Raw genomic sequence first — 72,089 nt, forward strand, 5'->3', positions numbered from 1 at the left:
TGAACATTCAAACCTTTCTAATACTTTAAAATAGCTGCTTGAGTACCATGGAAGTGTACAACGAAACCTATTATGTGTTTTAAATACTAGTGTGGAATGACAAAGCAAGCTACACAGGACCATACTGTGTGTTAAGGGTGAAAAACACAGACGATGAAACACGTTTTCTGGACCTGCAGGAAGGTAACCCTATTTATATATTTCATATGCATACAATTGTGGTCAAACATCTCAACATTCTATGGTGTCAGTTCAATTGCAGTCTGGGTCAGCTATCAAAAGCTTGTAGTGAGTCACTATCGGGTCACTAGCAAATTGAATCCTATATAATTAAAAAAAATGGCCAGGTGGAAGTTCATTTTAGTAATATCTGCTAGCTTCCTTATCACAGTTTATTATCACTCACATTGCACTGAACGTAACATCTGAAGCTTTTGTAGTTATTCTGTAGTCCTAAACGACTGTTCAGTTAAGTTGTTATTATTAAACCATATATTTAGAGCAACCTGGTAATTCTTATTATAATCACAGCCTGTCTAAAAACTAAGTACAGTTTTTTCAATATTATGGGACTAATAAAGTACTTGCATTGATGGTTTCAAATTCTGGTGCTCAAATTAATACACCTGATTAACAATAAGACTTCAAAATAATGATCATATTGTAATATGAATAATCGAAAGACAAAGGCATACAAGACTATAATTTTAAGGGTGAATTCTTTATTGTATTAGGAAAATACTGTATTAATAAAAAAGATACCAAAATATTAGCATAGGGTATTCATGTTAAAGGTACTTTTAGAAGAACAGGTGCATAGTTCATGGATGAAGAGTAGAAAATCAGCATGTCCTTTTCTTAAAACATTTTCTCACAAAAAAGAAACATTACAGACTTTGCAGTGAACTTGATTCATTTAAAAGTCGATCGTAGAAGAAATTCATGTAAGAAAGGAATTAATTTACTCATCACAAATTTGACAAACATTATGGGTCTCAAGAAGTTTGAGGTTACTCATTTTTCTAGTACCTTTCAAATAAGAGGTTTACAGTCTACAAACTGCATTCATCACATACTTAACCATGAAAAAGGGAGGGGGCATATTCATCTGTTCTAGGCTGTTTGTTGAGATTTTAGACATGACAACTGATTTAATTCCATCAAGCAGGGCAATTAATTAATATCCATGCAGCATAGGCTACAGGAACAGTATAATCTTTAACAAAAATACATTACAAATTTAAAAGCACTGAATCTAATCTTATAGTTATACTATATAAGGAAAGTTCCACTCTTATGTTAAATTCTAAACTTAAATATGATTCATGGCATTCTTTCATAAATCCATTAGGTAACAAATTTAGGCCAACAAACTTCCTAAAGCATTCTGGCCACTCTGATGTATATACCCGAGATGGAATTGTTTTCCTGTAACTCACTGAAGAGGCCCATCTATTATTTTTTTTTATAATACATAGATACCTTTGTGATGTTAACATTAAAGGAGACGAGGTTCGGTTTTTTTAAACATAGCGTTTCAGTGCTCTACAGATGTTCTATGTCATTATCCGTTTTTCTGAGATACGAATGTACCAGCTTTACATCTTTTTTTTTTTTTTTTTTAACGTAATCTCATCTTGTTGATCATATGAACATTTCTGTACTGTGGGTGTTGTCGAGTGATTGAAAACAAGACATTTTGTGTTTGAATTGAAAGTGATGGTCTCGAGGAATCGAATGGGTCAAAGTTCAAGTATATTTTTCTTTAGTTCAGTGTTTCTCAACAGGGGCGGTACCGCCCCCCAAGAAACCAAAAGGGGGCGTTTACTTTCTGTGGCAAGGGGTCGGTGACTAAGCTCAGCTGATCCTTAGGGGTCGCTGTTACGAAAAAGGTTGAGAAACACTAATTATTTCTTAGCAGGCGTCCTTATCCAGGACGACTTACAATTGTTACAAGATATCACATTAATTATCACTTTTTGACGTCACTACTGTGGTATGATGCCTTTTTTTTTTTTTAGAATGGCTCAGGATGCAAATATAGCCTTGTGACAGAAAGACAATGATTCTTGGTGGTAAATCTCCCTCTCGACCTGTGAGGGCGCGAAGTAACGGGAACAGAATGCCTGACACTTCGTTCTGAGGGGTAAAAGGAAGTCGGTCACGTAGAAAAGAGACGGAGCTTCGGTACACTAACTCATTGACCCGGAGGGGAAATAGTGTGGCAGCTGCAGATCATAAAAAGCAGCTGCAATTGTTTACCAAGGGGTCATGAGTGACGGTATAAATAGGGGTTGAAGCAATGTTATCTGTTCCTTCGTTTTGGTTGTGTCATTGACCTGTTGGTGAAATAATCGTGAGTGTTTGTTTCTACTGTCTATTGTTAAGTGTATTCACTAGACGGTTAACACGTTCCGCAGCTGTCGCCAGTACAAACCCAGAACAGCACTTCACTTGTATCACTGTAAAACTGTATTGCACCACAATCACTAATTCACGCACTAACCAGACTTGTGTATGTGTTTTGCGTTTAATGTGGGGATACAAGAACGGGACTATTATTTCAGGACCAGCCTGGGGATTATAAATGTAAGTAATATACACCGCTGTATTACTTACCATCATTACTATTTCCTGTTTGTTTCGCCGTCAGGCACTGGACAAAAACAACTAATAAAAACAAACCTTTTCACCTGGATTACAATTGTCTGTATGTTCTTTAATCAGCTACACCTGTACATTATTAACCACTTTGCCACAAGCCTCCATCCATGTATTATATACAGTGGTTTGCAGAAGTACTCATCCACCTGCAAAGTTTTCACATTTTGCTGGCACCTGAGCATACTCCACAACGCTTTCAAGTTAGACTTTACATGTAGAATCTACACAAACTAATCCAAATTGATAGTTAAAAAATGCATATAGAATATAAATAAGTAAGTGTGACAAAGATCGAATGAGTCTTAGTGTTAGATCTCCCTCTCGACCTGTGAGAGCACGGTATACGAGGAACAGAGTACCCTTAATGAAATGGCACGACAATTTATTCCGTAGGGTAGATGGAAGTCGGTCAGTTCGGAAGGGGGCGGAGCCATGGCACCCGAGCTCAGTGACCCAGACGGTAAGCGGCGTGGCATCCGAGGACTGGAGGAGCGGATGCGCTCGTTAACCTTGGGGTCATGGGCGAGGGTATAAATAGGGGGCATGGCTTGAGTGATCTGTTCCTTTGCATATGGTTAAAACATATAACCGAGAAGGAGCCCGAAACGTGAAAGCGACCGTGAGTGTTTTGTGTCTGTGTCCTAACACTGTGTGTCTTGTGTGTTGTTGTCTCACTAAGATTACTGAGCACGATCCGGAGCTGCAGCCGCAGGCCAGCGAAAACCCGGACTTCACCACTCACCTGTTTCACTATCGGAACTGTCTCTGTGTTTGCACCTTTTAACACTTGAATCACGCACCGTCTTTGTGTTCGTGTTTAGTGTGGGTGTCGGAACGGGACTTCGGGGTTGCGGGTCAAACCCGTAGGATTACAATTAGAAGTGATACATGCCGCTGTATCACTTCCAGCACTATTATTATTTACAGGTTTTGCCTTGAGGCTCTGGACATTTATTAAATTAAATAAACACCCTTGCACCTGTACCAACGTCTGTCTGTGTGATTATTCTGCACTGCACTCACCTGCACGTCATTACCACTTTGCCACACGTGGTGTCAGAAGTGGGATATGGACTACGCAACACTGTCGGCGCTGCTGGAGCAGCTGGACAGCAGACGGGAGGGGGAGGAAAGACGGAGAGAGGAGAGGTACACCGCGCTGATCGAGAGGGTCGGGCTGGCAATACCTCCCACAGCATCAGCGGAACGCGGCTTCATAGCGCCCAAAGCCAGGACGCATAAAATGACGGCGGATGATGATCCAGAGGCATACCTGGTGGCATTTGAGCGGCTGGCTACCACCGCGTCATGGCCCCGACAGTTCTGGGCAAGCCAGCTGGGACCCTGCCTGATTGGGGAAGCGCAGGCAGCATACCAGGCAATGGGGGATGACGACGCCGCTCAATATGACCTGGTAAAGCTGGCTATTCTCCGCCGTCTGAATATTACGGAGGAAACGCACAGAGTGAGGTTCAGGGAGTACAGGAGGTCCCCGAACGTACGCCCCAGGGTGGTCGCGCAGAAGCTCTGTGACCACATGATACACTGGCTCACCCCGGCACTAAAAACAACTGCCCAGATGGGGGAGGCCATCGTTATCGAGCAGTTTTGTCATGTGGTCGGCGCCGAGACCCAAGGATGGATACGGCGCCACAACCCCGACACCCTGGAACAGGCAGTCAAGCTCGCTGAGGACTTCGAGGACTCCCTGGTATCCGCCCAGACCGGGCTACTCACCCCGCTACCTCAACGGAGCAGCCGAGCCCCACCTCCTCTCTCTGCTCCATCAGCCCCACCACCAGGACCGGGTCAACGACCTCCGAGAGCACCAACCCCAATGGGCGACCTTGCCTCCTCTTCATGGAGACCAAGGTTGGCCCCCAGCTGGGGTAGAGGTGCTGCCCCTGCCCCGTTGCCATACCAGCAGCGGGACAGACCATTTAATACTGTGCCCTCCTTTCCCCCTACCTGTTTTAGGTGCCGCCAGCCGGGACATCAGGCTAGGTCATGCCCATCTGCGATGGAGTGTGACGTGGCCGTCTGTAATCTGGCATCTGAAGCGGGTAAGCGAGGGAAAAATGGTCGGGAGGGGCCTTGTATTGTTAAGGTGATTTTTGGAAATGTGAAGACCCATGCATTAGTGGACACAGGGTGTGGTCAGACCTTAATTAGAGCATCTCTCTTGGGCGGTATGGTGTGGCAGCCACAAGGTCAGGTGGCGATCTCCTGTATCCATGGAGACACGGCAACATACCCCACAGTAAAAGCATATTTATTGGTCGGTCCGATGAAACGTTCCCTGGTAGTTGGGGTAGCGGAAAGGTTACCACATCCCATTATTCTGGGTCGGGACTGGCCCAACTATAAAGATTTATTGAAATTAAGGGCAGTCCCGGCCATACACGCAAATGTGGCAGAAAAAGTAGAAGGGGAAATAATTGGTAATGTCTTTCCCTTTCAAGCGGAAATGTTCTCTTCCCTGTTCCGGCCGAAAAAAACAAACAAAGAGAGAAGGCTGCGGAAATGGGAGGGAGCATTAATGAGACAAGGCTGGGGGCTGGTGGGAGCCTGTTATAACGGTGAAAAACGTCAGTCGAAGGGGGTCGGAACGCAGTGTGACCGAGAGGGCGAGGTTACTGGGCCATCAAGGGCAGATGTTACTCCCGCCCCGCTCAATATACCGGACATGTGGCACTCGAATGTGAACCTAGTGTGGGAGCAGGACAATGACCCATCACTGGTGCACATTCGGGGACAGGTCCGGTCCATTGAAGGTAAGGATGTTGAAGGCGCTGGGGCACTAGTATTTCCACACTTCATTATCAAGGGGCAATTACTATATAGGGTAAACCTGGCCGCGGGCACAGGACAGCCTGTAACACAATTATTGGTCCCCCCGTCTTGTCGGTTGGAGGTCATGAGGCTGGCGCATGATATCCCTTTTGCGGGGCACCTCGGAGTTGACAAGACAAGGGAACGGATATTGGCTCGATTCTTTTGGCCAGGTGTTTATAAATAAGTGTTGAAATATGTAGCCACATGCCCAGACTACCAGAGAGTAGCGCCGGGTCGAGTGCGCCCCGCCCCTTTGGTCCCACTGCCGATTATTTCCACCCCCTTTGAACGCATCGCAGTGGACATAGTCGGCCCTTTGCTACCTTCTGACTCCGGGTATACGCATATATTAGTGGTGGTAGATTACGCAACACGATACCCAGAGGCAGTTCCATTGAGGTCCACTAGTGCTGCTGCGATAGCCAAAGAACTAGTGCAGATTATGGCAAGAGTAGGGATCCCCAATGAGATATTGACTGATCATGGAACTAATTTCTTGTCAAATACGCTACAGCAGGTATATAAATTACTAAAAATACGTCCCATCAGAACGTCGGTTTACCATCCACAGACGGACGGTTTGGTGGAACGTTTTAATCAGACTCTAAAGGCGATGCTGAGACGATTTGTGAATCAGGAGCAAAAACATTGGGCATCGCTTCTCCCCTACCTCCTTTTTGCAGTGAGAGAGGTGCCGCAGAGTTCGACAGGGTTTTCCCCCTTCGAGCTCTTGTACGGCCGACAGCCTCGCGGCATCCTCGATCTGTTGAGAGAGGGGTGGGAGGAGCACAAAGGCTCGTCCAAAAATGTAGTGCAGCATGTGCTCCTACTGAGAGATCGCCTAGATTTGGTCGGTCGTTTGGCCCAAGACAATCTCAGATCGGCTCAGCATCGACAACAGCAGCATTACAATCAAAATGCATTAATCCGAACTTTTCGACCTGGAGACAAGGTAATGCTGCTACTTCCCTCAGCGGAATCCAAACTATGTGCTAAATGGCAAGGGCCATATGAGGTGATTCGGGCTATAGGAAAGGTGAAGTACGAAATTAAACAGCCCGATCGCCGTAACAAAAAAGAAATTTATCACATAAATTTATTAAAGCCCTGGCAGGCAAGAGAGGTGTTATTTATAGCCCCAGGCAATATAGAGGATGATTTAGGGCCCGAGCTAGAACCCTCTAGCACAAAGAACATTTCGATGGGGGAACAGTTACTTCCTGATCAGCAACGTGAACTACGCAGGTTAATTGAGGAATTTAGCGATGTTTTTTCTAACACGCCCGGTAGAACTAACCTCGCTGAATATGACATTATCTCTCCCCCAGGTGTCACAGTGCGAGAGAGACCTTACCGGATCCCGGAAAGTCGACGGAGTGGCGTTCGCAAAGAGGTATGGGACATGCTCGAACTTGGGGTGATTGAGCCTTCCAGGAGCGAGTGGTGCAGTCCAATTGTGATAGTGGCCAAAAAGGACGGCACCAACCGCTTCTGCGTTGATTTCCGCAAGGTAAACGCTATTGCCAAGTTTGATGCGTATCCCATGCCTCGGGTCGACGAACTCCTAGATAGACTGGGGACGGCGAGGTTCATCTCCACTCTGGATCTGACAAAGGGATATTGGCAGATCCCGTTAACTCGTAGTTCTAGAGAGAAAACCGCATTTTCAACACCAGAGGGGCTGTTTCATTTTACAACCATGCCGTTTGGGTTACATGGTGCGCCTGCTGCCTTCCAGAGACTGATGGACCAGGTTTTACACCCACATCGTGAATATGCGGCAGCGTATATTGATGATGTGGTCATTTACAGCTCCACCTGGCGAGAGCATTTGGCTAGGATCACAGCCGTCCTTCAGTCTCTAAGGGCAGCCCGGCTGACAGCTAACTTGCGAAAATGTGCGTTTGCCAAAAGAGAAACACAATATTTGGGATTTGTAATGGGGAATGGCAGGGTGAAACCCGTTGTCTCCAAGGTCCAGGCCTTGGTAGGCGGAGTAGAACACCCTGTTCTGTATATAAGTAAAAAAATGCTCCGTCGGGAGCGCAACTACTCCGTCGTCGAAAAAGAGTGTTTGGCCATTAAATGGGCTACTCACTCTTTAAGATACTACCTGCTGGGACACTCATTTGATCTTGTCACTGACCACACCCCACTCAAGTGGTTAAGCACAATGAAGGACAGCAATGCCCGGATAACTCGGTGGTATCTGGCATTGCAGCCTTTCATGTACCATATGGTACACCGTGCAGGGAAAGACCACCAAAATGCGGATTATTTTTCCCGGGAGGGGGGGAGTAATGGGAAAGGTAGGTTTAGCCGAGTGTTCCTTCGGCTCCACTCTGAGCGGTGGGATATGTGACAAAGATCGAATGAGTCTTAGTGTTAGATCTCCCTCTCGACCTGTGAGAGCACGGTTTACGAGGAACAGAGTACCCTTAATGAAATGGCACAACAATTTATTCCGTAGGGTAGATGGAAGTCGGTCAGTTCGGAAGGGGGCGGAGCCATGGCACCCGAGCTCAGTGACCCAGACGGTAAGCGGCGTGGCATCCGAAGACTGGAGGAGCGGATGCGCTCGTTAACCTCGGGGTCATGGGCGAGGGTATAAATAGGGGGCATGGCTTGAGTGATCTGTTCCTTTGCATATGGTTAAAACATATAACCGAGAAGGAGCCCGAAACGTGAAAGCGACCGTGAGTGTTTTGTGTCTGTGTCCTAACACTGTGTGTCTTGTGTGTTGTTGTCTCACTAAGATTACTGAGCACGATCCGGAGCTGCAGCCGCAGGCCAGCGAAAACCCGGACTTCACCACTCACCTGTTTCACTATCGGAACTGTCTCTGTGTTTGCACCTTTTAACACTTGAATCACGCACCGTCTTTGTGTTCGTGTTTAGTGTGGGTGTCGGAACGGGACTTTGGGGTTGCGGGTCAAACCCGTAGGATTACAATTAGAAGTGATACACGCCGCTGTATCACTTCCAGCACTATTATTATTTACAGGTTTTGCCTTGAGGCTCTGGACATTTATTAAATTAAATAAACACCCTTGCACCTGTACCAACGTCTGTCTGTGTGATTATTCTGCACTGCACTCACCTGCACGTCATTACCACTTTGCCACAGTAAGATTTACAGAGAAAAACAGATTAATCTCAGTTGCAGAAGTATTCAACCCCCTTTGCTACTGCAGCCCTAAATCTGCAGTATTCTTTGTTTGAAAGGTCACAAAATCAGTGAAATGGTTTCAGCCTGTGTGTACTCAAAGTTGTTTAACTTGTAGATAATTTCCCTCAGGTATATAAAGACTTTCAAGCTGCAACTCACATAGTGATCCAACAAAGCAACCATGAAGACCAAGGAGCTTTCGAAACAAGTCAGGAATAAAGTGGTAGAGGCACAGAGCAGGAGAAGGGTACAGAAAATTTCAAAAGGTGCTGATTATCCCTCTCTGCACAGTGAAGTCCATCATTAAGAAGTGGAAGATGCATCATACCACCCAGACACTACCATGATCAGATCGCCCTCCCAAACTGAGCAGCCAGGCAAGCAGGAAACTGGTTTGGGATGTCACTCTGAAGCCAACAATGACATTGAGAGATCTGCAGAGTTCTGTGTCTGAGATGGGAGTCAGTGTTTACACATCAACAAAAAGCCGGTCCCTACACAAAGCTGGCCTGTAGGGATGGGTTGCAAGAAAGAAGCCATTACTCAGAAAGCCTCATCTTAAAAGCACATATGGAGTTTGCAGGGGAAAAAAAAAAAAAAAAAGTACTGTAGATGACACTACAGACATATCCAAAAAGACTCGTAGCAGTAATTGCTGCAAAAGGTGCTTCTACCAAGTACTGACTTAAGGAGCTGAATACTTATGCAACCAGTAAATTACATTTTGTACATTTCCTTTGCAAGTTTTGCTGACATTTAACCTCCTCCTCCTATAAGTGTTCAGTTTAACCACTACAGCTTTGAATACAAAAAATGTGTTTGAAAAACTGTGCACACATTATTTGTAATTCAACAAAATGTGACATTATTGGTAGGGGATGAATACTTCTGCAAACCACTGTATATAAAATATATATGTATTAGGGATGTGAATTAACTGCAGTTAACTTCTGTGATTAACGCAGACATTTCTTGGGAGATTAATTTTAAGGTTGTCTTGTCCCTCCTTAGCATACAGCAGTTAATTTCCTGCAGCACCATTTTAGTGCATGCCAGGATTGAAAGGATCGTTTGAATATAAAAATTAGTAACGGAACCGCATTATGTAGCAAAGCACTCAAAGTGAAGGACTTGTGAATGGGACGTTTATTTATCTTTGTAAACTTTCCGACGGTTCATTGGATAGAAAGAGGGTTACTTTACTGTCAAAGTGAGTTCCATTATCACAGAAGTCTAGTCTGCTGTACCACCTGTGTGCTAAACATGCTTTCACTTCTCAAAATACACTCTAGTAGGGGCTCCGAGTGGCGCATCCAGTAAAAGCACTCGCTAGAGTGGAGGATGCGCTCTATAGTCTGGACGTCGCCGGTTCGAGTCCAGGCTATTCCACAGCCGACCGTGGACGGGAGCTTCCAGGGGGCGGCGCTCTATTGCCCGAGCGTCACCCGGGGGGAGAGAGGGTTAGGTTGGCCAGGGTGTCCTCGGCTCACAGCGCACCAGTGACCCCTGTAGTCTGGCCGGGCGCCTGCGGGCTTGCCCGTAAGCTGCCCAGAGCTGCGTTGTCCTCCGACGCTGTAGCTCTGAGGCGGCTGCACGGTGAGTTTGCAGTGTGTAAAGAAGCGGGCGGCTGATGGCACACGCCTCGGAGGACAGCGTGTGTTCATCTTCGCCCCTCCTGAGTCAGCGCAGGGGTGGTAGCGGTGAGCTGAGCATAAAAAAAATAATAATTGGGCATTTCAAATTGGGGAGAAAATAATAAAAACTAATTGGCAACGAGACTTCCGGTGACGCGCACCGCGAGATGGTCGCACTTCATTAAGCTCCTGACTGTTATCCCCTATCTACGTTTTATACTTAAATTTATTTTGCCTAAAGACTTATTTTTTCTTATTAAATCCTGTTTAATGATGGCAGCGAACAAGAAAAACACTGCTTCTCCGCAAAAAAATCCGGAGGGCAAACGTTTTAAGTCCTCTCCTTTGCCTGACGATGTGGCCTCGGTGATATCGCAAGCAATCGCCGCTCAAAGAGATTCGATGCACTGCATGGTAGCTGACATGTTGTCCGAGGCCTTGGGGGCTGTGCTGGGCCCGGTAAAGGATTACATGGCTGAAAACGGAGCCATGCTTCGATCACTTAAAGAAGATATCACCACTCATGCTAAAAACATGGAGAGGGTATCTGCTAAAGTTGAGATTTTGCAAGGCAATCTTCGTCAAATAAAAAAGGACACTAACCATTGTCTCCCAGATTGACAAATTCCAAATGAAAATTAACGATTTGGAAGACAGATCACGACGAAACAATATTAGGTTGGTAAATTTACCATCGGGCCTTGAGGGTGACGACCCCGTTCGTTATCTACAGAAGATGCTGCCTTGCTGGATCCCGGACCTCGCTTCGGCTGCTCCTGGGCTTATTGAGATCGACAGAGCTCACCGGGTTTACTCAAACCACTCAAGCAACTCAGACAAGCCACGTACGCTGTTGTTTAGAGTTCTTCGTTATGCTGATCGCCAGGCTATTCTACAGGGTGCTCGCAAAGCGCAGCCGTCCCTTGCAGGAGGCCGCCGTTTGGGCTTCTACGCTGACTACAGCCCGGCAACAGCCCAGAGCAGGAAAGCCTTTACGGGAGTTAGAGCCAAACTTCGGCAGAAGGGCGTGGATTCCTTTTTAATCTACCCGGCAGTTTTGAAGGTCACCCACAGAGGCGATAAGCTATCCTTTGATTCACCAGGAGAAGTGGAGGATTTTTTGGCTGGCTTGGATCCCTCGACTTCGATGGCTGTAATTGCTCGAAAGTCTTTGCAATTTCAACCGGATATTACCGAGGAGGTCCCTATGCACGGCTCATAAGGAGGGATGAACAGGATTAGAATTGTTCTATTCTGAACTGCAAAGTGGAGCGGTACTGTATAGCACTGTATTTCGGGTTTACGCTTTTTTTTTTTTTTTTTTGTAAATATCTGCAATACCTGTTTTCAGCACCTCTATTTTTGTTCTGAACACAAGGGAGACGGCTTTAGAGGTTTTCTCCTGTGTTTTTATTTATTTATTTATTTTATTTTTTTATTGTAAATATCTGCAATACCTGTTTTCAGCACCTCTATTTTTGTTCTGAACACAAGGGAGACGGCTTTAGAGGTTCTCTCCGGAGTTTTTATTAATTTTTTTTCTCTTTTTTTCTCTCTTTTTTTTCTCTCCCTCCAGTATTATTATTATTATTATTATTATTATTATTATTATTATTATCGTTTATACACGTGCTGTTCGGAAATAGTAAGGAGACATGAGTACCACTCTATAGTTCTATACCCTTCTTAAAAATAGCAAAATTGTTTTCCTATTTACAGATGTTTTATTGCTTTATACTGGAATCAAAAGGGATGGTTCAAAACCCCTTTTATTACTATTATTATTGTATCGCTAATTGTACAGCTCGCTGTCTGATCTTGTGTAAGACGCACATTTATTTTTCTCTCTTGAATCCACTACTATTGTAAATTGTACTCCGATACAACAGAAACTGTTGCAATGTTACAAGGAGACAGATTTAATTTCTAACAGCAGTAATAATTAGCTTCTAGTTTTGCTGACCCTTCTAATGTACTAATCTCAATTCATAAGGATGGTTAATGCAGTTTGCAATATCAGTTTGAAGGGGGTACAGGTGTTTGATGTTTGATGCTTGACATCGCATCGTGTTCGTCACAGATGTTTGCTACAGGGGGGAAAATGGGGATGGGGATGGGGGGGTTACATGGGTTTCCACTTTATCTGTTTCTTTACCATAAATGTTCTTGTGATCTTTCATACTTAGAAAACTTAAACACATGCTGTGCCCAGTCTCGAATGTTTCAGATCCTCTCATGGTGCTTGGAATACTTTGATAATGGCTAATATTACAGTTTTATCCCTCAATGTTAGAGGGTTAAACTCACCATTCAAACGCACCCGGGTCCTGGATCTCTTACGAAGGAAAAATGTTGACATAGCTCTTCTACAGGAGACACATTTAAAGCCAAAGGATGCTCCTCGACTCCAGAATAGTAGATATAAACTAATAGTTGCTTCCGGTGATGGCTCTCGAACAAAAGGTGTATTAATACTAATGAAACGAAGCATAAATCTAACATTTGAGAGAGTCAGCTCTGATCACAGTGGCAGATTAGCGTTTTGCTGTGCCTCCATTCAGGGTAAGAAAGTGGCGTTTGTCAGCATTTATGCACCCACCATTTTTGACCCTTTATTCTTCCCATGGCTTACCAAAGAACTATTACCACTGACAGAGTATTCACTGATTGTGGGGTCTGATATGAACACCTTTTTCGATTCCAAATTAGACAAATCCAATATCTCTATCTCTAATGCACAAGCATCGGCCTCTAAGGCACTCAGGCATTTTTCTAAAGATTTAAATTTAATCGACCTATGGCGCACACAAAATCCAACGGCAAGGGATTATACATACTTCTCTCCTTATCATAAAACATTTTCAAGGATCGATTATATTCTTTCCTCCCCTGAACTAAACCCTTTAACTGGGAACGTAGAGTTTCTCCCCCGTAGTCTTTCAGATCATAATGCAATTTTAACCACTTTCAATTTAGCATCGATCCAAAGTAAACCGGCCAGGTGGAGATTTAATATTACACTTCTCCAAAATGACGAATTTCTCTCACAACTTAAACCCAAACTGAATGAATTTATTAACTTTAACAAAGATTCGGTTTCTGACCCAGCACTGGTCTGGGCAGCTATCAAAGGTTTTGTACGCAACAATGCGATTTGGTTTTCCTCTCATCTTAAAAAATCTAAATTACAGTTAATTTCCCAATTAGAGCTAAGTTGTAGTAAACTGGAAAAGGTCCTGAAATCTAATTACACCAGGGATACTGAACTTAAATTAAAGGCAGAAAAGGCAGAACTTAATAATCTATTACGGCAGCGAGTCGAGTTTCTTATGCATATCACCAAACATAAGTATTACTCTGAGGGAAGTCGGCCGAGCCGCCTCCTTGCCCTAACTCTTAAGCGTCAAGAAGGCAGATGCAACATTCAATCGATTAACTGCCCGGTGAAGGGCCCTACTTCAAACCCAAAAGATATTAACAAAACATTTAAATCTTTTTTTGCAAAGTTATACTCCTCTGACAAACAGCTCTCCCCTGACCACTGCCAAGCCTTCCTAGAGGATTTGAATATGCCTAACATCTCTTCAGAGGAGGCAGAGCAGCTAGACTGTCCAATCTCCATAGATGAATTACATCAAGCTGTAAAAACCACTAAAAAAGGCAGCTCCCCTGGGATTGATGGTTTGCCGGCTGAGCTGTATCTAGCTTTGTGGGATACTCTGGGCCCAATCTGGTTATCCACCATAAATTCTGCAATCGCAAAGGGTCATTTTCACAGAGACTGTAATACTGCCCTAATCACATTGCTCCCTAAACCCGGCAAGAATCCCCAGGAATGCGCAAGTTACAGGCCTATTTCCTTAATCAATGCTGACATGAAAATGTACGCTCGGGTTATTGCTCGCCGTTTGGAGAAAGTTATCAATGGTTTGATTAATCCTGACCAAACCGGCTTTATTAAGGGTCGATTAGCATCCGACAATATCCGTCGCTTATTACATGTTATTGCTGAAGCTGAAAAACTGAATTCACCGAGTGGGCTTTTATTTCTCGATGCTGAAAAAGCTTTTGACCGTTTGGAATGGCAGTATTTATGGTGCGTTTTAAAGAAATTTGCTTTCGGTCCAAATCTTATTAGAATGATACAAGTTCTGTACTCTAACCCTTCCGCAAGAGTTTCCACGGGTGGAAGCCTTTCAGACTTATTTAGTATCTTTCGTGGATCCAGACAAGGGTGCCCTCTCTCCCCTCTGCTTTTTGACTTGTCACTAGAGCCCTTAGCCCAATTTATCCGCCAAAGCTCCTTAGTTTCACCGGTGAAAATTGGATCGTCCTGCCACTCAATTTCACTATACGCCGATGACACACTTTTATATGTGTCTGATTTAGAGCACTCTCTTCCAAATATACTTCAGATTTTTGAAAATTTCGGCTCAATAGCTGGTGACAAAATTAACTGGTCAAAATCAGTGTTAATGCTACTCAACGCGGAGGCAGGCAGAGTTAATATCCCCCCCATCATTCCAGTCTCACATCAAGTAACTTATTTGGGCATTTAGATACATCCCTCCATATCAACAATTGCTAAAAATAATTACACAAAAGTGCTAAAAAAAATTGAGGGGGATTTGAACAGCTTCTACCAGCTTCAGTTCCTGCCCGTATTGCCTCGATTAAAATGAATATTCTCCCCCGTATTAATTTTATTAGTTCAATGCTCCCATTGCCTCCACCAGTGGGCTACTGGTCAAAACTTGATTCCTTGTTGAGAAAATTCGTCTGGAATGGTAAACTATGGTAATTATTACAACGCAGTAAAGCACAAGGCGGTTGGGCCTGTCCAAATTTTAAATTTTATCACTGGTCTTTCTTACTACGTACACTAAACCACTGGATGAACCCAACTATGCAGGCATCTTGGAAGGAAATAGAACAGGAAATATTATCCCCAATTAGAATACAAGATATACTGTTCTCTAGCCTTACTTACAAAAGGTGTTCCCTGCACTATGGCCCCATAATCGCTTACACTGTGCAAACTTTCCGGGCAGTGGAAAGAACTTTGGGTCTTAATATTAAGTGGCACAGACACTCGCCCATTTGGAACAATGTTAATATTTTATCTGGTGGTAAACCCCTTTCCTTGGACTCCTGGGCCCGGAGGGGTATAAACGTGTTGAACGATGTAGCCGGTCAGGAGTCTATCCTAGAGTTCCAGGACCTAGTTTCTCGCTATAGTATCCCTAGCACCTCTTTGTTTTTTTATTTTAGACTGAGATCTGCTTTAAAAACATATGGGGTTCCCTGGGGCTCCAACTTAATCCGTCACCCAGTAGTGGATTGGGTCCTGGGGGCAGCACCTAAGGGCTTAGTCTCCCATATATATAAGCATCTCACCACACACTCCCCTGCCCCCCTCTCTTGTTCAAAACTATGGGAGAAGGATATAGCGCAATGGGGAGGGACTGTAGACTGGGATGCGGTGTGGGGTAGTGTCTTTGGAGCGTCTAAGAATCCAAATCACCAATTTATTCACTTTAAATTATGCCACAGAACTTATTTGACCCCTCGTAAAAGGCATTTTATGGGGCTAGCCCCTCATCCTTGTTGTACTTTGTGCAACCTAGGAGTACCAGGCACTCTGATGCATTACTGTGGGATTGCCCAGATGTTCAGCTTTTTTGGGGGCAGGTAGTAGATTCCATTTCTGCCATTATGGGGAGGTGCTTCCCACTGGACCCTGCCTTTCTTCTCCTGGGTGATGTTTCTAAATTTCCTCTCTCTGAGAATGAACATAGACTGTGGCTGGCAAGTATGACTGCTGCAAAAAAAATGATTGTGCAGCGCTGGCTCCCTCCTCATCAACTCTCCTTGCGGCACTGGCTACAGGTGTTTTTAGACATTATTTTTTTGGAGATGTCCTCAGCCAGAGTCAACGGAGCTAAAGCTTCCACTCTGCTGATGTGGAGAGACTCGGCAACTGCAATTAAGAAGTTACTATTGTTGTAATCAGTATGCATTGCTCATTTATTTGTCGTCAACCCATGTAACGAGGGGGTGGGAGGGGGCGGGGTGGGGTGAGGGGAATTTTTCCAGGGTCTTTCTGTTCACTTTGTATATAAATTTTCAATAAAAACTTAATTACAAAAAAAACTAATTGGCAACGACTAAATTATTAAAAAAAAAAAAAAAAAAAAAAAAAAACCAACAACAATACACTCTAGTAGTTTTTCTGCTACAGACCACTACAAATGAAACCCTCCGTTTCTACACAGTACTCTTTTAGAAATTCAGGACAGCTGCAAACCTATGAACCAAGTTAAGTACTATATTCTAACCAGTGCTATTCGATAGCTGCCGACTGCAGACCCAGTAGCTTTGTTTTATTTCAATAACCACATTTATTTTTAATTATTATTTATAACCGTTACTCAGTGAAATGTTTTGTTTTATTTAGGCAATTTCAAGTTATTAATAAAAGAATTTAAAATTATTATTATTATTTAAACAGCAATGAAAAACATCAGTTTATGAGTAAAGGAAACTGATAATTGTAAATGCAGTAAGGTGAGTAATAAACTGACTCCATTATGATTTAGCAGTTGGTTCAAACAATTTAACAACAAATGCTGGATTGTAAATAAATATTAAACTATAAAGAGAATCCAGAAATAGGAAAACAGGGTTTTTGCGCTGGGTGTTTTTTTTGATGATGATGATGATGATGATAATGTAGGTCGATAAAGTTCAGAGGAGCTGCCCGGGTTTGTGAAGTCTACAAACAATGTCCAAACGAGATTTCTCCTTTCAATATTGTTTATTTCCTTGGGACAGGTTTGTTGCTTTTAGTTACAGCATTAGAATACAGCCCTCAATGAAACTTGTTCAAAGTACCCCGTGTAATGATCTCTCCCCCTCGTCCCAAGAGCTATCAGCCACGTCACAGTACGTAACTTCCAGGTAAAGCCACAGAAGCATTAGCTGCGCAGTACAAAACAGAGTACCAACGAATCATGTTTGCTGTATTAATTCTACACTAATAACATTGATAAAACAAATCTGAACAGTGAAAATACTGTAATCTGGCCAAATATATTCCAACATGATTCTCAAGATAAAATCATGATTAATTTTTTTAAATCACTTGACAGCCCTAATTAATAATATATATATATATTTTTTAAGCCTGGATGCTGCTTATATTCTTGGTGTTTTTGTATACATTAGCTTTTGTGGTAACAAGCCTCTTAATGTTAAATAAACATTTGAAATTGTATGAAGGAGAAAAAAAGTCTAGCCTCAAGATAAAAAAAATGCAGCCACCCAGCAGAGTGTAACTGCAAATACATTACAAGCTACCCCCTCTGCTCATGTAGCTTCACTGCTAGTAAATAGTTTGTCTCAGAGTCCCAACGTCTTATTTGCCCTTTTTCATTTTCACCACCTTCTCTCTTCGTTTCTTGATGTGTTTTGGTATCTTGTTTTTCCTTTTCTCCCTCTGTGCTTCTTTTGCCACCTTTTTCCGTTCCTGAAAATGAAGAGCAAAACAAACCAAGGCCTTAGATTTTTGTATCTAATAAAGTTGTGGTAAGGTTTTAAAATCCATTAGCCTACCCTCAATAAGCCCCCGGACACTCTCTTTCGTTTTAATTCAGCACATGTTGGCCCCCCCAAGAAATATTTAACGCTCTCTGAAAGTTTCGCTAAAGAAGGATGCCAAGCAAGCCACATTTCATTAAAATTACAGTAACCAACAGAAGGTTAAGAATCAGGACTTGTTTGCCAGAACAGATTAAATGTGTAATAACCATGGATTAATTTATCACTCATAAACCTCTTATTGTTTTGCTGTGGACTTTTTCCCCCAGACTGTCTACTTTCACTGTGACTCAGAAGACACTTTTCCTTTATTTCCAGCAATACAACCCCACCTGATCCTTACACTCGTAGGGTTAGGTCCTACTACCTTCAATATAGGAAGGGCAACCATGTGCTACTATTAAACTTAGAATTGTGGTAGGATCCATTGATTAAATAGGCCAACAACTGCTAATTAAGGGCAAGTAAATGTTTAAAAGCAGTGTTTTGTACACCTTCAACACTGGTGTTCATCTTCCAAAGACCCAAGAAAACAGGTAAACTAGAAAAGGGTCCAACACTGCAGATCTGTATAAAAGTTTATAAAAGAGACTGAAACTTGTCTAGTAGTGAAGGACAGGTGACTGTACTCAAAACAGTAGATCTGTAAATGTAACTAATATACAAATATATCAATATCAATTTTATTTACTTTTCAAGACAAGACACTGAAAGCAACTAGTTATTCAAGAGTTCTGTGAAGTTACTTATAGTATGTTTACACTTGGGCCTGAGCTGTCTTGGAGTACTGTAGATCAGATTCAAGATTCTTATTATTTGAGGAACCTGTTTGCACTTGTGCCAGACCAAAGCTGGCTCCGGACCTGTATGCACGTGCATAGCTGCTGAACTGCAGCGAGTGCCTGATGATGTCATATTGACCCAACCTTTCATGAAGACATTCCCACACCCCATGAGGAAGCCTCACTTGGGTCACTTGGGTGTTTCTACTTCAAGGTGGTTGTTCCATGCTAATTAAGATTTAATTCTGACATAAAAAATGGAGCGCATCATCGAAAACTTGTATCGGTACCGTCTGCTTTGCAGAATCCTCAGATATGTAAAAAACACCTCTTTCTTTAAATGTCCACTTTCAAAGTCTCTTCTTCAATGGTATGTGGACATTTAAAGGAGACTGGTGTTATTGTTTATTATATTTACACAAACTGGTGTTATTGTTTATATTTACACAGTCTGACAATTGTAAATTATAAAATTCTCAACTGTAAATGTAAACAATGAATACTTATTTAAAATATTTATTTTTTCTATTCAAAAGTGAAACTCATTTGTTTAATAGGTAAGAAGAAACATCTTCAACTTTCAAATGTGTACTACGTTCTCCCCCCAGAACTCAAATTTATTCACCATATTACTAACAACGCATCACGGTACTATCGATGATACAATTTAAAAAAATAAAGCCTTTTATAAATCAAATGGTTTCCTTCTAGTGGCAGTCCTTTGTTTAAAAGTGAAGTGCTTTTGGACCTGAAAAATATACTGTACATATTAGGGCTGTGTCCAAAGGTTTGAAGGTTCATTCGCTAGCCAGGGATTCGAAGATTGTTTTAAACCTATGAAGGTTCGACAGACGGGTTCACGCACTGTGATTTTTTTTTTTCTTCCCATCAACAGAAACTGTTTGACAATGTGTGCATACGTGTAGGCACAATTGCCTGGAATTAGTAACTATTTTTGAGTACATATCTGAACTAATCTTTTGAATTCATTCTTGAACACGCAGTATGCAGTGCAGCATGTGAACTATTGACTGGAGCAACTCCCGAAACATCCTACACAAAGGAGGGGGGGAGTGAGCCTCGGGCCGGTGGACCTTAACTGAACCCAACACAAAGGGTCTCTATAGGATAATAAATAGATCGGAGCATCGGATCAGAATTTATGGAGGAAACGAAAGCTGGAGACGGCAGAAGGAAGTCATAAATTAGATAATTATACATTACAAACTACTGGAGCAGGGTATAGTATCCAAAGCAGTGGGCTAGTACCTCTAGTGGTTGTAGTGCTTCAGTAAAATCTAGTGTACAAGACAGTGTAAGAGAAGTGCTACAGTAGAATATGTTTGAAACACAAAAAATATACGATAACACAAATCATTTTAATTTTGAAAACTGAGCACCGTCCGCCCCTCCCTGCTCTAGCTTGTGTTATCCAGAGCCAAGCCTTTAATTTCTTCATTCGCCATCTTGACAAAGCGTTGTATAGTGTAAGCTGTTTTTAAAGAAATGTCTCGAAACCCCTCTGCTGTTCGGGATTTTTTTGTTAAATGCCCAGACAACCAAAAAAAAAAAATGAATGCAAAACTGTGCAAGCGACTCGTATCATGGAGGCATAACCAATCTCTGGGATCACTTGACAAGCGTAAGTTCATATTATTAGTAGTATTATTATTAATATTTTAGTAGTAGTAAAATGTGACTGATAACCTGCTGAACACTGACTGTTAAATAAAGCTTTGTCCACTGCAGTTGGTGCTGGTGCAATGCAGCATCAATTACGTGTAAATAAACAAGGTGTATTTTTATTTATTTAAATTATAAAAACATTACTGTTCTATATAACGTATTTTTAAACTACATGTGAATATTTTATTCCATTTATATGGATTACCTGTAAAATAACAAGAACATCACGGCATTATTTTTGGCAACTAGGCTTGTTTCACATTTATCCCACATAAATTACACATTTAATTGTCTTTTCATATTACAGCACAGATATAAAAAGTGTGTTTGTATTTTGGAATCATCTGCCTCCGCCTCTCTCGACATTCTCTCAAAGATATTTTTTGGTTCTATTGTCCGAGTAACAATCCCAACTTCCTGTTGCTGTTGTTTGTGCCTGTTTTGTGGGCGCTGCTCACGAGTGCACGTGGCACATGTGAGCCATCTCAGGTACTGATGCTTTCACAGTAGAGCAGAAAAGACCAAAGCCACCGCAGAGCCACCCTCTGAAGCAGGCCACTTTTAGGACGGCTGGAGCAAGGAAGGCTGCGTTTACACTACAAAAAAAAAAAACCTAAGCTGCCTCAACGCCTGCTTAAAAATGGCTAGTGTAAACAGGGTATTAATGCTGAAACAAAAAGTTAATATCTTGAAAAGGGTATCTATATAGTTCCCCCAGCCCCCAAAACAACTTTGTCCCAGGATGTATGACTGCAGATAAACCTACCTTCTTGTCTAAATCAGACTGCTGTTCTATGTCTTTGGGATGCATCCCCTCCTCCTCCTCTTCCTCTTCCTCATCAGACCCAGACTCCGAGCTCTCTTCACCCGCTGAGCCGGAGTTCTCATCTCCATTTGCTCTGCTTTCCAGAAGAGCAGGCACCTAGCACAATCAATGCAGCAGACATACCAGATGGTGAGGGAACTGGTAAATCAGTGGGAGGGTGAAAGACCAACCAGGTTCCTGTGCCTCAATCATCAGACCTGTCCCAGGCCATCATACCATTTAATAAGCTGTGCCATTTCCAATCCTATATATTTAATAGGGTATCAAATATTAGAACACCTTCTCTAATGCACATTGTATACTCTGTATTCTTTCTTACTGATTATTCCCCAGATAATAACCAAAGCATTGAGCATTGACTATCAATGGTTAAATATTTCTGAGAATGTATGTACTATATATGGCAACAACGGAACCAAACTGTTATTGTGGTCAAAAGGTGAGTAATATTAAAACTGTTAAATTACAACTTGCAACCCTGTTGGCTAATACAATGCCACATAGCAAAACCAGCAAAATGTTTAAACCATCTTTTTTCAGGGGTGCCGTTCTATTTTCAGGGGTGTGGAATTCATATCGCCCGGTGCCCGGGTCAACAAGATTTGTCTGAGAGACAACAAGTTAACATTATACTATGACCGCTGGACAAATACTTTTGTATTTATTTTTGTTTCACTATGTTCATTCTGTTGCTAGAAAAAACACAGTAGATTTCTGGAGTGTCCCGCAAGTTTGCAGAAGTCTGGCACATGCACACAGTTATATAATATTGTGTAATGCTCACTTCAGATTTATCCATTTCACACTGTAAACAAAATAAAATAAATAAAATCAAAAATAAAACCTGCCAACCGACAGAGAACATAGCGAAAAAGAATCCATATTTCAGGGTTTTCCATTTTATTAAGTTACATATTTACGTACTGTCATTTTACTAACTTTCAAAAAACACTGTGAGTAATTACAGTAACTTTGTGCCGTGTCTGCAAAATAACGTATTTACCATAGACATTATGATCATTTTAATTTACAGCAATTATGCAAACATGTGTCATCAGTGCATTTTATCCCACTTTCTCTTTTTTTAGGTAAAGGTGTAGAAAAAGCTAGCATAGGGTTTAACCTGTTGTGGAAAGACAGGTCCCATTTACCGACATCAATATACAGAAAAGAATGTGTCATTTTAATTTAATTGATGGCCTATCTATTATTCAGAAGCCTAATGAAAAAAATATTTGGCGTTCCGTTTTATAGGGCACGATATTCTGGCTTTTTATCTGATAGTATGTTTCTATGCCAAACTGGTATCACCATAGATATAACTCGGGAGGGCTCTAATTGACACAGCAAAGCATTTTAAACCTTGCCCTATAAAAACTACAGACTGCCAGTAATGCAAATGGCTCGTATTCCCATGTGTCTTTATAAGGCTGCATGGTTTATTATTTAGTGATACATCATCATAACTTGCTATTATTCCTGAAACTAAGGCAGCTGTGTGCTGTATAATAACAGATCACGTTTGAACTTTGGGTTCAGTAAAAAAGCCAGGATAAAGAAAAAAAAACAATGAAAAAGAGCTGTGTAAACCTAGTGCCAGTGATAATATTGCCACTTTTTATCTAAAGTTTCATGAAGCAAAAATGGTTATTAATCACCAATTGATTAACTGCATTCACTGTTAAATAAAAGAAAGTCATTTTCAGGGGTGTGGAAAAAATTCCACACCCCTGATTTTGCCTGCAGTGTTTACATAGCACGGAAAATTTGAAGTTGCCATTTTAAATGGTGTAGGAGATATTAGCACTAGTAGGTGTGACGATGGCAGGTTGACAAACTCAAACAGTTTCTACAGGTATGCTTAATAAGTGATAAGAAAGGCTTTTTCACAACAACAAAAATAAGCCCTTATTATCCATTTGCAAATGTTTTATTGACTATATGTAGATGTGAAGCCTGTTGATTTATAAGTTAAAAAAAAAAATCTATATATACATTCTATATATATATATATATATATATAAAATAAATATATATAGACACACACACACACACACAATTAGTACCTGTGAAATATATTGCCAACAGATGGTGTGAATGCTTTCAGAAGTTAAAATCCCCTGTTACTAGAAAGGCAGTCATGTATTACCTTTCAGCTCTCCCCCTCCCCCATTAGAAAACCATGAGTCAGTTTGATGTATCACATTACCTTTTGTACTCCAGACAAATCCCTCCTTAGTCCTGTCACTGTCTGATACAGGATCTGATAACCACAAAAAAGAGAGCATGTTACTAGCAGTTTATATGAGTTATACTTGTTTGTCACTTCATGAATCAACCTGAAAGGCCAGATCAAATAAACAATGTGTTTCCTGCCATAAAAACCCTGTATATATATATTAGTCACATTCCAGAACAATGAAAACACCTGTCTGACTTGTCACAACTAAGCAGTGCTGTCTTGGCTGTCCATGTGAGCTTTACCGACAACCTCATGGGGTTTCTAATTTCTGTATCTCTCAGGTAACTCTAGAAAATATATTTTTTATAGAGTTATCTGTTTATCAATTACCCTGCCTTTTCCAGGGCCCTGCAAGACACAAGCAGAGAGTGCCACTCTGACCTCTTGCTGGGTGGAAATGATTTACAGCAAGTTCTAACTCGCAAGCACATTTGACGAAGAACAGTTTGATGGACAAGACACTGCCACCTGTATTTATACACCTGATAAGTGAAGTGAGATGTTTTTCTTTAACTCAGTGACCCTACACCACACTGATGGAGATCCTGGTATTAATCCTTCACTCTACCCCTGACTTCCAATATGGTCAAGGAGTCATCAACACATTGTTACTCAAAATAAGCCTGTATAAGTCTCGCACGACCCAACCTTAAATGTTCTACATGCAGAGGGAGTAAGAAGTGGGTTGTGACTCACATTATCATGCTGTACATTCAAGACTGTATCCTCTTCTTTCATTTTCATCATGATATCAACATCCCTCTCGTAGTTAGTTACTTCAGTCAGCGTTCTTGGAATGTAGGCATTCTTAAACACCTGGTGTATAGTAAATAGGTAAAAAGGGGGAGTGAGGAAATAATAATAATAATAATAATAATAATAATAATAATAATAATAATAATAATAATAATAATAATCTCTGCAGGGAATTAAACTTAGGTTCAGCCTAACATGGGTCACCAGCAGATCATTCCAACATTGTTTGGAAAGTATTCTCCTATTTCAAAAGAGGAAAGAACATTCTTGGAATGTTCACCTGGTCAATTTGTCAGGCTTTGAAAATAACTGGAACAAAACAAAGGAAGACAGTGAAGCAGTGCAAAACAGATACAGTGGTACTTGGCCGAAGCAAGGATTATATAAAAGGACTATCTTTAGAATTATTATTATCTAAATGTCTCAAAGGTGATGGGAAGTTGAAACCAGAATTTAACTGGAAAACAATTGTTTCAGTTATCTTGCAATATCTCCCAAGGATATGTGTTCAGTAATACTGAAACCATTTGCTTAGCCAGCTATTGACAGAGGTATATACATCTATTAACATATATATATATATATATATATATATATATATATATATATATATATATATATATATATACACACACACACACACACACATACATATATATATATATACACACACATACATACATACATATATATATATATACACATACATATATATATATATATATATATATATATATATATATATACACACACACATACATATATATATATATATATATCTATATACATAGATATATATAATACAATACAGTATACTGTCAGTTTAAACAAACTACAAACCAATACTAACTAAAGACAGAAATTTCACAATGCTTTCTATTGGCCTAATTAAAGTTAATGTAGCATCCAACTTACCTCGTCATCTACTTTATCCCGATTGGATCTTTCCTCCGCTGTTCTATCAGCAGCTTCCTCCATTGCCTATATCACCAGAGAATACAACAAAGGAAGACTGTTATAATAGGCATAATACAACTCACAACACCACTTTTGTTGTGAGGTAAAACATTGGTTATATACTTTTCATTATATATATATATAAAATCCTGCAATGTCCTTTTCCCAATATTATGTATTGTAAACATAATATTGTTTATTTAAAAATCACACCTTTTCCAAATATTCATCGATGTTTTCACTTGTGATTGAAGGATCTGTTACAAACTCAAAGAGCTCCCGTACTGTCATCACTGGAACTTCATGCTTCCAGAAGAAGGCTGTGAAGGAAGGGTACAATACAAGAACACAATGTCAGAAACAAGGGATGTTATGATAGAAAATATAAATGCCAATGTATACTCCAGAACTGTAGACAGTGTGAACAATTACTCTACTTGTTTTCACTGCACATAAATGTGTTGTTTTCTATCACCACCTGGTGGTTTTAATGACACATTACAAGAAGATTTTTACAAACCCACCATTTGTTTTAAGTATGCTAGAATGTACATTGCCCTTCTGTAGTAATATATAATTACCATAAAAGGCTGTGCATATATTTCTAAAAACAGTCATGTGGCAGTGGATTAGGTGAAATAATTCTGTCCAAGACAGATGGTGAAATATATAAATCTGTATTTGTATTAAATCAGGTTCATGATGATAAGTTGGAATATTGCCTTCCAATGTTTTTTCTCAAAGTGTATACTCATAGTAAAAAAAAAAAAAACACACAACAAATCAAATTAAGCAACCACACTCACAAGTATTGTTAGATCTTTTTAGTACACAGCTCCGTTAAGGTTAAATGAATTGCTGTTGTATGAATAAGAAATCCAATTTATAGGAGTTAAAAAATTGGACTATCTACCAAATAAATACATGGCCACCCACCATTAATGTTAGCACAGTCCTTCCGAAGAAACTCCAATGCATGCGGATGGTCGTGCTCCACAGACTGGGATACATCAATAATTAAAACTTCTCCATTGTGGTACCTTCCAAAAGATTAAAATGCATATCAGTGAACAAAGTGTTATTTTTTTCACTTTTTTATGCAGGCATTGCCAAGAACAGTGGTTCCCAAATTGTTTTTGGTGGCCTCAGAGTGCGGCTACATTTTCCTAAAAATACCAATTATATCATATGAAAAATAAAGAAAATAGACATGTACTTATGCACGTCTACATTCTTATATTTATTTATATAATAAAGTCAAAGTGTTTCTCATTTATAAATACAGCAGCCCCACTACCGGATCTTAATTACCAGGCCCTTCCAATAATAAACTGGAGAAAAAAATCAGATGTTAATCAATCATTGATATAAAAGAATACAATACCTAACAGAGGTCACGTTAACACAAAATTCATTAGACGGAAAAATATTTGATCTTGTGTTCATGGGACGCAGACATGCAAATTCGTGGGAATCTATTACACTGCAGCAAAATAACTGTAAAATACTTGCTTGTTTAAAAACACTGCTCTGGAATACAACAGCCTTGATTAAGGTACACTCCAGTCCTGTAGGTGGCAGCAATAAGCCTCATATTTGGCTTAGCAATACAGTCAGCACTCACATATCCAACCCTATCAAAGTTTGACTTCACTGAAGGTTAAACGAGCATAACGCATATCTGATTATTTCATTTTGGCCCATTCCAACCCTAGTCCGTCTTTTCAGGGAAAACAAAAAAAAGATACAAACAATGCCAAAAATACATAGCTGAAAGGACTGTGTTTTAAAATAAGTAGGCCTCTATTTAGATGTACTGTAGTTGGTTTTGTTGGTACAGTACTATATTTTCACAGAAGTAGTATTTACATTCAGAACGATAAGATTCAGAAAATCACTTGCCAAAGAGACGACCGTGGACACGTGGCCTGTGATACAGTACATACATTTAAACCCAGTATGTATTGTAGCAGTATGTAAAATTCCCCATTAGTGACCCAACAGCAAAATGAAATGAAAATGTTAACCATGCACAGAAATGCGTAAAACGTAAATGGTAATGCAATTAAGCAAAAGATTAAAAAAAAAAAAGTTTCCAGAATTAAAACAGTATGTAAAGTCAGTATTCAGAATTACAGAATATAGTGCTTGAGGCCCTAATGGCACAGTTCACTTGCAAATTAACTGCACAAAAGCAACTAAAGACCACAGAATTAAAAAATGCATCAGTTTCTAAAACTGTTTAATGATTAACTTTTACATTTTACATTACCGTAGCTTGTCTCGTTTGCTTTGTTTTTGCTGCATTTTCCTCAAGAAATATATATACACACACACACACACACACACACACAGTGCCTTGCAAAAGTATTCAGACCCCTGGCCAATTCTCTCATATTAGAATTACAAATGGTACACTGAAATTTCATTCTGTTTGATATTTTATTTTAAAACACTGAAACTCAAAATCAATTATTGTAAGGTGACATTGGTTTTATGTTGGGAAATATTTTTAAGAAAAATAAAAAACTGAAATATCTTGCTTGCATAAGTATTCAACCCCCACATATTAATATTTGGTAGAGCCACCTTTCGCTGCAATAACAGCTTTAAGTCTTTTGGGGTAAGTATGTACCAGCTTTGCACACAGTGTCGGAGTGATTTTGGCCCACTCTTCTTGGCAGTCCAATGTTGCTTTGGCCTTGTGCTTGGGATCATTGTCCTGCTGAAAGGTGAATTTCCTCCCAAGCTTCAGTTTTTTTAGCTGACTCTGTCTGTATAAAAGCAGTGTTGGAACAGACTGTGTTACTACACCCTCTTAACCCTTTGCGGTCCATTGTCGGACTGGGTCCGACATTGCAATTATTCCTCACAGGTCCTTTGTCGGACTGGGTCCGACATCATTATAGCAACGCAATAAACGGGTGTCTAGTCGTTGTTTCGCCGGAAAAAGCAGAGAAAACCATTCAATTGCCGAGTGGGAGCGACAGGAGCCGAGACAAGTCGAAAAAAAAAAAAAAGGCGTATCTCATGAATAGTCATACATGGTATCAGGTATCAGATAACGGGGGCGGTCAGAAGTAAACAAGTTGGCTGACTGAATCAGCACACAGAAAACATGGACATTTGCAGAGCTTTTTTGAGATGTTATAGTAATAAAATAATGACTTGGATCGCATTATTGAGGAGTTTGGTGATAAAACGAGTGATCCGGAGATGATCGATCGGTATGTACGACTATTATTGTTATTATTATTATTTATTTCTTACATAGGTGAACGCTATAGCGAACGAAAGGGTGGGGCGGGGCTGGAGATGCCTAGTGAGTGCTTTGTTGATATGCAGGGCCATTTAAACCCGTCTGACTGTGAAAAAAAATACTTTTAAACAGCGTGTCTAAAATTAATTAGACCTGTCGTGCCTGACGCGCAATTAATAAATGGACCGCAAAGGGTTAAGCATTATTTGGACAGTATTGTACTGCAGGAAGTAGTATATTGCTCTCATAATGGCGAGAAAAAGGCAATTAACAAAGGAAGACAGACAGAACATTATAACCCTTAACAGTGTAGGTCTTTCCTTTAGAGAAATTGCAAAGAAAGCCAAGGTGTCAGTGAGTACAGTTTCCTACACCATCAAAAGGCACTTGGAAACTGGAGGAAACTCTGACAGGAAGAGGTCTGGCAGACCCAAAGCCACAACAGAATCAGAAGACAAGTTTCTGAGAGTCAACAGCTTGCGTGATAGGCGGCTCACAGGACAACAGCTTCAAGCACAGCTTAACACTGGTCGAAGTAAGCAAGTCTCAGTTTCAACTGTGAAGAGAAGACTTCGAGCTGCAGGTTTGACAGGTCGAGTGGCAGTAAGAAAGCCATTGCTAAGATGGCAAAATAAGAAAAAGAGGCTTGCCTGGGCCATGAAGCACCGCCAGTGGACTGCTGAAGACTGGAAGAAGGTCTTAAGGACCGATGAATCAAAATTTGAAATCTTCGGTTCATCACGCAGGGTTTTTGTACGCCATTGGGTAGGCGAAAGGATGGTTCCTCGGTGTGTGACACCAACTGTCAAACATGGAGGAGGAAGCGTGATGGTCTGGGGCTCTTTTGCTGGATCCAGAGTCGGCGACTTGCACAGAGTGGCACCCTGAACACCACAGCCATTCAATACCCTCTGGTATACGCCTAGTTGGTCAGGGGATCATCCTACAGCAAGATAATGACCCAAATCATACCTCCAGGCTATGTCAGAACTACCTTAGAAGAAAAGAACAAGATGGTAGACTTCAAATCATGGAATGGCCAGCAGAGTCTCCAGACTTAAACCCCATTGAGCTGGTTTGGGATGAACTGGACAGAAGGGTGAAAGCAAAGCAACCTACAAGTGCAACACATTTGTGGGAACTTCTGCAACAGTGTTGGGAAGAACTTTCCGAACAATATTTGATTTCCATTGTAGAAAGAATGCCACGAGTGTGTTCGGCTGTTATATCTGCAAAAGGTGGCTACTTTGAGTAAAAAATTTAGATTAAATTTTGTTAAACAAAACGATCCCATGATTTCTTTTTTTATCTCCAATTGTTTATTTGTTCTATGCTTTAATTTCAGAGTACATTGAGACATTAAACTGCGGAAATTTCAATAAAAACGGGAAAAATGGAGGTGTTCTAAAACTGTTGACCGGTAGTGTATATTTTAGCTCAAAGAGATATATGGGGATTGATTTTATCCTTAATACAAGGGCTGTAAAACGCAACTGACATGTATCTGGGTAACGGATATCCAAGTGCTAGGTCACATGTGACCCTAAAAACCCTTCCTCCCTTGAACAAGTTGCGAGCACCTTTTTGAGTGAAATGTTAGTCCACCGTGAAAAGCGCAGCAAATTTTTCCAAATTCTGCGGCAAGGGTCCATGATTTCTGCAACAGAAATTCTTGAATTCTGCGGTAGCCTTTTAAAAGTTCTTTGTTAATTTCTTTTTTTTTTTTTTATAGGGCTGTTTTCAAAGTTTATTACAGTACATGCTAAGACGAATAGCAAATGAATACACTAAAACATTTATTGAAACTTTAATAACTTTTATTAATTCCAAAAACAAAATTGTGAGGCCACTGTCAGCAGGTAGAAAAGTAAAATAAATGATCAAATAAATACTGGCATTTTGCAGTTTTAAACCTTTACTGCTATGAGGCGAAAAATACTTTGAAAGTGAGCAACTGCAACTAGAAACAATAAAATTGACAAATAAAAATAAAAATAAAAATAAATTTAAAAAATGTTCTCCATTTTATCAGGACTGTGTGTCAGATGTTTAAAGTCGTGCTTTCCCATTGAAGTCGAGGAAACAGGGCTCTGATAGTTTCTTCAGAAACGTCATGCACGATCTGCAAAACAGTTAACCCCCTTCCTCATACAAGAGTCTCGGATATTCCCCAGCACAACTAGCGGCTGTTTTATTTCCCAAGTGGCTTTTGCCTCCAGACACATGTTTGCTCTTAACAACTGTATCCATGTTAGCTGAGGATTTGAATAGCCACAGCACGTCAGTGTCTAAAACGAGTGGACTGCTTTTCCTAAGAGCGGGTTGAGCAAGATAAACAAAGCAGAGGTATTCAAAAATCTCACTGCGTCACCTTGTGGAATGCTTAAAAAACATGAATTTGTTCTTATGAATGCTAGTTAGGCTTGTTGCCGTGGAAAATCAATAATTCTGCAACCCAGAGTGCATTCTGCAAAATCGCACCGCGATCCACGATCGCATTTTTCACGAGGGACTAAAAGGTATATGCGGCAGAGATGCATGGCTCTTTGATAGAACCAGCTTCATTTCTTTGAAGTTTTTGCAGGTATCAGGCTTTTAAAAGTCACCCACACCTATGATGTGCAGAAATGGATAAAGGATCCTGTGGTGGCTTTGATAGACCCACTGACAGCAGAGCCTGATCCAAGACTGTCACTCCTGCTGGAAGCGGGCTGGTCTTTGGGATACAAATTGAACATTTGTGAAACTGCAACAATGTTAAAATATTGTAATAACGTCATAAATAGTCTGTGTTCATATGTCTATCTATACACAGACAAAGATATTGTTTAAATTACAATATAGCAGAGTTTAAACGTTCATAAAAATGTACCAAAATGCACATCACAGGAGTTTATTAGCCTTTGTGTTAACAACTGATCATTTAGTATCTGATGGATGGGATGTAAAATTTTGGGCATGTGCGTTTCAGGAACGCATGAACAGAAAAGCTAGCACGACCTCGGACCTAAGCATAAGTACATTACTAACGCATTGAAGTTAAATACATACAAAAACCACTTTCACGTTCCCATTACAACCACATGCTGCACAATTTACAGCTGAATCTAACAAAAGTATAACAATTTCCAAACTGTAACATTCCAGAATAATAATTATTTAGCATGTCACACAGTAGTTAGTTATATATTTTTCTCTTGTGTTATTTCAAGCAGAAACAATACAAATGTAGACATCACTTTTTTTTTTTTTTTATCTCTGACATTGTAGTTTCCTCGCAATAAACAAAGTGGCAAAAGCCACATTTTCAAGTAATAGCATTTTTATCCAATTGCATTTTGCGCAAACATCCCTTTCATCTGTGAGTGCATTGAGAAGAATGGAAGATACAGCAGCAAACCACAGGCGATCATTTTGATACAGTTTATTTGCAGTATTACTGGTTTACTTTTGTGTTATATTGGTATCGTACTTGCTATTATATGTCAACAAACAAGATTGATTCAAACAAACATCGGAAGTAAAGATTGATGCGTGATGTGGGGATTTTAATAAACAATAACTTTGAAAGAAGGTTTGATTTTGTGAAAGATGGGAGACCTGGAACCGACATCATCCTTTGATTTTGCACCGGAGTATACAGCAATGCATCCCGCCCTTCATCTTTGCATGCTTCCATGGTGTTCCCATTCCTCTGTGCATTAGCACCAATAACAGACAAGCAAGTACGTGTCATAGTAATAATGTGCATGTTATTGTTTGTAGAAAGTTTTATTTTTATTCATCACAAATCTTGCATATGTGTTTCCCTGTGTATAAAAATGTTTTATTCTTCAGATCTCGTGTTTTGTATTTTATACGGTTTATAAAAAAAAAATGTTTATTTTATTGTCCATTGCATGCTTTGCTATTTACAAAAAACATTTTATTTTTATGTGTTACATTTTTTAAAAAATAAATATTTTTTATTGTTCATAAAAAAGTACCTATCAAAATGTGTGCATCTTACTTACTGTACCATGTTTTACACACCGGGGCTTGAAGTGTTAATGGAAATGTTTTGTTTATGTATGTAAAATTAGTTTACGTTTTATTTTATTTCTAATAGTATTTGATAGCAATTTCAGTGGTAAATGGGCAAAGACATGCACGTTTCTAAAGTTAACTGTAAAACAGTAAAATACTAGGTGCTGGTTTGTGTTACAGACATGCATTTCAGGGGGTTGTGGCAGTAGTGCTAGAATAAGGCTGCATTCACACTGGGTCTGTGTGGAAACAAGAATGGACTCGGTCTAGTTTGCTTCGTGTGAAACAATGTGCTTGCTGTTCATACTTATCTGCGAGCAAAGGGACCGAGTTTGTTATTATTGCGAGCTAATTATTTTATTTTTGGTCCAAGTTCGTTGGTGTTTTTTTTGGGTCCAGGACCGAGTTCGTTGGTGTTCATAATGCAGTTTGCAAGTGCACTCGGTTTGTTTATATGGTCTGTGAACGGGATGTTTACAATATCCTGCAAGGTATCTTGAAAGCTGGCAGCTATTGAAGTATTGCTTCAGTTTTTAATAGCATGCTTTATATTCTTATATATTACTGTTGAAGAAAGCAGGGGAACAGGGGGAGTACTTTGCTAATTTAACTAATACATTTGTTAATTGCCTGCAGTAGGAGAAACACAGTTAGGCAATACTACACAGTTCTCCTACTGTCGGCATTAAACAAAGTAATTTGAGAAAATATATTTTACTATTTGTCCAGTTCAGCTTGGCTTTTGGTGTTTGACCAAATTTCTATGAGAGCTTTAGTTTCTCGCACTGTCCATGTAATTTAGGGCTACCAGAGTGAAAACTGGGATGTTTTTTTTTTTTCTTTTCGTTAATTCACTGACTTCATAGCAACTCTGACACCATCAAAATAACACAATAATACAATAATAGTTTAAAAATGTTAAAGCATTACTTTCTTTATATTGTCATCTCAAAACATGTTAATTGTACAAAAAGCTAAATAAAAAATAGATCAGCTATTAGCAATACCACTTAAACATGTGAACACAATCAGAACGATCCGTAAGATCAAGTCAATCAAATAATCCATAAGATTGTTGATTTTATTTTTGAATAGCGCTAACACAACCTAATACATTACTCTGTTATTAACATGCTGAGCACACCAATATAGTTTGTGTGTGTATATATATATATATATATATATATATAATTGATACAAAAATCGCAAAACTGGGATGATTGAACAATTTTACTGTCTCCAGCCACGACGAAAAATGAAGGCTGAAAAACGGGACAACACCTAATGCAGCCCTGAAACATTTAGTTTTTGCTCTACTTGTTTCCTCAAAATATAAACCATGCGCAAAATTGTTACTTCCGAGTCAAGTTACCTTGTATAGTATGTTTCCTATGTGCAAAAGGACCAAGTCCACCAGTTGTTCACATTGAGGTTTAGCAAGCGAACCAGTGCGTTTGGTAAACAGACCGAGACTACCTCTTTAGGTAGACTCGGTACGGTTAATTTCCCAAGCAGACTTTGTTGTTCACACTTCATACTAAATGTACAGTGTGGACCAAATCCTAGTGGACCCAGTTTGAACCCAACCTAAAGCCCCTTTCACACTGGCATGCTTTACCCAGGTTGGACCCAACCCGGGCCATGACTGACCCAAGGTCATGCGGGTTGGCTAAGCGTTCTTACATTTTTTTTATTTTTTATTTTTTTAGTCGCCAATGGTTTTTACTCCGGTTTTCTCCCCAGTTTGGAATGCCCAATTACTATTTTTTATCCCGGTTCACCGCTGCAGTCCCCCGGGAACTCGGGAAACAGAGGCTGAAACACGTGTCCTCCGAAACGTGTTCCTGTCGATCCGTCATTTTTCGCACTGCGGATCCACAGCAAAGCCACGAGACCTATAGTGCCGGAGGACAACACAGATCTGAACAGCTCCACTGCAGACCCGCAGACGCCCTATCAGCCACAGGGGTCGCTGGTGCACTGTGAACCGTGTATTGCCCTGCTGACCTAAGCCCTCCCTATCCATGCAGCGCTCGGTCAATTGTGCGCCACCCTCTAGGACCCCTCCCCCCCCCCGTCCCCCCGTCACGGTCAGCAATTACGTAGCCTAGATTCGAACTTGCGATCTCCAGGCTATAGGGTGCATCCTGCACTTGACACGGAGTGCCTTTACTGGATGCGCCACTCGGGAGCTTTACCTGCTTTTTGAAGAAGCAGGGTTGACCTAGGGTGACAGAAGCAAGTACGCAATGCGCGTACACAATGTCCTGGTAGCAGCAACGTTCACATGCAACGCTTTCATCTGTCTCTGCATTGGACTGGCGTCCTGTGAAATCCAGTTTCAGCCAACCTCTCACAAATTGTTTGGAAGACTTTTACGGATGCTTCCATCCAAGCTTCTCTGGATTGTTGAGTAGAGCAAATGTTTCTGTTGCTCCACGCCACCTCTACAGCAGTCTGGCTCATGGTGTGTCTCAATCAACAAACCATGAATAAACAGAAATGGCTCAAGTTCCTTGCGGAAGTAAATCCTTCACGCAGGCGTGGCTGTTACTTCTCAGATTTTCAAGCGCCCATCTTGTATCTTATCTCGCTAAACGCAGGTTAAAGAGTGTCGACCCACATCCTGAGGGGTACGTGTTTTCACACTATGTGGGATTGTGACCCAGGTCATGATCCAGGTAGAACCGCCAGGGTGAAAGGGGCTTTATTTGTTCAACAAGTTATTTACAATTAGGGCTGTGTTCAAAGTTTAGTTCGCTAGCCAGGAATTCAAAAGGTAGTTCTAGAGGAATTACCTTCTTTAGGATACTTATTCATAACTTTAATAATCACAATGATTGACATTTTAAAAAATAACGGCATACAAAAGAAAGGGAGGGTATTACAGCAGTCTGTTTTTTTGGTACCAGTGCCAAAAGAAAAAACGTTACAGGACAATGGTTTAATGACTTACAGCAGATTGAATTCACTGAGATCCGCATGGACCAGCCTTGCATCCTGATACATTCTCCTCATGTACTGAATCACTTGCAGGTATAGCTCCCGGGATTTGGACTCTGACAGTTGCGCATTCCTTAACAATGGAGCAGGCCTGAGAAATTATAGACAATGTAAAAAAAAGTTCCAAACATCATCGGCCTCTTCTATTGTCAACACCTAGTTGATAATCCCACATCTACAAAAAGACAAAGGCAATTTGTTTTTTCCCCAGGTAAAGGGTACAATTCTTTAATATTAATAATTAATATCAAATTAACATTGTTAATTAAGGTCATTTTTGTTCTCTGCAGATGGCAAAGCTTTTTTTATTTAATTTATTTTTCCAAGCTGGTTACCGACAGCCTGATTTTTTGCACAGCATTTGGAATATAATCTTATAAGAAATCTTGATAGTAAACATATCTTATTTTGACATGCATGTAAAGATAAGTAATTAGTAAACTGCACATCAAAATTAAAAGTTAAAACTTACATTTCATTCTTGCCAATGAATGCCATGACAAGAACGTGACCTCTCAACATAATGGGCTCTGGACAGGGTATTTTTGCTGTTTGTAGCCTAAAAGACATAAACAAATGTATTGGCAAGCAAACTACAGACTAAAATATATCTGAAATGTAAGAATACTTAAAGCCACAGACAATATTAATTTGTAGCGTTCTCATTTTAAAGTTGGCATCCAAATATGTAATGAGAATTACTTAATTTAAAAAATAAAAAATAAATAAAGGAAAGAATGTAATGAATATCTTTGTATAGTCATAGACATATCTACACTTCGCATCATAACTTTTATTATGCTCTAGCTAAGCAGCTTTGTTTGTGGCCCAAGTACCCACCTAATCAAGTTCCTCATTTCTTTTTCAGCCCAGGTTCTGACCATTTTTCTTGGATTTCCTTTACAGTAACCATGACGAAATCTTAATTAAAACAGCAAAGAAAAAATTTACAACTTTCATTCACTGACTGCTTTAATAAACAGTTGTATTGATGTGTTATAAAATGTGGTTTGTATCATTGATATGTCAAAAGGTCAAAGCAATTCAGCAGTGAAAGGTTTCACTTTTACTGGCCCAACACTGACAACGGAACTTAATATTAGGTCGGTGGTCAATGTTGTAGTCAGTAACACATTTAGCATGCAATGTTTATATAACCCTGCAAATATGAAGTGAGTACCTCACATGGTATGAAGCCAGTACCTCAAAATCATTAGGTTTTTGACATGCAGAAAGCAAAAAGTCACATCACCCCAAATGTGGCAGCCATTTTAGGTCAAAGTGACAGAATGCCATTGTATTTTGCACAAGGAGTTTCCATAACACAGAAAATATGAAGTTGCCAGCTTAAATGATATATGGCATATTCACAGTAGTAGGTAGTGGCAGTGGATTTATAAACTCATGCAAACACCCCTACTAGGGTTGCTTAATTAATGAACTTACCTAAACTCACCACTGACATATTTATCCCGATCTTTAAAGATCAAAATTGAAGTTTTATAGATCTTTAAGGCTCTGCTTTCCCCCTGTGCTGTGGTAGCATGGTAAACATTGGCCTGCATTTGGAAATGAAATGTTACCAGAGTTTAGGCCTAACTGGGTATTATTTTATTTAAAAAGAATAAGGTAAACTTGCAAGTTAACATTCTTAACTTCTTGTAGTTTTACTTTATTCTTTTTAAATATATTATACAGTATTTTACTTACTAGGGTATACAATATTGTAGGTCTAACCTCCCACAGGGCAATGAATCTGTGGGTAAAAGTCAATAACTGGACAGAATTAGCTAAATCTCCGAGGTAATGTAACCAATGTCCTTGTCTTTTTTACAATTACATGTGTTGAATCATAACAGTATTCCAACTCATTAAAGTTAAGTTTACAAATAAGGAAAGAAAAAACACACACTAAACACTGACAATGGTAACAGGAAATTTTACCTCCTTGCCAGTACTTATGCAACCATTGATTTCCGATATGACCCCTCTGCTCAGCATTTTGAAGAGAATCATCCGAGTTCTTGGATCCAAAACCTTGAAAACAGAAACTATTTAAGCCGTGTCCTAAGGGTGTGAATCTTACCTGTTTAGCTGCCTAGCTCTGTTCTTACCAGAATTATGACCAGCAATCCCAACAAACAACCAAACGCTACTGTCTGTTTCTGGAATACCCCCAAAACGAAAAGAGGCATGGGGGCGGGGGCGGGGGCGGGGGGTGTAATGCAGCCATTGGGTATGAATAGGCTCGCTACTTTTCGATTGTAATCAGTAAAGCTCGTTAAGCGTCGAATTCCCCAATAAATCAAATAACTACCTGTTCCACTGTGGCTCTGTCTGACTTGTCCTTAACTCGATACCTGAAAACAATTTTTACATTTATTATTAACTGATCATGAAACAAATAAACTGCAGCATTTTGACATTTGTTGCTCTGACTAACTCATGCAAAATATACAAGAGGTTCATCTGTTACAATAACAAGTATCCAGTGAGTTTGGTTGTACGCAAAACGCTAAAGTGAGGGGGGGGGGATGGGGGGGTTCGCTCGACCTATAAAAATAATGCTTTGCTATTCCTTAGCCCCGCCCATCTAGGAAGGACAACAGTGGGAGCCCTGTTCGTGAGGTTTGGATTTGTACACAGAAGATCGTTGGCGTCTGGAGCGAAAAAGAGACAGGCAAGCAAGGCTGAGAAAGACAGCCTGACCAAAAAGAAAATAGTCTTAGTTACGTACCCGAGTGGGGACGTGTGTAGTTAGCAGGGGAAACCCCACAGAGTATAGTAGGGGAATAGCACAGCGCAAGCTGAAGACCCGAGTCGTACGAGTAGCGACGGCGGGGGGACGCTGCAAGAGCAGCAACTTTTATTTGTAGTTTTGTTGTGTTTTATTTTCCTTTTTGCTTTTGCCTTTTGTTTGTATTATTATTTGACACACCTGTGTGTGTGCATTAAGTATTCTGCTCCTCCTTTACCATTGATTGGGGCAGCAGTGTGGAGTAGTGGTTAGGGCTCTGGACTCTTGACCGGAAGGTTGTGGGTTCAATCCCCAATGGGGGACACTGCTGTTGTATCCTTGAGCAAGGTACTTTACCTAGATTGCTCCAGTAAAAACCCAACTGTATAAATGGGTAATTGTATGTAAAATAATGTGATATCTGTATAATGTGAAATAATGTATAATGTGATATCTTGTAACAATTGTAAGTCGCCCTGGATAAGGCCGTCTGCTAAGAAATAAATAATAATAATAATAATAATTGATTGTATTACAGTGAACCAGCAGCACAGTGCCATCTTGTGGCGAAATTACTAAAGTGCACCCCAGCGGGGTGTTTCAACTCCACTTTCTGTCTTGTGTCCAGTGAATTCCCACAACCTCCCACACCATGGAATACCCAGTTCCAGTTTGATTTCTAGAAAAGGCAAACACATGGTAATTTAATATTGTAAAAGAATGGGACAGCTTGATTTAATCTCTGTGATGGAAACATTATGTATAGAAATACAACATATTGTTTTAACATATTGCCTAGATTTCTTTTTAACCCTCACAAGTGCTGCAAAAAATGCATATTTGTGTGCAGTATGCAGAGATATAATCAAGTGCTTGACTTACAGTTCTGCTTCCTTTTGTCTTGACTTTCCTGTTACTCGATTTATTACAGAGTCAGCATAATTTAGTTTATCTTTATAAAAAAAAGAGAGAGAAACATGAATTACAGTACTGCACAGTTGAGATATGATTTGGCTTATTTACTACATAGAGAACTAATGTATATTTTAATGTCAAATTGAAGGGTGTTGGACAGATGACACAGAAACAGCATGACACCCTTTGTGTTAGAGTTCCTTACTGTGCTACCAATACCACAAATTACAGTACTGGGTCTAATTAATTTTTATATATATATATATATATATATATATATATATATATATATATATATATTTTTTTTTATATAGATAGATAGATAGATAGATAGATAGATAGATAGAGAGAGAGAGAGAGAGAGAGAGAGAGAGAGAGAGAGAGAGAGAGAGAGAGAGAGAGAGAGAGAGAGAGAGAGCTGATGTTTAACTCACCTAGATTGATTTTATGCTCAAATTTTCTTAAGACCTTGTCTGTCGGAGTGGACATCTTCAGCGTTTTGTTACTGGGATTCTGTCGGTTTGCCTGAAACCAATAATATCAAAACAGTTAATCCACTGTGATTCGGTGACTCAAAAACTATTCAAACACCCCAGCTACCTTACTAAATATCTTCGTGTCCTTCAATGCGAAAGCCCTGCACAGGAAAGTAATGCTTTGTTGTGTTTTGTTTATATTTTGTTTTAATAATTCAGGACATGAAGTTAAGGTCATCAAGGGCAAGGCAATGGAAAGGCGTTGCCTTCGTTGGGTGTGAAGATTCTGTCGCTTTTTACATTCTATTAATAACTAATATTGCCCTAATAATTTGCACTCCCGATCAAATCAGAAAAATTAATCAGCAAGATTAATTAAACTTTTCATATTAACAAAGGTGTAATACTTACAGATAAAAACATATTGCAGTTTAAAGGCAACTTTAAAATGTTCTCCAATCTCGTTGGTTAATATGAAAACTATGGTAAGCCTACTAATAAGCGTCAAATGCAGAAATGCTTACGACAGGAGCTCAGTGACGTCAGTCTGAGAAGTATTTGGCGGGTGGAAGTGGAAGATATTATTAGTGAGAGAGAAAATAAATAGTGAGTGAGCAAACATTAAGAAAAAAGTATTTAAAACGTCCATGTACTGCTAGTTGTGCTGAAGGCAGTGACAATGCCGAGTCCAGTAAAAAGCAAAAGAAGAGAAAGTTTGATGACAGTTACATTGATTTTGGTTTTATGGAATTTAGTGATGGGCGGCCGGAATGCGTTGTATGCTTACAAATTCGGTCAAATGAAGCAATGAAACCTGCAAAGCTGAAACAACATCTTACTACAAGGCACCCGGAATACAAAGATAAATCCAGAGACTTTTTTAAAAGAAAGAAAGAAGAATACAAATCGACAGAAAACTAAAATTAAAACATAACAATGGTTCCAGAAAAGGCTCTGAAAGCATCCTTCTTAACAGCGCTTCGGATCGCAAAGAGTAAAAAGGCCCATACTATTGGAGAAGAACTGATTCTTCCAGCTGCTGTAGAAATGTGCGAAGTGATGGTTAGCGAAGATGCAGCGAAGAAACTGAAGGCCATACCACTTTCTAACGACACAGTAAGTAGTAGAATTGAAGAGCTTTCAAGTGATTTGAAATGCCAGCTCACCGAAAGGCTATGTACGTGTGAGCAGTTTGCAATTCAGCTTGATGAGACAACAGATGTTGGTAATGCAGCACAATTGTTAGTTTATGTTCGTTATGTTTGGTTGGGGGAAATTGTGGAAGATTTTCTTTTTTGTCAGGAGTTACCAGAACTTACAACAGGTGAAGACATTTTCAAATTATTGGATGATTTCATGAAAGCTGAATCTCTAAACTGGGAGAAGTGTGTTGCTGTTTGTGCAGACGGCGCGGCCGCTATGACAGGCAACAGGAATGGTGTTGTAGCAAGAATACGAGCTATAAACCCAAATGTAATTGTAACACACTGTATGCTGCATCGCCAGACCATATATGATCATAGAATATGTGATTATGTGTAATGTGGTATACATTATATGTGTTTTTACTAAGCAGTAAATTTAAAAAGGAAATTTAAACATAGGTCTACATTATTTGAAGGATATTCACAGGTATGTGAAATAGCGGACAGCGAAGCATCGAAAAGGTTAAATTGCAGCTGCTAAAGAAATGGCTTGAAAACCCTCTGCTGTTTGATTTTTTTTTTTTTTTCTGTGAAATGCCTAAACGATCCAAACACAGTGGAATGCAAACTGTGCAAGTGGTTCTTAACATATGAAGACACTAAGTTCACATTAATATTATTGTTGGGGACAAATTGTTGTGCACCCATTTCCTATCTGTGCATTAGGTCAATCCTAGAACACTTTAGACAGCTCTTCTTTCTTTTTAAACGTTTCTGAGTTGGCATTGGGGCTCACAGATGGAAAAAATCACATAATAAACAGGTGAGACTGAAAATTCCTGGAAGCGAGGTCACACTGAGCTCAGTCTAACAGCGTCCCTCCCTCTGTTTGCCCGCCATTAACTAATGATACAATACATTTTTCTTGTGAGAGGTGCACAGTAAAGGAATGGCAACAATAATATGTTATGATAATGAGTCATTTTCTCACAGGACGAGATTAGACAGAATTAAATTGAATTGCGACAGAACGGGCCAGCTGAAGCTGAGCAAGTTTGTGAATGGGTTGCCGTCAGTTATTTCGCACCCTGATAATTGTCACATCCTACCGTGCAGCTCGGGTGCTCAGCGAGGACGCACGGACAGCCAATTAATTGACGGGGCTCAGTCAAGGTGGCTGTAGGGGCGTATCCTGAGGCACTCACGACCATAAATACCATGGACAAAAACAACAAGTCACTGTGTGTGACTCGGGATCGTTACAACTGCATGATTTCCAGGAATGCCAGAGCAGAGATCATCGGGTACGTGAACCACGACTTGTTGCGTGTAGGGGGAGTTTATGGGATCCGGTTACTGATTCCCTATAGCGAGGGTTCAGTAAAGCCTTTAAACAGTGGGGCATTCCTTATAGTGGAGATAGCATACGGCCTGAGCTTGGCCACTTTTGATTTATTAGCAGTGTTTTGTTTTGGGACATTTTACACTGTGTCAACACTGAGTGTTTTCTCCTGCACTAGGGAGACCATTGTTGGTACCCTAGTGGCGGCCATGTACCACTGCACTACAATGTGTAATTGTATAAATAAACCTGCCTGCACGCCTGTGAAGCGTGACAACATCAAATAACTGTCTCTTGTCCTTGCCCAGTGAATACCCACAACCCTTAGAAACAACCATTTCACAGACATAGTCCCCTCTTCAAATCTATCCAAATTATATCGAAATGGGCAATGTTATACATTCACCACCAAAGCAGAATGACTGTGTGGAATATTTTTGTTGTTAATTTTAATTTAGAAAGAAATACAATTCTCACTTCTAGAATAAATGTGGGTACCTAACCCATTAATCTAACTGCAGTGATCAGGGATTAGGTACCTTGCTGCTGCAGTGATATGGAGTATACAGTGATATTACTAACACGTAAGTATTTTTAATGTATGGTTACCACTGTTTTAAGAAACCAGTTTATGAGTGGCCATGTCATTAACATGATTTTACAGAAACAAAACAAGAGTATGAACTGCCACAGACCTGTTGGTGGTGTCCCCTGGAAGCTGTGTACCGTTTGGTGAGGTCTCCCCCAGCGTCATCCCAGTCCCAGTCTTCCTCTTCCTCTTCTTCTTCTTCCTCCTCACTTTCATTGTCAGCTCCATCTTCCCCTGGAGTTGTCAACCTGAGATTGTCCACTTTATTTTCCACTGCTGTTACAGGAACAGACTTCTGATCAGGACTGGGGTCCCCACTACAAGACAACAATAACACAACAACCTCAATATGACAGCACTTAAGCAGTTACAATTATACATTCACGGACCATGAATATTACACTATTGGGATACAGTCTCTGAAACTATTGATTCAAGCTTAAAAAACATGAATACAAATCTAGCTACACAATATACACATTTTTCATATAATGTACTAATGGCACACACACATATACATATAAATATATAAATTATATATATATATATATATATATATATATATATATATATATATATATATATATATATATATATATATATTTTAGCTCAAAGAGCCAGCTGCCCAACGTTTCGATATGTTGTACATATCTTTCTCAAGGGAGCCTGTGTTTGAATCAAAACATTGGAGGTATTTATAGGTTTTTAACGGCATGACAACTACTTGTTATTGTTTACATTCAAATCCATGATTTAGTCTTACATGATGTAATGGTGTTCTACCAAATATTAATGTGTGGGGGTTGAATACTTATGCAAGCATGATATTTCAGTTTTTTATTTAAAAATATTTCCCAACATAAAACCAATGTCACCTTACAATAATTGATTTTGAGTTTCAGTGTTTTAAAATAAAATATCAAACAGAACGAAATTTCAGGGGTCAGGGGTCTGAATACCTTTTCAAGGCACTGTATATATACACACACATATATATTATACACATACATATATTATATATATATATATATATATATATATATATATATATATATATATATATATATATATATATATATATATATATATATATATAGTACCAGTCAAAAGTTTGAGTACACCTGCTTGAAACCAGGTTTTTCATGATTATCTATGCTTTTAACTGTATAAACTTGTCTATAAACACTTAATATTTCATTATATGATACATGTACTTATATAAGATGATAATCATAAGTGAATTGCATTCAAAAAATTTATTTTTAAATGAAAATGTAAATCTTGTCAATTTCAATGAAATACTCATCCAAAGCAAGGGGATTTCAGTCTGAAGCCCAAGTCAGTTAAAAGTCTGAAATGTGTATAACACGGTCTTAGAACACTGGCCTAAGTATAAAAGTGTCTTTGTTAGATGTTCTCCGAGTTAACTAGCATGTTACCTAATTAACCTTTTGTCACCAATTATTGTTAACAGGTGAGGGTCCATGATTACTATAAATATAGGTAGCATGTAAGGGAGCAGAAAATGGCAAAATACGCTCAGTTAAGCAAAGAAAAAAGTCTGTAATTACTTTAAGAAATGAAGGTCAATCTTTAAGACAAATCACAAGAACTTTGCAAGTGTCTGTAACTGCTATGGCCAAGACCATCAAACGATTTGAAGAAACTGGCACTCATGAGGATGGAACAAGGTCAGGCAGGCCAACGGTGACCTCAGAATCAGAGAACAAGTTCATTCGAGTCACAAGTCTGCGAAACCAGCGATTAACTGCCCCTGAAACACAAGCTCAGCTAAATGCTACTAGAAGTACAGATGTTTCGACATCAACTGTTCAGAGGAGATTGTGTGAAGCTGGCCTAACTGGAAGAATTGCTGCAAAGAAACCATTGTTAAGAGTGCAGAATAAGAGGAGAGACTTGCCTGGGCCAAAAAACACAGAAACTGGATGTTTGAGGAGTGGAAGTCAGTCTTATGGACCGATGAGTCAAAATTTGAAATATTTGGGTACAACCGCCGAGTATTTGTAAGACGCAGAGAGGGTGAGCGCATGAATTCTGCATGTGTGGTTCCCACTGTCAAGCATGGAGGAGGCAGTTAACTGAATGCCTCGTGTTTGTGAGGCTGTTATTAAGGCAAAGGGTGGCTATTTTGAGGAATCCAAGATTTAGAGACAATTTTCAATTTTCTTGAACATTGCTTTGATACTCCTTGTTTTGTTTTGTATATTGTAACGTGTTTTCATTTTCAAGTATTTACAGAAACGTATACGACGTAAAACATTGTCAATTATGAAAAAAAAACCTAGTTTCCAGCAAGTGTACTCAAACTTTTGACTGGTACTGTATGTATATATATATATATATATATATATATATATATATATATATATATATATATATATATATATATATATATATATATATATATTATATTACACACATACACACACACATATACATACATATGCATATATATAGATAGATAGATAGATTGATTGTTTTATTAGTAATTATCCCCTGCACTTGGTGATCATTGTAAATTAGAGCCAGGTGCAGGGTATTTAAAAGAAGCAGCCAGTCTGTTCAGGGCTGCTGGTGGAGCCTGCTTGATAGTGTGCTGGCGTCGCAGTCACTAGCGCACGGACAAGTGCGTCAGTGTTCGCCATGTTTCCCTGTTTGGTTTATGTCTCTCCGAACTGGTATATTTGGGTACTGTAGCGTTGTGTTGCTTCAGTTTGGCGATCCCACCAAACAAATAATTTACAATGATCACCAGGTGCAGGGTATAATTACTAATAAAACAATTAACAGAATGTATATACACACATGCAGGGAGATTTGCATCTAGACGGAAGACAGAATCTATATAAAGCGGGCTGTAACTGCAGCACCAAACTAAGATACACTAACTAAGGGTGCGTTTACGGCACTTTTTTGCCGGCTAGATTGCAGACGGGAGTCTGGACGTAACGTCACGGTCTGTGCAGACGGAGCGTGGACAGCTTTGGTAGATGAGCAACATTTCTGAGGAGAAACAAAATGGAGGTGGTGTTGAGAGAAATTCTAATCGCAGAAGTGGATGCAATCGAAGTTCCCTTTGTGCTCCACCAGCTTCATAATTTACAGCATGATCAGAAAAGGTGTAGTAGAAACAGTCCCTACTATAAAGAGATAATGTAAACGTATGTTTTGTGATGTGTTATAACGGGCAGGATTTCCCCCGCACTCTCACAAAGGGGTTGTTGGGCAGTACTGTATTTTGATCTGGGACAAAAATAGTTCAAATACTTGCATATGTGGTCACATATCTCACTTCAACTACCTGTTATTAAAGCGGATTTATTCTCCTTAATTCAAAGTAGGTTATTCCCTGTCCCTGATAGCCTTTCATCAATAACCAATTACACATGCTGAAAATAACAGAGTGGTTTTAGGTTCATTTCAATCGTTTAGCATTATTTTATTTTTTTACATGTTTAAACATTTAGAATAAATATCTGAATATTTGAAAAGTATAATAACTGTGTGAGAAAATAGTCAAATCATTTTAATTTGTATTACAAATCATTCATAAGATAATTAATGACATGACTCGAAAGCGATTCACACCCCCTGACTAGGTGGCAGTAGCACATGGAGTGAGGATTGTATCAGGTTTCCTACACACTTCTTTGTCAGCCAACGCTCGTCAGTATTGTTTTGAGCCGCGGCTGCTCCAGCGCAGTACCTCTTGAGAAGCTGCGCAGACTTTTAAACCCGTGGATGCGTGACCTGGGGACGTCTTTTCCGGCTGAGTTCACGCATACGATGAATTTGGACAGGTTTTCCGCAGACTTAGCAAACTCTGCGTATCGTGAACGCAGCCAATAGTTTAGGGTTTGTTCCTATAAAGATGGAAGGCCCTTTTTGTCACGTGCCTTGCATATCATGGCCAGGTAAACTGCTGCAACCAGACCTTAAGTTAATCACATCAATGAAATGGGTCAACTTTGTAAAACAAAGTAACGTAGCTTAGTTATAACACAACAAGGTACTCTCCTCTACTCTTATAGCAACTAGCTAGCTGTTACTCTACACAGTAATCGAACACAATGTTTAAAAAAAACAGTAAGCAGATCTCACACACGCGGTATAGTATATAAAGATGGAAAAATATGTCTCAATTTAAGATAAAATGTTGTCTTTAACAGAAAACGTGCGACACACGTGTTTGTTTTTTGTTTTGTTTTTTTTTTTAAAAAAAGCACTGTCGTGTTCCGTTGTTTCGTGTTAAATCAATTGTCAGATGAGGCAGCATTATACAGATACTGGATTGTACTAGTAAATCCAAAAATAAACATTATAAATACTACTGTCCTTGCACAGTAGATATCCAGAGTCCACAGAAGCAAAAGGGACGTTTCTGTTTTTAGGCCACTATAAAGCAGTATGTACGAACAAGTTTGTGTACCTATGCTAACCCATAGTAACAAAATGACATACCTGTCAGATACATCAGCATCTTCAAACTGCCCCGAAACGACCGCGGTTAGCAATAATCCTTCATTTGCCATACTAGCCACTAGTTTATTACCAACAGATACAATTCCCGATTCCCCCTGACTGGCAGGTACTGCAAAACTACATTAAGCGTGGTTACGGGTACTCAGAGAGTTCAGACTTACACGAACATATACAAACCGCGTTTCTCCAGCATAGGTACGGGTGCTCAGAGAGTTCATACTTACACGAGCATATACAAACCGCGTTTCTCCAGCCAGGTTTCGAATACGATTTTCTTGTTGCATTAGCATTTGATTCAACAGAGTAATGCATTTTATATATTCGCCTCAACGCCACTCAAGTTTTGTTTTTATGTGCAAAACAATGCTAATTTTAAAACAATATTTGGCTCCTGGTTAACACAAAGGATAGGACAATCAATCCAATAGTTAAATGTGTTTCACTTCAGGCGCCATTATTGGAGCCCACTCCAGAGGTGGAGGGAACACAAAGCATTGGACAGACGGGTGAAAAAACTGATATTTTCTACAATTCTAATTTTGTAAGAGAATCTAACAACCGATCTATGATTATGTGACAGTTTAAACTGATTTTGTAATTCTGTCATGTTATGTGTGTTACGTTGTTTACATCTTTATATATCTAATAAATATACCTCAAAGTTCTGTTTGAACGTATTACTAATCACAGTTGTCTGATTCCTAGACAGATTATGTATGCACTTTATGACTAAGTATCTATGAAGAATTATAACTTAATTTGTATGCAATGTGTATTTTTTTTCCTTCTTTCTATCTGTAATTGTATATGTTTGTATGATTCTTTGTGTTTTATATGTAGATGTTGTTCTGGCTCAAAGTCAAACACTCACACGGACCACTGTATGCCGTATATTCAAATTTTCTGAACTTTATTAACCCCTCGTCCACTCCATACCATTGCCATCTTAACCGACATGGTGGCGTTATTAAACAGAATATCTTTAACCATTATTAAATACATTAGTAGTCGATACTACACTGTGTTTTATTTTAATGCCCTGATGAAGGTGTGGATGCACTCAAACGACTATTTTTGGCTTTTTTAAAATATGTAAAATAAAATTCTAAAAACTGTACTTTCAGCCATATGGAATTGCTGATATTTCTGTAACATGAAAAAAGCTAATCGTTAACAACCCTCAAATCACATCCATTGTGTAAACTCATGTCATAATAACGCATAATAAATAAGGACAGGGTCAAGTGTAGGCTACTTTTGTAAGGGATAATATCGTGCTATCTAAATATTTAATGTTTGTTGTAAATATAGCCAATGTAAATAGTTGCCCTCTTAGATTATTTACAGTATGTGCTACATCTGCTATCTAGACTATCTGTATACGGTATTGACACCTTTAAATTCCTACGTAAAAGTGATATCATAAGCACTCAAACAACGGTTTTTTCAGTGTACGGTACTTATTCATCTGTAATTTCAATTCAATGTTGTAGAAAATATTAAAAACGAGGAAGGTGTGTGCTTGTGCGCTGTGTCCTTCTTTCTCAGAAAAAAAACCTCGAGTCTTGTGAGTGGTAGAAAAGCAAACGGGCGTTCGGAAGGTACCAAAAGAGATTACTCATAAATATAAGACATTTTTACAGGTAAAACAGGAATTATCAGGGGTTTTTTTTTCTTTTTTTAATCAAAGTATATAATTGTCCAAAATAGTGATGTGTATGATATGTATTGTGCATAGTATTGTTTTCTATTGTTTCAGTTTATTATTAATGTACATAGGGCCTTATTCAGAAAATATATAATGTAGTGCATGTACGTTATTTTTGTACTGCATTTTCTTACAGATACTTCCAAAGTTGTTTAAAAAAAAAAAAAAAAAATTAAAGCACATTTTGAAATATCAACAAGAGGGGCTTCCTAAAGTGTTATAATTATATTGTGCTATACCATAACTTGAAATTATATATACCCCCCACTCTCTCTTTGCTCTTTGGTAGAGTGTACATCTGTGCAAATGCTTCATAATTATTATTATTATAATTATTTATTTCTTAGCAGACACCCTTATCCAGGGCGACTTACAGTCGTCAACAATTACATTTCAAGAATCACAGTGCAAGTAATAATACAATTAAGAGCAAGATAAATACAATGATGAATACAATGACTTTGGTTCAAGCAAGTACAAGTGTGACAAAATACAATTCAATAATACAGCAGATAACAGTGTCAGTGATAGTTACATCAGGATATAATTAAATACAAAATACTACAGATTAAACACTTGGCAGATTACAGTACTCAGAAGTACAGGATTACATGCAGTAAAATAGGGGGCAGATAAGAGCAAGTAATGCGCATTTAAGGGATGATATGTGTCCCAGGGGAAAAACAGGAGTTCTACAGGTGCTGTCTGAAGAGGTGAGTCTTAAGGAGGTGCCGGAATGTGGTCAGGGACTGGGCAGTCCTGACATCTGTGGGAAGGTCATTCCACCACTGCGGAGCGAGGGTGGAGAAGGAGTGGGCTCTGGAGGCAGGGGAGCGTAGAGGAGGTAGAGCCAGTCTTCTAGTGCAGGCAGAGCGGAGAGGTTAAGTGGGGGTGTAGGGAGAGATGAGGGTCTGGAGGTAGCTGGGTGCAGTCTGGTCAAGGCATCTGTAGGCTAGTACAAGAGTCTTGAACTGGATGCGAGCGGTGATCGGGAGCCAGTAGAGTGAGCGGAGTAGTGGAGTTGCGTGGGAGAAGCGAGGCAGAGAGAACACCAGGCGAGCAACGGAGTTCTGGATGAGCTGGAGCGGACGGGAGGGAGTTGCAGTAGTCTAGGCGGGAGAGTACCAAGGCCTGGACCAGGAGCTGGATGGTGTAGCTGGTGAGGAAGGGTCAGATTCTTCGGATGTTGCTCAGGAAGAATTGGCAAGTGCGTGCCAGAGTGGAGATGTGCTGGGAATAAGAGAGGCAGGGGTCCAGGGTGACTCTGAGGTTCTTAGCGGAGGAAGAGGGAGAGAGTGTGGTAGATTCCAGAGGAACAGAGATAGAGAGATCAGAGGAGGAGGAGGAGGAGGGAAAGAAAAGGAGGTCAGATTTAGAGAGGTTGAGTTTGAGGTGATGCGAGTGCATCCAGGAGGAAATAGCAGACAGACAGGTAGAGATACGGGAGGAGATGGTGGAGTCAGAGGTGGGGAAGGAGAGGAAAATCTGAGCATCATCAGCATAGAAATGGTATGAGAAACAATAGGATGCGATGAGGGGGCCCAGGGAGCGGGTGTAGAGAGAGAACAGGAGAGGACCCAAGACTGACCCTTGGGGGATAGTTTAGTGAGTTGGTGACAGACAGGAGGGCGGTTTCAGTGGAGTGAGCAGAGCGGAAGCCAGATTGGAGAGGGTAGAGCAGAGAGCTGGCGGTGTACAGTCCGCTCGAGGGTTTTGGAGAGGAAGGGTAGGAGGGAGGTGGGGTCGAGGGTAGGTTTTTTGAGAAGGGGAGTGATAGAGGCTTTTTTGATGGCAGAGGGAAAGAGACCAGAAAGGAGAGAGGTGTTGAGAAGGGAGGAGTTGAAGGGAAGTAGAGCAGGAGCAGCAGCTTGAAAGAGATGAGTGGGGAGGGGGTCCAGGGCACACGTGGTGGGTTTGTGACCCTGGAGCAAGGAGGAGAGGTCAGAGTCTGAGAGGGGCGAGAAGGTGGAGAAGGAGGGTGAGTTAGTAGGGGATGCAATGGGTGTAGGGGTTGGAGCAGGAGGGGGTGTGGGGGAGGGAGAGGTGTTAAAGAGTTTGCGGATATCTGAGATTTTAGAAGAGAAGGAGGCAAAGTCATCAGAGGAGATAGAGGAGGGAGGAGGAGGGAGGAGGGGGGAGGGTTTAGGAGGGAGGAGAAGGTAGAGAATAGTTTACGTGGGTTGTTAGTGGAGGCTTGGATTACAGATTGGAAAAAAGTACATTTAGCAGAGGAGAGAGTAGAGGAGAAGGAAGAGAGGAGAGTGCAGTAAAGGTCTAAGGCAGCAGGGAGTTCTCTTCCATTTCTTTTCAGCAGATCTCAGTGTGATTCTTGCTGAGCAGAGCGCAGAGGAGAGCCAGGGTTGGGGAGGGGAGGGGCGGGCAGGTCGGGAGGTGAGGGGACAGAGGGAGTCAAGGGAGGAGGTGAGGGAGGAGAAGAGGGTGGAGGTAGCAGAGTCTATGGAGACTTGTGAGAAGGAGTCGATAGGAGGGAGGTGAGAGAGAGCAGTGGAGGCAAGGACAGAGGGGGAGACAGAGCGGAGGTTACGGCGAGAGGTGACAGTGGGGGTAGGAGGAGCAGGGAGAGAGGGGAGAGACAGAGAAAAAGAGATTAAATAGTGATCAGAGAGGTCCAGGGGGGTGACAGAGACAGTGGAGGGGCAGCAGGCCCTGGAGAAGGTGAGGTCCAGTTGACGGCCAGCTTTGTGGGTAGGAGGGGATGACGAGAGACAGAAGTCGAAGGAGTGAAGGAGAGGGAGGAAACCGGCAGAGTGGCTGGGGTTGGAGAGGTGGATATTGAAGTCATAAGTACTAACATGATGTACTTGGATTCAGTAATATTGTAAAATGTAACTGGCTCCGGGACACTGCAGCTTAAAATAAACAACAGCATAATTTGAGTTGCATGTAAATTTACAGTACATATTAACACCACTGTAAATAAGTATTATAGGCTTTTATGTTTTAAGCATTAGTTTCCAACATTCATTATCCAACATACAGACGTGCTCAAATTTGTTGGTACCCTTACAGCTCATTGAAATAATGCTTCATTCCTCCTGAAAAGTAATGACATTAAAAGCTATTTTATCATGTATACTTGCATGCCTTTGGTATGTCATAGAATAAAGCAAAGAAGCTGTGAAAAGAGATGAATTATTGCTTATTCTACAAAGATATTTTAAAATGGCCTGGACACATTTGTTGGTACCCCTTAGAAAAGATAATAAATAATTGGATTATAGTGATATTTCAAACTAATTAGTTTCTTTAATTAGTATCACACATGTCTCCAATCTTGTAATCAGTCATTCAGCCTATTTAAATGGAGAAAAGTAGTCACTGTGCTGTTTGGTATTATTGTGTGCACCACACTGAACGTGGACCAGAGAAAGCAAAGGAGAGAGTTGTCTGAGGAGATCAGAAAGAAAATAATAGACAAGCATGGTAAAGGTAAAGGCTACAAGACCATCTCCAAGCAGCTTGATGTTCCTGTGACAACAGTTGCAAATATTATTAAGAAGTTTAAGGTCCATGGAACTGTAGCCAACCTCCCTGGGTGCGGCCGCAAGAGGAAAATCGACCCCAGATTGAACAGAAGGATAGTGCGAATGGTAGAAAAAGAACCAAGGATAACTGCCAAAGAGATACAAGCTGAACTCCAAGGTGAAGGTACGTCAGTTTCTGATCGCCACCATCCGTCGCTTTTTGAGCGAAAGTGGGCTCCATGGAAGAAGACCCCAGGAGGACTCCACTTTTGAAAGAAAAACATAAAAAAGCCAGACTGGAATTTGCTAAAATGCATATTGACAAGCCACAATCCTTCTGGGAAAATGTCCTTTGGACAGATGAGTCACAAACTGGAGCTTTTTGGCAAGTCACATCAGCTCTATGTTCACAGACGAAAAAAATGAAGCTTTCAAAGAAAAGAACACCATACCTACAGTGAAACATGGAGGAGGCTCGGTTATGTTTTGGGGCTGCTTTGCTGCGCCTGGCACAGGGTGCCTTGAATCTGTGCAGGGCACAATGAAATCTCAAGACTATCAAGGCATTTCTGGAGCGAAACGTACTGCCCAGTGTCAGAAAGCTCTGTCTCAGTCGCAGGTCATGGGTCCTCCAACAGGATAATGACCCAAAACACACTAAAAGCACCCAAGAATGGATAAGAACAAAACATTGGACTATTCTGAAGTGGCCTTCGATGAGTCCTGATCTGAATTCTATCGAACATCTATGGAAAGAGCTGAAACTTGCAGTCTGGAGAAGACACCCATCAAACCTGAGGACAGCTGGAGCAGTTTGCTCAGGAAAAGTGGGCCAAACTACCTGTTAACAGGTGCAGAAGTCTCATTGAGAGCTACAGAAAACATTTGATTGCAGTGATTGCCTCTAAAGGTTGTGCAACAAAATATTAGGTTAGCGGTCCCATCATTTTTGTCCATGCCATTTTCATTTGTTTTATTATTTACAATATTATGTTGAATAAAAAATCAAAAGCAAAGTCTGATTTCTATGAAATATGGAATAAACAATGGTGGATGCCAATTACTTTTGTCAGTTTCAAGTTATTTCAGAGAAAATTGTGCATTCTTCGTTTTTTGTGGAGGGGTACCAACAAATTTGAGCACGTCTGTAGATACTAATGGATTGTGTAGGACAAACCGTCCCAAAGCTCCATGTTCTGAGGGTCAGTACTTTAGCATACAAATATTACTTTATATACAGTTAGATTCATGAAAAAGTGTAACTATTCAAGCTTTGTCTGTTGATATGAATATTCTTTTTTTAGAATTACACTCATGAAGATGATCACAGTGATATCTTCACCAAACTCCAATGTATAAAGGCCTCTAGTTTGCTTAAGGAAGGCACAAATAATCCAAAAGAAGTAATACCCATAATGATCAAATATGCCAGCTATTTTAAAAGCCATTAAAATAATCTACGTGACAGAGATCTGTTTTCTGGTAAAATTTGGTGAAAAGGAAACTTAAATGAATAACTTGACAGCTTTAAAGAGCCACTTTGCTGAAATCTTGAAAACAAATGTTTGTATATCCTTCTTTTCTTCTCTATTTTAGATGACTTTCAGATTGTACAGTTTGAGGAACATTTTCCAACAACTGAGCTCCGAGATGAATCAGAAAATTTAGAAAGCAGCATAGGCCTATATATTAGGAAATAAGCTGAGTGTTCTTTTGATACAGATCCATATTCAGTCAGCAGACTTTCTAAAGAGCCACTGAATGGTCATTTATATTTTGAAGACAGTTCTGCAGGTTCTGGGATGCCCCAGGTAAAGTACATGGTACACAATGTCAGGTTTCAATTAAGCATTTCTGTGTTCATGTATGAACATTTTCTCTTTCTCTTTCCCTTTCACACTGGCATGCTGTACCCGGGTCAGAACCTACCCAGGTCTGGACCTGTTGTCATGTGGGTCGGGTACGCGATTTCACGCGGCTTTTGATAAACCAGGGTTGACCTGGGTAACAGACGCAAGTAAACAATGTGCGTTTCAATGCCCTGGAAGCAGCTTGTTACGGGGCCCAAATGTTTATTAGATCAAATGTTTCTACATCCTTTCTGCAATCTGGTTCATGCTGTCTCAATTAACAAAAATACGGCTAAACAGAATACATAGAAATGTTCCTTTGATGAAGTGAAACCTTCACGCTGGCGTGGCTGTTTGTTATTGCGTCAGCTCACGAACGGCTAGCATACATTTTGTCTCGCTCAACCCGGGTCAAAGAGTGTCGACCCACATCCTGAGGTGGGTTGCTGAGACCCGGGTCAACCCGGTTGGTGGTTTCACACTATGTGGGATTGTGACATGGGTAGCCAGTGTGAAAGTGGCATAATACTCTCTCTGATTCCTTGGTTTCATTACTCTCTTTTAGTGTCCTAATTATCATACATACTTTTTTGGATTATATTTGTGCGTAATCTGATAAACTTGGTTGTATACACATTTTATGATGTACTAAGATGGGCCAGTCACAGCGCAAACATATCGCAATTAGCATTTTCGTTGCGACAATTCGCAAAGTATACATTTTGTCGTATGTACTAAGAGAAAATGTTAATGAAAAGAACCGTAATATACTAATTTAAATATTTGTTGCGTCTTAGCGAGATCTCTAGCATTATACATGGCGAGAGTCGTGCAACATTGTTCAAATAAACAGCAGGAGTTGAGTTGTGGTTTGCTGCAGCAGAGGGTTCCCGAAGGATAACGTCTGTACATGCAAGAGTGCAAGAAGCAAAATAACATTGTTTTTGTTAAATGTAAACGTCATCGGTACAATGCTTATTTTAATACTGTTAAAAAATGAAAGGCAGTTTAATCCCATCAGATTCTATACTGCCCCCCCCCCCCCCCCCCCCCCCCCCCCAAAAAAAAAATATTTTCATAATCATACAGTAGCTCCTCGCTAAATCAGACATGTTTGTCCGACATAAGGTGTCAGGTTTAAAAACAATACAATAAAATCGCACACACATACATTTATAATTCTCAATGCATTTTAAATGTAAATTATTGCGCTGAAATAACACTAATGTGTTTTGGGTAGGCTACACATTACATCATGTAAAACTATAAATCTGTACAGTTGGCCTATACAGTATACAGTACAGTAGTAAAATCAAATGAATACCTAGCGCACTTTCTTTTTACTTTAGCCTAACGGTAACACAAAATAAATCATGCTGCTGCATTGTACACATTGGTATACGATGCGAATAAAAGATTATTTTAAATTGAAATTAAATGATTTTAGGTTTGTTTTTTGTTTTGTTTTTTAAATTATTATTTTTAACTTGGCCTACTTAGTAGCATAGACAATTAACACACAATAGATCATGGTCCTATACAGATGCTCAGAATGAGATGGAGGGGTTAGTGGCACATGTGAGCAGTCTATTGCTTCCAACACGTCGGGAAACCAGAAATGTGAGGGCTCGGTACGGTACGGGTACAAGTGTCGCTCCACTGGGAAATTTTTGGAGCCGAGCGAGAACCAAACCCTGAAACTCCGGCCTCACAAGACATCTGAATCTGTCTCGGAACCAAGCCGGGCCAGGGGCGGGGTTAAGGATTTTCATCATTACATTGCATCAGTCAAAAAACAAACAACATGGCGGGTATCGAGTGTGATGAGAGAAAAGTACAGCCTTGTGACGCTGAGGAAGTGCAGGCTGTAGTTTCTCTGTGGGTAGATAATGTAGAAGTGTTCAAGAAGATTTGGAGTCGTGCGTCAGAAATGAGAAAGCCCGAATTTCTGACGATTTGAAGCAAATGGACATAAACCGCGGGTACAGAACACTTAACTCACACACTCAAAAACACAAAATTCTACTGATTTTATCATCCTTGACCTTTATTATATTAATATATTTCAAAAGAAATGCGGAAAAGAAAACCATTCTAAACTTATTTACAAAAACATAGGAAAACAAAATACAGCTGTTCCATGCATACAACTACGGCTCTCGCTGCGCTCGCACAGCTTCTTTTTTAAAGCACCCAAACCAAAAAACAACTAGAAAAAACAACAACTATCCTTTAACGGAATATCTTTGGCAAATCATATTTTCAAAACCTTTTTCCCTTTCCTGAACTTTATTAAGTAAATAAAATTCCTAAATATATTTACAAAATATAGCAATACAAGACTGTTAGTCTATTAATTTTTGAACACCATTTGTTTGCGCATTTTTTGGCAACTGTCTTTTCGTTGCGTGTGACGTCAGTAACACAGCTCGGCTCTCCTAAACCACAACGTGAGGGCTCGGTACAGCCCCAGCGCGGCACGGTTGTACAGTGGAAAAGAGGCATTTGGTACTTGGGTGTTCGCCTCAAAAATACAATGATCACTGCTGGCAACATATGAGAAAAAGCGGACTGGGAAATGCCAGCAACAATTGTGACTGTTTAAAACATGCTTTCAAAACAACAGCTAACAAATTGATGCAATTTTCGCAATTGCCGGCAGCTTTAGTACATCTCATTTTAATATTTGAGAATCATCATCTGCACTATCTCCACTCCCTTTTATATATATATATATATATATATATATATATATATATATATATATATATATATATATATATATATATATATATATATATATATATACATGTGGCACTTCTTTTATTAATTGTTATTTATTCATTGTGTGTTTTTAGGAGAAAACAAGCAGGTTTTCTGATTATGAAGTCCATGGTAAGATGTAATTTGTGAAAGTGATAAATACTTCTTTAGGTAATAAAACAGATATTTATAACAGATACAAATGGCTAAGATACAGAAGTTTGACAGGGAAATTTAACCAGACATTAACAATTGTGTTTATGGAAAAAAAATTCTGCTGTAAATAGTGTGTGTGTGGGAATGTAAGATTGCCAGGGATGGGGTTAAATCTATCCTTGCCAGCAACTGTCTCCCAGTTAGGTAATTGGTGCTAACTGGGGAGTGGCCATATGTATAAAAGGAGCCAGAAATCCTTTGCTGGGAAGAGGAGTTTTGGGGTGTTTGTGCTGTGATTTTTGTATTGTTTTCTATATATGTAGTGAAGGCTGATGCCCAGCCTACAAGTGTTTTATTCATTTGTTTGAACATTTTATTTTTGCCCTCGTGCCAGTTTATTTTGTTCCTGTTTTGTGTTTGTTTTGTTAATAAAAGTGCACGCTGGCGCTTAAACAGCAGCTTTCTGTCTCTGGGTCTCTTTCCTCCTGGTAACAGTTTGGGCCGTGATGCTACCATGTCACATGTGGTGTCAGCAGTGGGATAGTGCCCTTTGTGACCCAGAGCAGGACTGCAGTTTAAAAAAAGAAAATGGAGGGGGCTCCCGAGTGGCGCATCCAGTAAAGGCGCTCCGTGTGGAGTGCAAGATGCGCCCTATAGTCTGGACGTCACCAGTTCAAGTCCAGGCTATTCCTTTGCCAACCGAGGACGGGAGCTCCCAGGGGGCGGCACTCAATTGTACAACTTAATTTAGTTAGTATTATTGCTTGGTAAGACATAAAAGATTAAACTTCTGTCAAGAAGATTATATATATATATATATATATATATATATATATATATATATATATATATATATATATATATATATATACATATATACAGCTGGTAAAAAAAGTGAAATGCCATTCATATGAACAGAATTACACATTTATAGGGATTGACACCTGTTATTCTGAAGAATGTACTTTGACATAAAGATAGCTACCATGTCGAGTAAGAGAATGTAACCAGCATGTAAGGATTGTCTATTTTGTTCCTTTAGGGAGTGACACTGATGATTTTTCAATGAGATGCTGCTGTACTCTAATGAAATGGATGATGCATTAGGTGAATATTTGCTGGCTCAGTTCAAGTTTCAGGATTTTCAGAGAAGGAAGACGACTTAAAACTGAACAACTTGAACGAGTTGCCTGGAAGTTGTGAATTACCATCCTTGAGTCCTGTTGTTATAGACAGGCTTTCAGTCAGCAAGTACTCCACCAATACTGGTGACACAGAAGTCTCCGAAGGAGAGTCTGATATCATTGGTTAGGAGGGCCCCAATAGGAGGGCAGTTGATTTTTAATATGGAAATGGAGGACATGTCAAGGAGTGAATATTCACAAGTTCAGAGTACCTCTGAGGGCACCTCCATTAAAGAGGAACTCTCTGCTGATGATTCCACTGCCACTCTAGAAAGGGAAAACACCGAGCAAATTGAGGATAAACCTGAAGAGTCTCCCCAAATGGAACAGGCATATTTTTTCAAGGAAGAGAGTGCCTCATTTGGTGAAGAAGAGTTCCCTGCCATTGACGATAAGGTAAGCGATGCACTGGACAACGTCGCACACAGCCCGACTCAAGCCGTCCCGACTCATCTCATCTGAGTGTTCACAGGTTCTGCGATCAGTTGTGCTCAGTTTTAGTTTGACGTCACAATTGAGTTTTTCCCGACTGGGAGTCGCACACTGCTAAGACTGAATTACTGACCACAACTAGATACTGGTGATTACTATGTATGCACATTTAAATAACACTGTCCTGTACTAGGGTTGTCACGATACCAGAATTTTGAACTTCGATACGATACCAGTTCAGTTTCACGACACTCGATACATCTTCGATACCACGGCAAAAAAAAAAAACAACCTTAACACGCAAAATAAGAGAATAAGAGAACCTACAATCTTGACTCTAGGTCAAACGGTGCAGGTGCAGTAAACGTAATTTGCATATTATCACTTAAGGATTTTTTTTGTGTAGGACTATAATTGACTGGCTCTTTAATAGTTCTGCTTGTTTTTGGTAGTGAAATAAAGAGGATGAAGTAAAACTACAAAGTGGATGAATTTGAGATTTTTACTAAGTGATTCAGGTGAGTGCTCTGTACATTGTTGATGGAGAAAAGTTCTCAAAAAAGTTTTTAATGTTATTATATTTGTGCGTATAACTGTGAATACAGGGGTTTCAGGTAAGTACCATATGTGGAATAAATCAGCACAAACTGGGGATTCAGAAAATTAAAAAAAAATCCATTGTTTGATTTGATACCCAATAAATTTAGTAAAGAAACATAGGGCAGCAGTGTGCAGTAGTGATTAGGGCTCTGGACTCTTGACCGGAGGGTGGTGGGTTCAATCCCAGGTGGAGGACACTGCTGCTGTATCCTTGAACAAGGTACTTTACCTAGATTGCTCCAGTAAAAACCCAACTGTATAAACGGGTAATTGTATGTAAAAAATAATGATAACTTGTAACAATTGTAAGTCGCTCTGGATAAGGGCGTCTGCTAAGAAATAAATAATAATAAACAAAAAACTAACGAATGTCAGGATGAAAATAAAATACGCTTTTTAGAAAAAAAAACATTTGTTGTAAAATATTTTTTTCAGTGCTCTGAGTAGAAAAAAATGTATTTTACAATCAAACTTCAAGGTCTTGGGAACATGTAAAATGAAATAATTAAAATTGGAACACCAGAACAAAAGTTACAGCCATTTATAACAAAACTATAGAAAAAGCAAGAAATACAAAATAATATATAAAAGAAGAAAATGATCAAAAACAAGGGAAACGCTATCGTTTTTATTTTGTTTGGCAATGTTTTCTTTGCTATCCTGCGCGTCTGCTCCATCCCGTGCTCTCACACAGCGTGAAGCAGTCAGATTCAAACCGCTGTAGATGCCCATATTTGGTATAATTAGAAAGCCACAGTCCGCCCCTTTCCAAGAGTGACAGCCTATATATGCGCCTATGATATACCGCTCTCGTGTACTACGTCTCAGAAGGCCGAGCCCGGGGGCGACCGCAATAAAGCTAGACTAACATCAGAGAGAAATCTGTGAAGTGTGTTTGATACATTGACAGATAACACCGTGTAACAATTTTTTTTTTTTTCGGTTCCTGGGTAGTAAGTGTTATTTCCTAATTGCTTATGCCTCAAAAGTATAGAAAATGGCTATTATTCCCCACAAACTTTGCTTTTGTGACCAGGACAGTGATATTTTGAAATTTACCTATTTTTCAGAACATTCCAGATAGATTCAGTGCTGAGTAAACTTGGAGTAACTTCTAGAACTTTCTAGAACTTTCCAGTAATATAAATAGTAGTATAAATACAGGGGCCTTAAGCCCACCAGTTCAGTTTAGTTCCAGCTGCCTAAGTGGATACATATCTGCATTTTTCTGAGGTGGCATCAAGGTCATAGGAGACTTCAAAATGGTGGCATTCCTGATGGGTCTCCAAGGCGGTTGTACCAAGTTTCCCTGCTATCTTTGCCTTTGGGACAGCAGGGACACCAAGGCGCACTACCACAGGCGGGACTGGCCACAGCGGACCGTGTTCTCTGTGGGGAGGAACAACGTCAAGTGGGAGCCATTGGTGGACCCCCGGAAGGTGCTGATGCCACCACTGCACATCAAATTGGGCCTTATGAAACAATTTGTCAGAGCTCTAGATAAGGAGTCGGCAGCCTTCAAGTACATTCAAGACTTCTTCCCTAAGCTGTCGGACCACAGATAAAGAAGATTCTGGAGTGCAATGAATTCCCCAAGAAGCTCACTAGTAAGGAGAAAGCGGCTTGGAACAGCTTTGTCGCAGCGGTTCGGGGCTTCCTGGGCAATCACAAGGCCGAAAACTATGTGGAGCTGGTTGAGACTCTGGTGAAGAACTACGGCACAATGGGCTGTAGGATGTCCCTCAAAGTCCATATCCTTGATGCTCATCTTGATAAATTCAAGGAGAACATGGGAGCGTACTTTACAGTATAATCGTAAATCTCGAAAAACTACTCACTTCTAAATCTTTTGTTGTCATTTTTGTATTACTTTAGTATAAATACATGTTAATTTGGATTCATATGTTGTTTTTTTCTGACTATGTGAGCGAAAAGACACAAATTCGCCCATTTTCTCATTGGAAATAGGTAAATTTCAAAATATCACTGTCCTGGTCACAAAAGCAAAGTTTGTGGGGAATAATAGCCATTTTCTATACTTTTGAGGCATAAGCAATTAGGAAATAACACTTACTACCCAGGAACAAAAATTGTGTTACATAGTGTAATTAGAGTCGTTATTTGTAACATTAATGTGAAGGCAGACAAATACTATCACTCCAACGTAGAGCACAACACCGTACACATTAGCGCTAAATTAGCTAGCTTGCTTTCTTAATTTCACATTTCCCCATCATTTTCTTTGAGGACATGTATTTTTAACGTATGTATATGATGCATTCATTCAATAATCTACGCTGTCGCTAACCTGTCTTAATTATTTGAAGAGGTCAGAGTGCCTGTCCACCAAATGCTTCGCTAAATTTGAGGTGTTGCCTCCTTTTGTTTGTACCGTCTTAAAGCACCGCTTGGATGGATCTTTTGCTTTGCCCTGCTCATTCGCTTCATAAACGAAATATTTCCACACAGCACTCCTGCTGTTCTCTTTTTCTAAGAGCACGGACCGCTCAGCTTGTGTGCCTTCCATCTTAACCTTTGACTCCTGAATCCTGGCTGTCTCGTTGTCGTTGTTTCCACCTGGAGTGTATGGTGTCCCTGCGCGGACAAAAAGGGAAGCTTTTTTTTTTTAGTACAACTCTGTCTTTTACATGAAGGACGCAAACACGCAATTTTCATTATACAAATACAGAGTGCTCCGATACTTTCTGTTTTTCGGTATTACCGAATGCATAATTAATAAAGCTCAGAACCGTTTTTGAAATTTGGTACCGCAATAGTATCAAAGTATCGGTTTTTGACAACCCTATCCTGTACACATTTATATTAACTTAGCCCAACATTTCGACCCTCATATTATGCATGGCATTGTATGCTGATTAGACGGCAGAGACAGCGCCACAAGGCAACTAAAAGAAGCGTTTAGCCTATTAATTTAGTTATTGACCATTTACACCGTGCAAACGTTTCAGGCAGTGTTTGACTTTTTGTATAGTTTGTCTACTACACTTTAGCCTGCGGTAAATAAAATCCAACCTGTTGATTTTTATTTGACTTTGGCGTTTTTTTCTCAGCGTGTGGATCTAGGGGCTTGTGATTTATTGTGAACTATTGGAGATCGACGCACCGGTTACTTCTGTTTTAGCGCAGTAAGAAAATATAGGCTGCCAGTAGATTGATAATAAAAAGGTAAATTGATTACCTTTGATTAGTAAACGCCTAAAAAAACTATTCAAATGTGCACGTATCTGGTATTTTTAAATTCGGGACCCTCAGAGCAATTCAAGACTAATGTATTTTTTACATGTGGAACTAAAGCTGTCAATATTCCGCCATCTTGTATGACAAGTTACATGACAAGCTACGTCACTTAAACCTGCTTCACCATTGGCTGACACCATTATGACTAATCGGCCTCAGTCAGTCTTGGTTGGCAACCGCCGCACACAGACAGACTGATCATATCTGAACGAAACTGCGTCTGAAAAAGATTCAACATGTTCAATCTTCAAATCTGAAGACATCCCGCCTGAAATCTACATAATCTTGGTTTTAAGGCCACGCACACTGATACGATTCATCCAGACTGTACGGCCAGTTGAGACGAGATGAGTCGGGACTGCTTGAGTCGGGCTGTGTGCAGCGGGCTTAGGCGAATAGAAATTAAAAAGACTGTAAGAACAAAGGTATGGATTCATCCAATTGTGATGATGTCTGTTCTTTAGCATTTATGATGTCACCCAATTCCAATTATGTGAATGACATCACAGTGACCTACTTTTTCACTTTACTGACACATGATTGGCTATGGTTGCCAAAAACCGCCAGCAATTTCCATTCGAATGGTACACTGCACGATTTGGTAGTGGGTGCGTTTAAATAACTGAGCTCAGTGAAAGAATCTAGTTAACTGCATGTTCAGGTCCACTCCACCTGAACAGATCAGAGTGCTACAGAGCAGATTTCATGGGTGATCTGAGTGATACATTCTCAGTCTGAGCTGCTCAGTTACTTAATGCATCCTTTGTTTCTGCTACATAATTAAAAGTGGCAGTGTTGTTTTGTTAAAAGGTGATTATGGTCATTTCCATTTCAGTTCCATCCATACTTGGGTGACTTCAAGTCTGGGTGGAACAAACATGCTAACTTGGTGACCTGACTTGAGAATACAATACATGGTAAGAATGTTGTTGGAGAAAAAATGACATTATCTTGGGGAATCTAAAGAAGAACTCTGGCTACTTAGCAGTATCAGAGGTGTTAGACATGCTTCTGTGAGCTTTTGACTGTTACATTTTGGGAAACCGTTTTGATGGAACTATACTTGGGTGTGTTATCAGATGGTATTCTACATGCTGTTGATACTATGGAGAAGTATCTGAAATGTGTTTATACATTTCTGATAAAAGGTCTACTTTTAGCCCTTGTTCTAGTCATATTTCGATGTATTTATTAGAATTATTTTAACAGACATTATTATCATAGCTATCTGTAAGTCATGTCCCCATTGAAAGCTACACTTCTATATAAACAGAATACATAGTTACTATCAGCTTTTCTTCTGTTTTTATTGAGATTTAGTGACTTATCATGTGTTTATACAGTAAGTGTTTGGTGGTTACCTCAGATGATGCTGATAGTGTATTTTCTCTTGAACCTGACACAGCAAAAAGTTAGGGTTGCCACCCGTTCTGGTTTTGCCTGGATTGTTCTCTTTTTGAGGCAGCTGTCCTGGGAAATCTGTAAGACTTCCTGGGACAGTAAATGTCAAAGTATATGATTTATTTATTTATTTATTTATTTATTTATTTATGTACGAAATGACTCTGGTGTCCCGGTTTTTTGTACGTCAGAGGTGAGAACCCTACAAAAACTGCGAGAGAAATACACTGTCAACATGATCACCTAAAACATACAATAGAGTTTGCTGTGTTTCCTCCTCAGGATTGGTTAGAGTGCAACCTAAATGAGGAAGGGGAAGGAGAGAATTTGAGCAGAGGGAGGCTGGCACAGATTAAATTGCAGAGTGTATTAGGCCAAGAGGTAAAGGCTTTGCAGCGTGAAATCAGTCACTTAAAAGAGGCTAACCACTGTCTGATTAAATATAGAGAGTTGCTGAAGAAATTTGAACTTGAAAAGTATGGTCTTCAAGAGAAAGCTGCAGAATTAGAAGAAGGCCTAAAGAAAGCAAAAGAAGACAAGCTGCTACAAGAACAACAGATCATGGATCTGCAGAATGAAAACACCATGTTGAACTCAAAAATAAAAAACTTGGAAGATGTGTATTATGAAAAAAGACAACTTGAAGATACTGTTAGGAATTATGAAAATGACCTCAAGGAAAGATACCAAGGAGAAGGCTTTAGTAGAAAAAAAAGAGCTGGAGAAGTCTTACAAAACCTTAAACACAATTTACGCAAATGCTGCTTAGTCACTCCAGGAAATGCAGAAGAGAACAAGAGCCTTGACATGAAGGTCGCAAAAAAGAGTGAAGATTACACTTTACTCTTGGAGAAGTATGAATCTGATCAGCAGGTGAAGAAGAAATTAATGAACCAATGTGCTGGGCAGCAGTTCTCCCTAATGACAAAGCAAGAAGAAATTGTAATATGCAGCAGAAACATAGTGGACCTAGAGCAAAAAGTGAAATACTATTACCAAAAAGTGCCAAAAAGAAAGAAAATATATATGTAAAGAAGAGAATGGGAAGAAGGAGAAAGGGAGAAGAGTGGAGAGAGAAAAGAATGGAGAGAGGGAAAACAGGATCTGGGTTGACCGTTGGGAAGACTTCATCAAACGCCTCACGGCGGAGTTGTGCCCCGGCTGTGGAGAGTATGGGCACACAGTGGCTCTGCCCCACCCAATACCAGGAGGAGGAACTAGCACCCATGTGAAGACTGCCTGCTGTCCCTGTCTTCACTGCCATGTGAAGACTGCCTGCTGTCCCTGTCTTCACTGCCATGTGAAGACTGCCTGCTGTCCCAGCCGCCGATGCCAGGGAAGGATACCCTGCTGTTTGCGTCTCCCCCTCCATGGGGACGTCACGGGCTGATCTCGAATCCGACTGAGGAAGAGCCCATGTTGTTAAACCGGACCGCCCGGGGATGCCGGAGACGGACTGGCCAGGGATGCCGGAGACGGACCGGCCGGGGATGCTGGAGACGGACCGGCCGGGGATGCCGGAGACGGACTGGCCGGGGATGCCGGAGACGGACCGGCCGGGGATGCCGGAGACGGACCGGCCGGGGATGCTGGAGATGGACCGGCCGGGGATGTTTTACAATAAACTTGCGCATCAGTGCATTTCATTCACATTTCACTCTCAGTACTGTGTGTTCTTCCGGGTCTGACATCACCACCAGCCATACTTATGACAGTTATACAACAAAATAAAACATTCAGAAACATCTGTTTTCTGTGATTGTTTTAGCTATGATGTCACAGTACTGGAATACAGTATAATTTAATACATTTGCAAAAGTGTCCATGTTGTGCAGGTCTTTATGTCTCTTTCAAAAGAAGAATTCTAGTTCAAACATTTACTGTATTTATACTCCTTCCTAAGAAATGACATTGACAGACAGTTAACCCATCCTATAAATGTTACCGACTGCTACAAATGAGAAATTAACATTATGATTGGGTAGCCGTGTATGAGTTTATTTTTCAACAAACAAATACAAACCAAACACTATTCAAACAAATCCAAACATGACAATTGGTTCTACTAAACAAATGGCAAGCCTACAGTACCTGGGAATACTCACATGGAGACTCGGCACTTAAACACACATTGAATTACACTATTTACAATAGGGAAGCATGCTATTCATTTTTAAAGTGGGAGGGGGTCTCGGCATGGAGCGAACCAGCCTCCCTACACACCTCCCCTTGCGCTGAGAGGTTGAACGACCAGCCGGAGCTGTTTTGTTTTAGTACGTGTTTGTTTTTGTGTATTCTGCAGAGGATCTGGATGACGGGAGCCTGTAGCTACAGAGCCAGCACAAACCCCAGAGAACACCCTCACCGCACAGCACAACACAGCACAGCACACGCATCACAAACCCCGGAGGAGAAGAGCACATTTTCGTGCATGGAGGATTGTGGTTGAGGAGTGTCGTTTTTGTTTATTTTCCAGAGACTGGACCCTTTCTGTTTTACCCTGATACCATCGCTGGGAGAGGGGTGGATTATTATTTTTGATTCAGATTATTTTTTGCTATTTGTGTTGTAAAAATAAAAGAAGGATTATGTAACAGGAGGAGACCTGTACTGACTCTTCTGATGTATTCAAAGTGCTGCAGGAAGAGGGCAGCCGCCTGTTGGTCATGGGAATGACACGGAGAGGTGGGAGAGAGGGTGTGTGGGATCTCCTTCTCTCTGAGTGGCTTAGAGGCGGGTCTTGGGGGGATTGCTGGCCCTATTAAATAACATTCTGTTGTTTCCTCAGGTCTGCCCTTCTAAGACGTGCTGAGCATGCGGAAGCTCTGGTCCAGGACCAAGAATGGCTGAAAAAGAAATCCCAATGAAAAAAAAGAAAGAAACGAAAAGAGAAAAAAAATAGCAGTAGCGGGGAAAACCTTGGGCAGACCCCATAAACATCTGTATAGCAGGCTGAGGGAGCGGCGAGTGTAGGACGGAGACCCGGACCGTGCAGGTAGCGACGGTCGGGGTGAAGCTGCAGAGTGCAGCACCTTTTATTTGTAGTTTTGCTTTCTGTGTTTTATTTTCCTTTTTCTTTTTGCCTTTTGATTATTCTTTTGTTGAGCACTTGCATTTGATACTGTCAAGGGAAGGGACATTCAGAGTACTGTCTTAATCCAGAGTATAAAGTAAAACTAATCTGAAACAAAAACACATTGGAAATGTGAAAAAATGGCAAGTTATCGAAAGTGCCCAGCCATTTAAAGTGGAGATATAAAAAACACAAGCCAAGTTTCAAGAAACCATTGGGGCAACCTTGGCCAGCATCCAATTGTTTCTACTAACTTGGCTTGTGTTTTTCAGGCAAGTTCGATCCGCTTTTATTATGTCCAACTGATTCACGCAACCTAGATCTGCCTAATCTTATCAAATAAAAGGAAGAATTACATGTCCCACTTCTCATTTCATTTACATGCTGGGTTAGCATCTAGGTATACACAATAAAGATAGGATGATGAAGCTGGCTTCTTATTCTAGTCTATTCTCTCAGTTTTCTTATTCGCATCCCAGCTTCTTGTTCAGTCTTTGAAGTTAATATGCCAATTGATTTTTCAAAGTTGACTAATTAGCCTTGTGTTTAATCATGCTCAGCCACTTTTTTCTCTGTCTCAGACGAGGGGCACCCCCTCAACAAATGTCATGTTTATTTAACTTTGTGAAATAAATATTTACAATTGAATATCAAATATTTACAAATAAATATCCTTGGGCCACTTATTTCTCAGTACAAATCTAAATGAATGGAAGGGCATAGGATAAAGCAGAGTATTGGTATGAGCATTTATGAATTATTTTAATGTATATATATATTGTGATGATTTGCCTTCTTGTCACAGGTTTTTCCTCAAAACAGACACTTGACAACCAGATGCAAGAAAACGCCGTAGCGTGGGTTTATTATTTTTAAACACTGAAAAGAAAATAAAGGAAACAAAACCTCACCCGGTCTCAGGTCCTGACTAAACAGATGGTTCCCTAACTAACGACGTGGCAGGCTAAGCCTGTTATCTCGTCTCCAAAACCAAATCGTAATCCAAATACTCTTTCCTAAATGTCGTTGACCAGTTCTCACAGTAGTAATAATAATAATATTTTTCCTCATTTACTCTCCCACTCTCCAACCCAACTCCTACTATCACCCCTCAGTGTAACACACATGCGCACACCCTTTTAACCATTGTCAATTACCACCTGTAATTGACTTCACCTGGAATTAGTCCTGACTAATAACCTCTACTGGGTCCTAATGCCCCAGGTAAAGTTTTTGCACACCAACCATTCCATATTTAATTTGTTTGTTCACCATCCAGTTAGTTTATGTGGTCCTTCCACATTCTGTATGTTTTCTCTTTTTTTTTTAACCAATTCCTCACACTACCCCCCCTTTTGCACGATCCCGTGGGATCAGGCATACCAACCAGGCAGACCTGCAAAATTAACAAGTATAATTTTCCAACCAAGGTCCAATGCCTCTTAAACGCTGCTTGGACACGTAGATTCTGTCCTGTACCCAACCTCTCAGTTTAACCTCACCCTGTTGTGCAAACAAACTAATCTCTGTTTGTGGGTGCCTTGAAAAAAAATCTGCATTAATGTGCTCTTTGCCTTTTCTGTACTTGAGCTTGAAACAATACGGTTGTAAAGACAAAAACCAACGGGTCACCCTTGCATTCCCGTCTTTGTTGCGGTAGAGCCATTTTAGGGGTGCATGGTCCTTTACTAAAGTAAATTTTCTACCCCATAAGTAATAGCGCAGAGCCTCTACTGCCTACTTAATGGCCATACACTCCTTCTCTACGGTGGCATATTTGACTTCCCTGAGCAACAACTTCCTGCTTAAAAACAAAACTGGGTGTTCCTCTCCATTCCTTTCTTGTGACAATACAGCCCCTAAACCTACAGCGGAAGCATCAGTCTGCAAAATGAAGGGTTTATTAAAATCTGGGCTGATCAACACTGGCTCCTTACAAATGGCTGTTTTTAAATCTTTAAACACCCTTTCCGTTTCCGAGGTCCAGACAATTTTGACTTCCTTTTGTCAATTCTGTCAGGGGAACGGCTCGAGTAGCGAAATCTTTTATGAACTGCCTGTAATAACCTACTAACCCCAGAAAATGCCCTCAGCTGTTTTTTATCTGCTGGTTGCTTACAAGCTTGAATTGCATGTATCTTCCTATCTTGGGGTTTTATTTCTCCATTCCCCAGTATAAACCCCAGATACTTAGTTTCCTGTAAGGCGAACGCACACTTCTTTTTATTTGCGGTCAGTTTACTGTCCCGCAACGCCTGTAATACTGCGCTCACCTGGTGTAAATGGGATTTCCAATCCTTACTAAAAATTACCACATCATCTAGATATGCAGCAGCGTACTGCTGATGTGGACAAAGAACTTTGTTCATCAGCCGCTGAAAAGTGGCTGGCGCGCCATGAAGGCCAAATGGAAGCACAGTAAATTTAAAAAGACCTTCCGGAATAGAAAAAGTTGTTTTTTCTTTTGAACTTTCTTCTAAAGGAACCTGCCAGTATCGTTTAGTTAAATCTAGTGTGGTGATATATTTAGCCCTGCCCAGTTTCTCAATCATTTCATCTATTCTGGGCATGGGATATGCATCAAACTTTGATATCTCATTAACCTTTCTAAAGTCAATGCAAAACCTTACTGTACCATTGGGTTTCGGGACCATCACCACTGGACTTGACCAGTCACCGTCCGATTCCTCGATTATTCCCATTTTTAACATGCTCTGTATTTCTGCTTTCATACCCTCTCGCTTAGCTTGTGGGATTCTGTATGACCTTTTCCTGATCACTACCCCTGGTGGTGTAATAATCCTGTGTTCCACAAGGATTAGTTCTTCCTGGCACCTCTGAGAAAACATCTATATTTGTTTCTATTAAATGATTTATTTCCTTTTTCTGAATCTCTGACAACTGTTCACTAATCTGTACATCTTCCATCTTCACGTTTGTGGCAATGTGCCCCGCCCCTGTGTGCATGTGTGTGTTATGTGTTGTATGTTGCATGTGTTAATGTTGGTGTATAGAGATTGGTACACAGGATATAAACGGGTCTGTGTTTCACGTGTATTTAAAAATGTAGATTTGTATTTAGGCACGAGGAGGGCACAAATCACTTCACGTGCTGGTTAAATGTAATATGTGAGCACGGGGTTGCATGTAATGAATTCACGTGCTGGAATTCAAGTGAATAATTAATTAGTAATTGAATCCCAGCACAACAGTATATATAGACACATTTTCATTCACTCGGGGTTGGGTGTTCGAGCGTGGAGAACGGGAGAGAGAGGAGTTAAAATAAATAAAAACGTAAATATAAGTGTTGTACTCACCGTGTTTGTTTGTCTCTCCGTGCACTGTTTGTTAAGTGTTAGTGCGTTTTGTTTGTCTGTTTTATTTTGGCGTAAAGTGCTGTGTCCTGTTTTGTGTTCTGTTTAAACCTTTTACTTTGTTAATAAACGCTAAGTGCTACCATTTGCACTCAGCTTCTCATCACCACCGTCTGTCTGTGTGTTTCTCTCTCTCTGGTCTGAGTTCCTCCCTGCAGCCAGCCTGTCACAACGTTCCACACTTCTGTCTGTGCAACATTCACTGTCAGATCCCCCTCATTCCACGGTTTCAGCAAATTAATGTGAAACAGCTGATATGGGTTTCTCTTGCCCGGTCTAAACAATCGATAGTTGACATCATAGATTTTTTCTACTACCTGGTATGGCCCTTGCCATTTAGCCAAAAACTTGTGTACGTGTGAGGGTAATAAAACCAAAACTTTATCTCCTAAAACTTTAAACTCCCTTAGTCTAGCACCTGCATTGTAATGTCTCTGTTGTTTCTCTTGTGCACTTTCCATGTTCTGCTTGACAATTTCAGCAACCTTTCCCATTCTTTCTTGCATTTGACAGACATACTCAACTACATTTTGGCCCGAACTTGATTTCTCCTCCCAAGCTTCTTAATTATGTCCAAAATTCCACGGGGTTGTCTTCCATACAGCAACTCAAATGGCGAAAACCCAGTGGAATTTTGGAGTACTTCCCTAAAAGCAAAAAGCACGAAGGGCAACAGCTGGTCCCAGTCCTTACCATCAGGGCGCATTACTTTCTTTAACATTTGCTTTAACGTTTTATTAAACCTCTCCACCAAACCATCCGATTGTGGGTGGTAAACAGAGGTCACTATCTTTTTAATGCTACACAGCGTGCACAGCTCCTTCAGTATTGAAGACACAAAGGGAGTTCCCTGGTCGGTAATTATCTCGTTTGGAAAACCCATTCTACTGAAAACCTGCAACAAGGCTTGTGCTATGCTCTTTGAGCTGGGAACTCTTAATGGAATCGCTTCCGGATACCTAGTTGCGTAATCTACTATAACCAAAATGTGTTTGTACCCCGAACTCGTATTTTCTAACGGCCCCACTAAATCCATGCCAATTCGAGAAAACTGAACTTCTATTATGGGTAAAGGAATCAAAGGAGCGGGTGCAGGCTTTCTGTCTGAAACCAATTGACATTCTTTGCATTGATTACAACGATTAAGAATGTCTTGGTAAACCCCAGGCCAGAAGAATCTACTTAAAATCCTTTCCCTAGTTTTATGAGCCCCTAAGTGGCCACTCAACACATGACTATGTGACAAATGGAAAATCAGTTCTTTAAATTTACCAGGAACCACTAACTGTTCTAACCAATCACCTTGATCAGTTTTGGTTACTCGATACAATAAGTCATGTCTTGTGATAAAATGTGGAAGAGGTAGGCTGTCTCGGATATTTTCATAGTCGTCATCAATTTCAAAGACTTGGCTAAAAGCAGCACGTAAATTTGGGTCTGCTGCCTGCTCTTTCCTAAAATCCAATTGCGATACCAGCAACTCATTCCACATTTTCACTGACATACTTCCTTGTGAAATCAACGTTTCGGCTTTTCTAAGCCTTTCCTGTTTCGAAGTTTCACTTTTCTTTGTACACTTTCCTGATGGTAACCTTTATGGTTTAGGCTGACCATTGCTCTCAGGTACAATTTCCCCACCACTCCCAGACTCATTATC

The 72,089-nt window shown here is 40.1% G+C and overlaps 1 protein-coding gene across 1 annotated transcript; it reads right to left on the bottom strand.

Moving 5' to 3' along the window:
* Positions 1 to 17,100: 17,100 nt before the first annotated feature.
* Positions 17,101 to 47,326, bottom strand: riok1 (RIO kinase 1 (yeast)). Its single transcript, XM_033998415.3, has 17 exons — positions 47,125 to 47,326; positions 42,749 to 42,959; positions 39,525 to 39,615; positions 39,058 to 39,127; positions 37,756 to 37,798; positions 37,383 to 37,475; positions 36,885 to 36,997; positions 36,279 to 36,359; positions 35,911 to 35,997; positions 35,392 to 35,529; positions 26,087 to 26,190; positions 25,364 to 25,470; positions 25,109 to 25,174; positions 24,134 to 24,253; positions 23,405 to 23,458; positions 21,136 to 21,291; positions 17,101 to 17,830 (listed from the first exon to the last, which is right to left on the bottom strand). The coding sequence occupies exons 1-17, from the start codon at positions 47,193 to 47,195 to the stop codon at positions 17,720 to 17,722; spliced, it is 1,716 nt and encodes a 571-aa protein (XP_033854306.3). The 5' UTR covers positions 47,196 to 47,326; the 3' UTR covers positions 17,101 to 17,719.
* Positions 47,327 to 72,089: the final 24,763 nt, after the last annotated feature.

The sequence above is a fragment of the Acipenser ruthenus genome, chromosome 4, assembly GCF_902713425.1.
Source record: "Acipenser ruthenus chromosome 4, fAciRut3.2 maternal haplotype, whole genome shotgun sequence".
NCBI lineage: Eukaryota > Metazoa > Chordata > Actinopteri > Acipenseriformes > Acipenseridae > Acipenser > Acipenser ruthenus.

Excerpts from the sequence above, each read along its gene's own strand:
- riok1 (XM_033998415.3), bottom strand. The coding sequence starts at position 47,195 with ATGGCAAATGAAGGATTATTGCTAACCGCGGTCGTTTCGGGGCAGTTT. Across the intron at positions 37,476-37,755 it reads ACAGAGCCACAGTGGAACAG|GTTTTGGATCCAAGAACTCG; the intron begins GTAGTTATTTGA and ends TCTGTTTTCAAG. Across the intron at positions 21,292-23,404 it reads ATTTGTCTGGAGTACAAAAG|GTGCCTGCTCTTCTGGAAAG; the intron begins GTAATGTGATAC and ends TGATTGTGCTAG.